The following is a 61,591-nucleotide window of genomic DNA, read 5'->3' on the forward strand; positions in this document are numbered from 1 at the left end:
ACCTACACCACTGGTATCCCCTGGATCCGCCAGTGGAGGCACGCGTCACCGGGGTGGATCAAAGTTAAGCTAGACCCAATCCCCCTTCGAAATCCCACCACTTCCAACCGGATTTAATGACATTTTGTGTTATTACGATCATTATTTCCTCGATTGTTTGGACTATTTAATTACATGAACGGTTGTAATGATGAGGATACTGTGACTAGTAGGTTTCATCGTAAAAATATTTGATACCGGATATCACTGGACTACTTTCCACGTTGTAGGCATGTGCAGTAATTTAAAACTGTTAAAGCGTACAGGTTTATCTATACACGCTGGAGAAAGGATGGGATAAAGTTCAATCAACGAAGATTTTTTTGTGTGAGAACAATAAGATGGACAAACGGAGAGAGGTATGGTGAGTGAGTGAGTGAGAGAGAGAACAAAAGAGAGGGAGAGAGGGAGACAGCTAGACTGACAGACAGACAACATATAGGCGTATAGGAACAAATTCAATTCAACTTAAAAATATTGAAAATGTCTTTTGATATCTATGTACGAAGATTAAGAATGGTAACATACCTGCTTCCTATGAAGCCAATGGTGAAACTGTAACAGATAAGTGTCCAATATGTAATATCTTTGATGAACATGTCATCAATATCGGTCCAACCCTAACATCAAGTTGTAAATGTTTACCAGATGACAATGTTAAATATGTTGAACCAAATATCGGCATTGTTCCAAATAAATTTAAAGTTTCTAAAAAATACCCATATACAAAATACCGTTGCAAAGATTTTTTTTCTTCTAATTATCCTCCAATATTCATACTTTCTAGTAAAATGTGTAGAAAATATTTTTTTTAAATTTGTTAATGAAGTAAAAATATCATAAAACCACACAAGTTGGATTTAGACCGAGACGCTCCACATCTTCTGCTCTTTAAGAACTACAACATGAAAATAAAAGTGTATTTGAAAACAAAAAAAAGTCATGATTGGCTTATTCCTAATTTTATGTAAGGTTTTTGATTAGTTAAACCATTCTATATTATTCCATCTACTTCAAAATGTTTAGTTTTAATGACAGTAAAGCCATCCTAATTATTTCACATGTAGTTTACTATGCTCCTTCTCTGCCAAAATTTAATGTATATTTACGTATGAATGCTTTTAAGGACTGCTGCCTATATATCTGATATATAGGTTTGATATAAAGATAGATATATAGATCTGATATATAACCGATATATATATATATATATATATATATATATTGATTCAATACTAAGTCACTTTGAATCAAATGCCAATACATAGAGAAATAAAACACGAGGCATAACATAACCTTCAATAACTCCATATTCCGTACTGGACCCAAGATATGGAGTAGCATTCCAAATAATATCAAGATTGCAACTACCAACTTTAAATCCATTAAAAGAACGTTAAAAACATTCATTTTCAAATGTGTATAAAACAAAGATTTAAATCTCTTTCGAGATGCTTGTGAAGTAAATTATTGTTTTCTGTTTAGGGGGATAAGCTTTGAACAATACTTTTGTCTTCTGGCTAATCCCCAAACATTTCATACTTAGTTGTTGTTGTTGTTAATGTTTATTTCCTGTTTTTTATTTTAATTGAATATGTTTTTTGTATCTTCTGATGTCCATGATTTTATGAATCTGTTAAATATATGAAATGAAGAGGGAGAGAGAGAGAGAGAGAGAGTGTGTGTGTGTGTGTTTCTTATCTTCTCTTACACATTCTATATGCTTGGTAATTGCGTCCGCCGTCCGATATAAGATGAAAGAGGTATATTGAATCTTCGTGTCTGATAATTATTGTCCATGATTTTATGAATGTGTTAAATATATGAAATGAAGAGGGAGAGAGAGAGAGAGAGTGTGCGTGTGTGTGTGTGTGTGTTACTTATCTTCTCTTACACATTCTATATGCTTGGTAATTGCGTCCGCCGTCCGATATATAAGATGAAAGAGGTATATTGAATCTTCGTGTCTGATGATTATTGTTAAAAATTTATATAGATGAATAATGCTTTTTTTTTAGCTGTTGTTAAATTTATTGATGCAATAACAAATGTTAAGGAGCATTCTATATGGACTTTAGAAACCACGAACGTGACTGTTTGCGTCATCCAGAGTTATTTAAGGTAACCATTCGTAAAACCCTCTCCACACTCGGGCAGTATGACATCCTTACCTGTCGACTCGGCAAAGAAATCTTTTCGTTTGAAGTCTGCAAAACAAATTCAAACGTCTGATTGCCAATCAGCGATTAATGAATCTCCTCATGGTTTCTGAAAACCGAGTTGAAACGGCGATGAACATGATCAAAAAGAGAGGACACGACTTGCTGGATGTTTCATGACCTTCTCAACTCCTTCTGTATTTGGCAGCATGGGTCTTCGGGTTTGATTACAGGGCGTTATCTTTCATTTGAACCTAAATTGGTTACTATGGTTACCAGTGAATGTGTAGACCTAACAGTTTTCATCGATGGGTACGACATTGTCTGGAAGTGAGGGTATATCTCTCTCTTTCATTTTTCATTTGAAGGTCTCATTTTCCGCTATTCTCCTGGAAAGAATTCTGTCCACCAATATTATTAAAAGCGACTTCCACTGACAAAGTTGGTAATTTAGGATTAATACCTGACTAGTGTGATAATACGCGCAGCAAAAAATGCTAACAAGTCAACTATAAAATGGGCAATATACAAATTTCGAACCCTTATGACATATCATCACCATCGTCTTCCATCAAATTATTATTTAGGGCATCTGTGTGTTTGGGAAGGGGGGGGGGGAGGGGTTGGGGAGGTTGTGATTATCAACAATTTCTGACAATCTTGTGGTCCTTCTCCCCGTTGGTGAACAAAAAGTTGGGAATCGCTTTCTCGTATTTTAACCTCTCTGTCTCTCTCTCTTCTTTTCTTCATGTTGGAGACCCAAAGGTTTACGGATTTGCCGACAGTGATTGCCTACAGTCATCATCACCTTGATCCTCACCCGAAACAAGATTGCACTTTTCACTGGATCGATGACCCTATGATGATATTTAACATTCAAGTAACATCATAAGAACGATCAGCAGCATCCTTTCCTTCACAATTGTACTTTTCCAAGTGAATCATAGAAATGATAAATGAAGGCAATATCACGAACTCAAAAGAGACGTGTACTTTCGAGTCTTTCTTTTCCTTTTATTCGTCATAAGAACTACTAATAGTGAAAAGGCACGCCTCTCTTTTTAAGGTGTTGGTTTTTTAATCTTCGGGCACTATTTCCCCTTTCAGTGTTCTAAACAATGATAAAAAACATCAATAAAAGCTCTTTAACTCATATTCTGTTCTCTATGAACGATATCTCTGCACCTGGTGTTTTATGTTCATGTTTAAACCGTTTTGGTGAAAAAATAAAAAGGGAACTTGGAACGGAGGTAGGTAGCCTAAAGAAAGACCCCACAGGACACTTATAACTGAAAGGATTAAGACAAAAGACGACGAACCTTTTGATTTTATAGATTTTTAGAGAAAAGGAATGAATCGAAATTTGACTAACTAGAATTTCTTGGCCAGGGGCTAGCGCTCAAAGTAAGACACGTATAGTCTCGTCAGTTTACTCCCCCTTTAAAGATACTATGTCCCTTTATGAATATGTCATGTATGTCCTATCTGTAAAATTTAAACATTACCAGTGTCTTAGTATTCAAATTATTCAAGGAAACCTGGTTACCTTCTAGACTTCACTGTTGAACACTATTGAGTGACTGACTGACATCTTTTTCTCTTTGGTAATAACATTTTTAAAATGAGCTGTTTCAAGTTTCAAGTTTTTATTGTTCCACATTTTACAACAAATATAGACAAACATACAAAATAAGAAATTATACAATACATGTAGTATAAATGAGCACGTCTCAATGATTCTCAATTTATATAATAGATTAAACAGAGTGTGAGGAACATTTAAAAAAGCAGTGCTTGTATATTATAGGTTCCTGGAAAACTAAGTATTGTAGAAGAAAAAAACCGAAGCATTTAGAGAAGGACGTAATTTAGAGGGGAGACAATTAAAACACAATGGAATAAGGACATTTGTATACAAAATATTGCATTAGCACCAATACCCAGAGTCACCCGGTTAAAGATAAACTCCAGTTCTGGTAAAAAAAAAAAAAACACTATTGAGTGACTGACTGACATCTTTTTCTCTTTGGTAATAACATTCATAAAATGAGCTGTTTCAAGTTTCAAGTTTTTATTGTTCCACATTTTACAACAAATATAGACATACATACAAAATAAGAAATTATACAATTCATGTAGTATAAATAAGCACGTCTCAATGATTCTCAAATTCTATAATAGATTAAACAGAATGTGAGGAACATTTAAAAAAGCAGTGATTGTATATTATAGGTTCCTGGAAAACTAAGTATTGTAGAAGAAAAAACCGAAGCATTTAGAGAAGGACGTAATTTAGAGGGGAGACAATTAAAACACAATGGAATAAGGACATTTGTATACAAAATATTGCATTAGCACCAATACCCAGAGTCACCCGGTTAAAGATAAACTCCAGTTCTGGTAAAAAAAAAAATAATAATTCTCACAGAATCAAACGAAACTTACACTGAATGTTCAAGATTACAAATAAATGACATGTGCCAAAAAATTTTGGAAGAAAATGTATACTGGCTGAGTAATGAGCATAGAAAGACAAGGAAATCAAGGTAGTACTAGCCCCAACACCATGTGTGTTGTCCCATAATAGCTTTCTGTGTACAGTGATTGTTACTTTACCAAGACTCGGTCAAATTTATTATGATTTTGATGACTCCAGAACCTTGCAGTACACACAAATACTTACATGCTACATGATCAACTGTTTCTGATCCTTTCCACATCTTTTCTTTCACAATACAATCGCATTACCAGTACTAAAGTTTATCTTTAAAATGCGTAGTCAAGATGCGTAGTCACCCGAGCAATTTAGTTAGCATAGCACGAAGTAATTTGTTTATACATTAAAAAACCGGAACACGCATCATTAATTAGGTACATGAGCATTTGTATACATCAATAACTCACTAATTGTAATGGCCAAAATGAAACTGAACGAATCTTTGTGCAGCACAAAACGTACGACCATTCGGTAAAAAGGTGTGAACATCAGACTATTACTTAGGTGATTGCAATCACTTAAGTCGATTCGACAACTATTTGTCGTTATTTTCCCACTAAAAGCCATTTTCACTCCCTTTCGTTTTGAGGGAAGTTCTAAATTAGTATTGTCTTTCAAATGCCTTTGGAATCTAACCTTTTCATTTGTTGGCCTGCAAATGGGACATAGTACCTTCAAGTGGAATACACACTGTGCATGTACTTTTACAGTGTACATGTACCGTATTATATATGTTTTGTTTTTTTTTTTTTTTTTGGGGGGGGGGGGGGGGTCTCGTGACCGCTGGGCTGTTACCATGGTAAGAAATCTAGAAATATTGGAATTTTAGAAAAGTACTTTAATTTTCAACATGGAACAAATAGTAAGAATATAATAACCTTGCCTGTTAGTTTGATTATAATCCAAATGGTAGTCTTATGGAGTAACAAAAAAGGCCGTTGTCATGAAAAACGGAATGTCAAATAAGCTTTTATCTTTGAACCAAAAAAGAAAAGAAATGTAACTTATCAATACAAAAAAATAAAACAAGTAGAATAAATAACAAAAGAAAATGATACAGGTCTATAATCTAGTTACCTCATCCATCAGAATCTGTTCGTTTGGCCATAACCAATTTCATAAATAAGTTCTCTCAAAAATGTTTTTAAAAACTACTGAATTCCATTGTTATCCCACGAGAATAGCAAAATTTTATCACGTACCAAAAACAAGAACGGTATTTTCCAGCAATTTTTCACTGGCCCAAAATATTGGTATGCCCATCCCGGCACATAAAACTAAAAATCCTCATTAAGTGGTTTCAAAAATGCCCTCAAGCACTTTTTTTTGCAAACGTATCAAAATAAGTAATTCTCCGTTTTTTTCCCCGTAATTGGCCAAACTGGCCATTTTTTCCACATCGAAAGTGTGACTTGTATAATATTTATATCCATATAATACTAATTAAAATGATTCCTCTATGGCCACCATTTCTTTTTCTCTCCATCTATGCCTCTTCCTCTCTTTCGCTCTCTCTCTCTCTCTATTTCTCTGTCCGTCTCTCTCTCTCTCCCTCTACCCCCTCACTGTGTCTTTTACTTCTTCTCTTTCTGCTATTTCCCCCCTTTTTTCTGTTTGTCACTCTCTCATTCTTATTTTCTTTATGTATCATCCTCATCTTGTCATCCTGCTACTGTTTCTGATTTGTTTTTTGTCTCGTTAATTATTTGTTTTATTGGCTATCATGTTCTTTTTTATTCCGTAATTGTTTTCAAAATTAAGTTATACATGTATAATGTTTAATTATTATTGTGCGAACCTACACTTGTATAAGAAGCATTGCTTCCAAGTAGGTTCATTTTTTTTTCATTTCCTGTAACCAAATAATTTTGCATTACAATGACTAAAAAACAATCTAAATTTATATCATTACGTTTATTACTGTCTGTCATTGTTTATATCATGTGAAAAGAAATGAAAAATAAATTCGCTCTGTATAGAGCGACTACTACTTCTAATACCACATATTTGTAATTGAGCAACAAATTTTTAAAAAATGTATGCATCTAATTTATATAATTTTAGCTTCCAGTTTGGTCACAATTTATTATTTAAGTTCACGACTAGGTAGAAAGATTGTTCTTTGTTTTGAAAAGGTATAATGAAAAATTAAAATTTGTGAAAAAATACTAATCTAACTAATTAAAGATAAAGTTGACTTCCGGTTAAAAAAGAAAGAAAATGAATTCTCACAGAATCAAACGAAACTTACACTGAATGTTCAGATTACGAATAAATGTCATTTGCCAAACAATCTTGGTAGAAATGTATACTGGCCGAGTAATGAGCATAGAAAGATAAGGAAATCAAGGTAAGTAGGCCCGACAACATGTGTGTAGTCCCATGATATACATCTTCTTCTGTGTACAGTGCTTGTTACTTTACCAAGACTGGACCAAATTTATTATGATTTTGATGACTCCAGAACCTTGCAGTACACACAAATACTTACATGCTACATGATCAACTTTTTCTGATCTAGTAGTGTCTGTGTAAAGTAACTTCTAACTATCTCTTGCAAGGTAATAGTCATGTCCAATAGAGCAGTGGCTAAGAATACCTCATTATTTCAGTGATACTTTACATTGATATATATCTCAAGGTATAATATTTAGGGAAAAGCAATCTCAGTAACGATTATTATTGAATTATGGCAACACTCGTTCGCCAATGCTGCTCTTTAATACAATCACGGAGTGGCAATTCACTCTTTCACGACTCATAATTAGGGATTACGTCGATTTAGAGTTGATTCCACTCCAAATTTAGAGTTGAATCCACTAAAAATACACGTATTAGTTGAACTACTCTCTTGAGAGTTGATTCGGAATTTTTCTTTTTTCTCCAACTTTAATTAAGTGATCCATGATGTATAAACAAGATAGCACAAGCAAGATGATTTCTTGATTTTTCCATAACGGAGGAATTGTCTGTTGGTTATCAAATTGGAACAATGAACTATAAAGCTAAAGATGAACCCACTTGGGGAGAATAGTTACACGTAATACATCAAGTACCGATTCAATTTTGTGCATTATTTCGGGGGGAGGGGGGGGGGTGTAATTGCTCAACTGACAATCGTGAACCCTACGTTATGACGTCTGTTTAAGTTCATCAAATGATTTATAGCCGAGAAGTTTTATGACGTCGGCGCACTCCTTTTCAATTTGTTTTATCTCTAATTCAGACAGGTCAACAATCCAATGTGTAGCTGCTTCAAGAGAATTTCTTAGTGTTGAAAACATATCATCGTTCCTATAGACAGCATGCGTGTTCCTCTCGATCCAATATTCGACGTTCTCCGGGAATGGCAATCCCACAAACTTGTAAATCCCTCTGGAGATCTTCAAAGGGTCCACGGCGAAATCCTCATACTTTACGAGGTGGTAACGTCCCTGCAACCACGGTGGCAAAAGATCTGGCGAGACCTTGATATTTTTCCTTATCCACTGGCACATGCCACGCACAGTTGGATTGTTTTCTCGCATCTCTTGGATGTACATGACCTCATCAGGGATATGGTTCAGAAGACCTAGTGGTTTCAGTCTCCCGACGTTGTTACCTGGGCGGATATAGGAGTACAGTCTGTTGATGTAGTGGAGTCTAGAGGCAGCTGCACCCCTGGGATCGCGGACGAGATGGATGATCTTCAGGTCAATCTTGTCCTCCTCGACGAGTGGTCTCAATTCCTCTAGGTCAATGCGAATGATTTTAGTGACCAGGCTTTTCCTGAACGTCTTGCAGAAGTTCTCAAACCACTGTTCACCGTACAACACACACTCTGGGTGAAGAATGCATAGACCTCTGTTTTGGTGAGGATGCCATTCGTTGTATGTCTCGACAAAGTCGTCATTGAACTTACATTGCGCTAACTCGCGTATGATCTGTCGGGAGACGTCCCCTGTGGTTGGTGGATACCGCATCCAGGGATGTGTCTTCATCGCCTTTATTTTACGGCTAGTCCACAGTGGCTCGTATAAATAAAACGCTTCCAAGTTCTGATTGAAGAGATCGCCGATCACACTTGAACCAAATCGCCACTGGGACAAAACGACAGTGAGCTTCGGGTTTGTTATTGGTGGTTCGTTACCAGAAACTTGCCGTTCCCCATAAACTTTCCTGTCCGCACTCGCAGTGACTTCAGGATGCCATATGGAATCCTCATCGAACTTTCTCAGCATAATCTGGTTATTGGTATATCTGTCAAATACTTTATTACCAAGACTATTCCTGTTTTTAATAGTTCTGTGTGTGACCTTTTCTTTACTCATTAGCTTACGATGCTGGTCTTCCAGATTTTCGTGTAGGTCATTGTCTAATTCAAGATTACCGATTACAGGTGCACGAGAAGACCTAGCCCCGTGTGAGCTGACGAGTTTCAGACGACGACGCGGAACAATATTAAATTGCTCGTGACTACTCAATAAGACGAAAAGAACAATCACCTGACTAAATCCGAATATTGCAGCACACATATAAAAACGACGTAAATATCGACGAAACGCCATTTTGTTTATACCCAATGAGAGCTAGTTCTCCCCAGAGTAAAGGTACAGCACGTACACAAGTTCGAGCAAATATGAATGCTGTTCATTCTAAATAGATCTCCTGTATCGATCGCTACCACTTCATTGCTATGTCTGAATGAATTCGAACAAAGCTATCGCACCCCTTAGCCATTTTGAAAACCCATTCAAGGGCGAGTCATGCATAAGAGATTATTTTTCATGATTTTTTTCTAATATTTTTAATGGGAATAGCAAAAAGCGCACACATTAGGAAAATGGCAAACCCTTGCATTCATGGACAAAATAATTTTAAAAAATGAAGTAATTAATGGAATCATTTAATTATGTTATATAATTCTTTATCTTTTATTTAGTGTAAAGTACTAAAGCTTTGTTTTTAATCACAGAACATATTTACCCTAGATGTATAATAGCTTGTAGCTTAAGTATGTATTAAATAGTTATTCATATTTATTCATTACATTCTCATTCATTGCTGTGATACTTTTGTGGGTTAGTGGTAACAGACACGATTAGCATTAAATACTATTTTCTGGTCCCATTTACCCTTTCAATGTTAACCATTCACATTTCATTTTTTTTGATGTACTTTTGTTTGGATAATAAATTCAAACTCAAACTCAAACTTCAAACTCAAACACAAGCACAAAAATATTCTCCGAAGCGTTAGCATATAGACTTGAACAATAAATCCTAGCTCTACAGCTTTTCCCGGACTTGGAGTGGGTGAAGGAGGGGTGGTGGTGAGTTGACGCATGTATATCCCTGAACAGACCACTATTTAACAAAAGAAGTCGATACAAAATATACAAGAACCCCCCCCCCCCACATTTGTAAATTACACCCCAAAAAGGACCTGAGATTGGCCGGTTTGGAGTCGGCTTGGTGCATGGTGCGACCATCATATCTTTCTAAATGTACTGTGGAATTATATTTTAACTGTTCTGTATAAACGTTATGCTTTTTGTTCATGTTTATTCAGGTCCCCATGAAAGACCACTACTTATTGGTGAATGGGCTACCCTGACAAAAGATTAGAAATAAATAAATAAATAAATGAATAACTACTTGTGTAGTTATACCCTAGACACTCCAACGAGACAGAAACCAGACTGAAGGAGGACTTAATCAAAGCTGCACATAACGGATCATTAAATTTTCGTTGACGGTTAAGATTTGGTCGAGGTTGACATTGTTTCAATGATTTGTAAGCTTTCTCATTTTTTCTTCTTTAGAGAAAAAATATCACAGTGGAAATGTCGAACAAAAGAGTTGCTCTTATATTCTCGATGTATACAGTTTGGACTTTGGACCGAATTGTGATACTATGCATGTGCATGACATGTGGGTTCGTTCATGGTTCAACCAAGCTTACAATAATGCTCAGGCCGCGATGCGTTGTTATTCTTTTAATTCTCAATAAATCATCAATTCAATTCGATTCAATTCAAGCATACCAGGGTTGGGTCAATGATTTTGTATCAAAGGGTCGGGTGGTGAGGGGGAGGGGGGGGGGGGGCACAAGTCCGATATACATATATTACAGAAATGTAGGAAATATATTTTGCTGTGCACTTAAATATTGCAGTGGGGTATCTTGGTATGGGGAGGAGCACAGGCATAAATGCACTCCCTATTATAAGATCCCCCGAACTTGCGTGCACGAGGAACGCTCATAACGAGGGATTAAAGCCTATCTGCATTAGTTTGACCAGGAGATATGTGGGCAAACCTGATCAAGTGGTGTAAGCATTTTAATTAAAATTGTAAATTTCAAACAATTACCCCCAAGAAAATAGTAATAACTGGTTGAGCACTTTTTTCAAAAGCATACCATTATCTAGTTCAGTGTGGTTTACAATGCGGACGAACGAGACGATTCATAGGGAAATTCAACCCGAATAGAACATTGCTATGCCAAAAATCAGGGGAGCATATTGGTTAAAGTTTGAAAGAAATCATACAAATTATGAAAAAAGAGACATATGTGAATGTTGAAAGTTATTCACTTATAAAATGTGGGAATATGAAATTATAGCCGTATCGGTATCGTCATCGTGATACATTGGCGGAATATCCCTATTCCAACTCACAACATGACCAAAATGCCACATTTAAAAACGTATTACTCGATAGGACCTGTCCTTTTCCTTTTGGACGACAGAGACAATATGATGTTCATGATACAATCTACATAATGCGAACGAGCGAAGCAAGCTAGCAAAAAGTGACACTTGGAAATCACGTTATCACTGAAATGTTCACACAAATCAATAATGGTTGATCGAGAAGGCTATTGAACTTGCCTTAAAAAAACATTTCAAAACAAGGACAAGAATGGGAATCACGTTTCCTTAATGATGTTCAGATAGTCCTAATTATGCATACTACAGTTCTCACTAGTTTTAAGTGTCTTAGTTATGTCATTTTAAAAGAGAACGAGATGCTCCTTAAAAAAACATTGTGTGGTGAAGCGAATCAAATGGGAAGGAGAGAGTTAAGGTGATTGGTATTGGGTGTGTGTGTGTGGGTGCGTGTGTATTATTGTGTATAACTCAATTTATTTTGTTTTGTGATGTTGTTTTTGTCTGTTTTAAGGTGGAATGTACACTTCATTTCCTGTTCCTTTTTTAAAAAAAAGGGTTATAGTTCAAATGCTTATGACATGTTGGCATACGTTATTATTTTCTCTCTACACTCTTTACATAAGTCCCTGATGTTAAAGTGACATTACAAAAAAAACATACAATAACATGCCATTAATTCATTACAATAATAATTCATAGTAATAATAATGGTGGCTTCTTATATACAGCACATGTCCGTCACCATTTTATATTTCACTATATGTCACTAGAAGTTGTTGGCTTTCAGATAAGATATCAAGCTATTGTAAAAATTGATTCCGAAATGATCAGGCATCGCTTGCCTCAGTATTTTCAAATTTTTAGTATAAATCAAGCTACCGTGTCCAAGCTTTGATGATTGTTTGTCCGTTTTCACAATCGCCAAAGGGAGGATGTAGATGAAGGATGTTGACCATGGATGACCCTTATTAGACTAACATTGGTCATCACATGGGACCCATCGATTATTTTCATCTTAGAGCGTCGAGATGTCCAAATGGCTGCGAGCAATGTGGCGGTTCAAAAGTTCATTCATGCATATAACGATTGCTCATAAACTGCCCGAGAGATGAACTTCATGTCGTCGCCTCCTATTCCAGTTTGCTAGAAATAGTTCATTGGCATGGTTGTGCCTCTGTCTCCGTGTCCGGGGAAGGGTTCCTCTCCGTGGGTATCTAGGGCGTTCTCAGCCAGCCAAATTGCTCGCCGGTCGGAAGCAATGCCCCATTGCGCTTCCTCGCAGTTTCGGCCAAGACTCCCGCGCATTTCCGTCGCAGACGACACTTTTCAAAAAGGAGTATCGCGATTCGATCGCGATACCCATGGGGTGACGGGATAGGATGGGCTTGTTCCATAACTTCGCGCCACATGAATGTTATTGCCATGGTTCTCCGGTGAAACGAATACCTCAACTCTCATCATGATCCAGGCACGCCAAAGAAATGTCACGATGCCCTAGAAAGTCGCCATTCCACCACCCTTCCAATCGTGATGATGAAAATTTCAAATGGTTCTCGTAATAATCCATCTAGGAATTCCTCACATGGCACGGAGATGATAAGCATGATAATACAAAAAAAATGATAATGGATATTGGTAGACCTAAACCACCAGGACCTATTTAAAGCTTTAAAATTTTGAGGAACAACGCATTGAGTTCCTTGTTTTTAATTCACTATTCATAAATGATTTCAGATGATCATGCCATTTTAACTCATAATGACTAAAATAGCAAATGACAGTATAGCCTAAGTATTTAATACATAATAGGCCTTTAACTTCAACAGGCACGTTAGTCAGAAGGTAGGTCTTCATGTATTCTAGTTTTGTACTTATAAATGTTTTATTGTTGTTTATTTTTAGAATTGTAATACACTTGAATTTAAACTTGACAAGCTATACAGAATGTTTGGTGTGAGTTTAATAGGCCGCTTCTCCCTGACATTTCTTGTAAACCTTGCGAACTCGCCAGTGCCTCTGAATAAGAGTGACACTCCGATTATGCACCGCAACCCCTGATGACTATACCCGACCCATGTAATGTATATAGAATTTGTATCACGACTTTTCCAAGACCCTATTTTTCATTAACAACCCTTCTTACGACAGACAGAAACTAATTGCATGAAATTAGCCATTATTGCACCATTATATAACACACAACCTAGATTCGTCTAGGTTCATTAATGATTTGATACCAAGTAAAAGTTAATGTATTTGTAATGAAGCACATGGAGCATCATTACTGAGATCCCCGATCAGGGGTGTAGCCTTTAATGGCTTAATAAATGTGGGGCCGTCTTTGTTAACATGAATGTATCATCCTTTAGCAGCTATATCCAACCATTAGAGATCAATTCAAGGTGGAACATTTGGGAGGTCACTTAAAAATTTAGTGGACGTCTAGAAAGTTCGATATGACTGTGCTGAAGGAAAAAGACAAGATTGTTCAAAGAGACAGAATGAGAAATGGATAGAATCGTATTTGTACTGATTGAAATGTTAATAGCATATTTCCAAATTTGCATTTTTTGTGTGGGCACTTTACTAATGCTCGTTATCAAGAGACTTTGAATGAAATTGTCGGAATATATATTTATATGTGTTTATATTCTCCTGAGGAAGGAAGGGGACCGCTTTCCGACAATTTCATTCAAAGTCTCTTGATACCAAGCATTACATCTTCCTATGTGAACTTCATTTACAGTAAGCCTATAGACATTTATCGAAGTTAGATATGTATAATAACTTACCTTTTTGCCGTCGTGTCTCTTATGCAAAGTTTTTATTCATATAGACATCATTATAGAACCGATAAATCCTAACTAAGGTCATTAAAGTATCTAACTTGCAAATAATATTCAAATAGTATAGTATTGTAGTAGCAATAGTGATATTAGTAGAAGTAGTAGTGGTCATATTAGTCGTGATAATCTTATGTATGTGCCTCCTTGTATTTGTATATTCAGCAAGTACAGTGGCGTACGCAGGATTTTTCAAGGGGAGGGGGGTTAACACCACCCCCCACCCCCTGCGTACGCGCCTGAGCAAGTATAGCACTGGTAGTTTTTAAACCTTTGTTTAATCAACAGCAAACAAGACCGTAAAGACTTTCGAAAAATCAACTTAAAGCAATTTCAATATATAGACTTGTCCTTCATCTTTTAAAAACGCAAACATTACAATTACAATTTACATTAAATTAGCGTCTGGCAATTGCCAATTGCCAATTGCTAATTGCTAATAGCTATTAGTTGATTTCTCCAATGTCTTTGTGATCGTCTTCCCCCAATTCTCGGTTTATTATGTCTTCTTTTTAATCGATAGGTTAATTAAGCAATCATGGTCATTGATGATTGAGCATGCAGTAGAATGTTCCCCGAACACAACCCACAAATTTCTCTGCCTCTATGTTTTGGATGGGTGGTCTGCCTTAACTTTGGTTGAATAATCGCAATCACTTATTGTCGCCGTCATTTCTGCATCGTTTCTTGCTTGAATATTCCATTTGAAGCGAAAATAACGAATTCATTGATAGAAAAAATATATTGAAATAATTAAACAACTTCGACAACAATAGCAAAAAAGTAAATAGTAAGTTTTGTACAAAAATGTGAAACAGCGCAAGCAGAAATGTTTTCTTCATAATATGTAACATTTGCGTGCATAATCACTTTTAAAATTGTATATTCGGAGTCTGCATTCGATTTGTCAACCGAGAGCATAAACTTTATTGAAACTGAATATATATATATAATAAGCCAATGTCTGAGAAAAGATTAGGAGGTCCTTATATATTCAATATAAATATTTGCCGTCTTAGAATGTTATCAAACTGGCTGGGGATTTAAAAAAACAAACTGTTGTATAGGGAACGAGCATTTCATAAGGCCTTCACCTTATCAAGGCCTCCCACGGACGTGAGCATTGTGCTAAGACTGAAAAAACCGCGTCATTTACAAATACAAATATTTATTTTTTTACTAGCCGACACATAATGAATGAACAAAAAAGCTACAGCCCAATAATCATTTGAAAACTTCTTATCATTTAACCACCCCTCCCCCAAAAAAAGATCGGCAAGAGTATGTCATTGTCTGTTATCATGCAATGATAATCTACCAGACATATTAAAGGGAATAGTATAAGCTTTCAAATCACGTAGGCAGGATTTCAGATTTCAGCATATTATACAGACTTAAATAGTGTTTGGTATATGGGAGAGGAAAGTCAGTTTATTTTATCGAAACTTTTTTGACATGCAACACGATCATTTTTGATGAAAGTATGGGAATAAATCCAAATCCCTCTCGCCGCAAAACCCTAGTCTAATTTACATTCGGAGCTTGATTTCATTATCATAACGTTACAAAATGAACATACGAGTCTTTATAATATACACATTCATTACTTTGCTTATTGACTTTCATGTTTTTTTCCCCTTCTTCTGCAGTTTCATGTATAGGAGAACAGTGCTCTCCTGTGCGATTAAAGAAATGTATTCCAGCGGTTACAGGCGAACATGAAAACATGAAATTACTTCATGAATTTTCATGACTTCTGAAAGGTCATTAGTGGTGAGGCGGATACCCATCCATCAAGCTTGTATCATAGAGATTATACTGTCAAAAACACACCAGTCTCATATCTTATCAAACATAATATGATTTGGGGACAGAGATAGAGAGTGATTGGGAAAGGCAGAGCGTGGTAGATGAATAAAATTAATGACGGGCTTGGAGGGAACAGAACCACTAGATTGCGATGGATAGATATAGAGAAGATTAATGTAAGGAAAGACAGGAATGAAATGGAAACTAGAAAGATAGGAACATAGATTGACAGATAGAAGGTGATGGAGAGAGATAAGAGAGATGGAGTGTGTGAGAGGAGAGGGATGAGAATGTATGAGAGGGAGAGAGGGCGGAGAGTGAGAAGGAGAAAAGAGAGAGAGAGATAGAATAAACAAGTAAAAGTAGAGAAATAAATGCGCTGGAATGAAACAGATAGAGGAATAAAGGGAATAATAAGTATGAAGGGTATGTGAGGAGAGGTGAGTAAAGAGAGAGAGAGAGAGAGAGAGAGATTATGGGCAGAGAGAGAGAGAGATGATTAATATGACTAAATGTAGCTGTTCCTAAGTCGCATAATTCAGGGGTGGAGAAAATGTTGAGGGATCGATCGAGGCGGTCATGAATTCTGAATTATGTGTTGGATTAGAGGAAGATACATTTTTTACCGCCATCCCAGCAAAATCTGAGCATTAAATCAGCTTAATCGTTAGGGTTCAGTGCCCAAATATTCATCGGCTCCGCAACAAAAGAGAATAAAGATATAAATCTTATAAAGTTCCTGAAGGAATTGAGTTGTAGCGAAATCCTAAGGAAGATATTAATTCTAATCACCTAATGTATCATCCTGAAAATACTTGTGACAAAGTACTGTCACAAGAGTTGGACGCAATTTTAAGAAAAAAAGAAGAGAAGAAGAAGAGTTTTGACGGTGACCATACCTTAAGAAACTTAAAATGAATGGTCTGTAAAACCAAATTAATCGATTTTTCTTCGGAAGTAGTTTCAAATCGAGGATTGGATTACTCAGTTGTTAAATTCTTTATCTTCATTTTTTTTTGCATTGACGACTTTCGTTAATGCCTCGTTTTCGTTCGTGTTCAGAATTTTTCTTCTTCTTCTTTTTGATCTTATTTTTCAAAATCCCGTTCGTTTTGCACGCAGGCAATCAACGTCACCTAACTCTTCGTTGTCTGAAATCACCCATCATTATGTGTGACCGTCCATGCCCCACTTTGTCTGTTTCGGGTCTGGTTTCATGCCTTTCTTTCGGCCTTCCTATCTCCACTTTGCTAAATGCTACAGACTACTAACATTGCTCTAGATCGTCCATGAGATGCTCTTTCATCTGCCACATAGAAACAGGGGCGTCGATGCATGCATATCGTTCTAATAAAATTGCAGTTCTAGTCTTCTTCTTGTCGTTTTTGTTCTTCTTGTTATTGTTCTTACTTTTATTACCATTATCATAAATAATAATGTTACCCATTATTCTTCGTAATTATCGTCACCATTAATAATATTCTTATCATTATAGTTATTATTTTAGTATTTACCATTTTCAAATAATCGTACAAGGCAATAGGTGCTTTTTAACATATGAAAATATCTCAAATAATCGAGAAGCGTCTCAATATCTGTACACTACTCTACCTTCATAGTTTCTTTACGCCATTTGTGTGCTTATTTAAAAAATGTTTTTCATAGTGTCTGTTTATAATTTCATGATATCATAACAAATATTATTCCTAATGCAAAAAGGATTTGTCCAGATTTCAATGCTAGGTTGATTTATATCTCGGAAACATATCTGAGCATTTCGTTTAAACCAAGATGTCTTCTTCATATTCAAATGATATCCGAAAGAGATTTCCCTAATGGAAAGCAAAATCTTATGTAGATTATATACTTATATATAAGGCTGTTGTTTACTCTTGAAAATACTGGTTAAAATTGGCCATGTGGGTCATTTGTGTGCTTATTTAAAAAAATGTTTTTCATAGTGTCTGTTTATAACTTCATGATATCATAACAAACATTATTCCTAATGCAAAAAGAATTTGTCCAGATTTCAATGCTAGATTGATTTATATCTCGGAAACATATCTGAGCATTTCGTTTAAACCAAGATGTCTTCTTCATATTCAAATGATATCCGAAAGAGATTTCCCTAATGGAAAGCAAAATCTTATGTAGATTATATACTTATATATAAGGCTGTTGTTTACTCTTGAAAATACTGGGTAAAATTGGCCATGTGGGTAATTAAGTATCCACCAAATTTTGGGCATTAAAAAAACAACATCTTGATCAATATTTCGCCTATTTTAAAGTAACTATTCTATATTTTGACCTTATTTGGACAATATATTACTCAAGTTGGGTATAGAAATGCCCGAAGTTGGTTGGATACATAATTAACCTCGTGCTATATAGGCAAAATGTACCCAATATTGTTTAGTGTTTGAAGGGTGTATAATAATGTATTATTTATATGTCAATTTGTTTCGTCATGTCCGTATTTAGTATTACTTTTGAATAAGACCATCAATAACATATCTGATTGATTTCATAATAACTTTAATGTCTGAGCATGCGAATGAGAACAACGTAAGGGCAAGTACTTATTTTGACTTTTTGTCTATGTCATTGTTATAAGTGTTTGAAAAACAATACATTTATTAAGTAGGGCTTTGCAATACTTATAACGCTAGTACATTATTTGCAAATAATTGAGGTGAAGGGGGACTGATAAATAATTGATAGAGTTGGCGCGAAATGCAATTTTCTTAAATGATTTTAAATCATGTTTTCCAAAACGCTGAACTTGCTTTGTAAGAATTATCGGAGAGAAAGATCTGTAGATGGATAAATGAACAATTGTAATAAGTACAACATTAAATAAAGGCTCATCAAGTGTGGATCACTCTTCATGAAGGATACATTTTGAAGGAAAAAATCCTATAAGAATATGTCGAAGCAACACCCTTACATGATATTTACTATTGTGGTGTACAGGGAAACTGCAATTAATTTGTGAGTCTTCGATATGTTTGCTCATATCATCATCATCATAATCATCATCATCTTATCATAATAATTATTAGTAGTAGTACTAATAGTAGTAGTACTTTTGTTGCTGATGTCGGTGGTGTTCGTTAGGTGAAATAAAAACAGTGTGAAAAGCTAATTATTTCTAGCTACAATTCTTCAACAAAGTATCGTCCTGTTAATTCAAAGTCTAAACAATTCGATAGAATAATTTAATTTATCAACCGTTAATATTTGATTGATATTACACTTTCATACCGTTTCTTATGAGTACCCATAGTCTTGGAACTTGCCTACTCGATTGAAAAAAGTATAAATCACACAACTTTTTGCTGGCGCCCTTCACTTCACAGAGAGGAAGAACATTAAATCCAAAGAATAGTGCTGCTGAAAAATTATTTCTTTTCTTCAGAGTAATATACTAATTTAATACACACACATACACACACACACACACTCATAACACACACAACGACACGAAAACACACACAGACGCACCCAAACACACACAAAAATATAACAATTACATATAATTCTTCATTTTTTATATAATATGTGTATATACACATATAGTTAAAACATTTGAAATAAAAATCCTGGAGAATTTTGTTGTTCATTATATGACCGGTTTTAATTTTATTTTTCCAGATATATTAAATTAAATATGTATATATATATAAAATGTATATAATATTCTTATAATTTTTATTTTCTTTAACATTTCGTTTGGATCAAAGAATCAATTTTCATATATACTATAATAATTTGAGGACCTTTACTTCTTGCTTTGTTAACTATAGTGTGTCACTTGGTATATTAACCCACCATCACAAGCTAGTACAGGCTAGCAACACAGGGGTGCCCAATTTCCCTACCATTGACGGATAAGGGGGCGTGGCATATCCCCTTTTTGGTGCAGGAATTAAAGCACCCGACTCTAATGACCCTTTTTTGTCAGAAGAGTATTATCGAATATATTGTGCCCCCTCTTTTACAAAACCCTGGACCCGCCCCTGTCCCTGACAATATAAGTTACTATATTTGTACAATAACAATCGTTGTATATTGTCCGCGACCCCGTTTTTTTCCTTCAAACTTGACTCTGTAATACAATAGAAGAAGAAAAAAAATCTAGTGACAATGGACGTGTACAAATATTAGTACATCACATGTCCTGCATGAGACAGGAAAACACGCGGAGTCGCGTGTCCCGGCGATCGGCCGGATAAGCTCATTAATTCACCCAAGTAGACAGAATAACGTTTCATAGGCACTTCATCGTCATACTCATTATGCTTCGGCGTTAGCATTTCGATTGCAGTTGCGATTGTGACATAAGCCACTGCACGACACTCATCGAGGGACAGCATATCATGCGATGCACGTACTGCAACTCATCGCACTAGGTGCAAATTTACCCCGATAGATCCACCAGCTTTGCATAGTACAGACCATGCAATGCCATCGAGCCTCATTATGCGCACTAGCTCAGCATGATTGAAAATGTATTTTATATGCACATGCTTCCCGCTTCTAGCACATATCCTCGATAATACGGGAGGTACAGGCAAAAGGAGAAAGTACTGTCGCTGTGTCGAGTTTTGTTGACGGTTTGAGTTGATTATTGATTTAGCGGCGATTGAACGGGTAGGCAAACCTTTTATGTTGAACCGGAACAAATATTTATTGTACACCTCGTCAAATAATCACAAAGGTGGATTTAAATGTCAATAGGAGACTACAGGAGGACAGATCAGGTGAAGCCATTGCAAAGTATATGCTTCTTTTTTGTTCGTACAAGACTCCTACACCAGTCAACAGTTACTGTTTAACCCACACACACAAATTGACCCGGCAAAGTTGAATTGTGAGAATAACAGTTGGATTGTTTACCAGCTTTTGAATTATACTCCCACTCAGTCTTACATGGTAGTTTCTGTACGCGATTTGATTACTTATGGTAATCACGAATAACCGTTAAAGGAACCCGTAGAGGATTTCCCGAAGGAATTACCCCACCAACATGGTGTCGGTCGATCTCAGTGGCTCTTGGAAGTTGGTGAGCAGTGAGAACCTGGACAAGTTCTTGAAAGCATGCGGTGTCGGACTGGTACACAGGACAATGGCATGTAAAGTGAACCCTACTGTCGACATCAAACAGGATGGCGGGGGCACGTTCGAGATCGCGACCAGGACGCCGTTGAACAAGCAAGAGATGCGCTTCAAGGTGGACGAGGTGTTTAAAGGAAACATCCCCTGGGAGAAGTCGGACAGGGAGATGAAGGCATCGTGGGAAGACGAGAAGCTCGTCATCAGAATGATGGATGATGTCGATGGAAGCGAGCCCGTGTTCGCCAGGTACATCGACGGGGAACAACTCGTGCTAGCTCAGAGCAAGAAAGGCGTAGAATCCAAGCGGTACTTCCAAAGGATAACACAAACTAAAGAAAGAAACCAATGATGCCAATTTGTATATTTCATATTCTGTATTATTAAGCGAACAAGCTTGTAAATATCTATGCTGAATATCGATGATGCTTTTTATGTACACTGAGGCTGATACTTATTTACTCGTATATATTCGCTGAAACAAAAAGCCTGAAAGTACTCTTTTATTGCAATAGCTTTGTAATATCCGATTTTAAATCGTAACTATGAAAATATATCTTAAATCTATGCACATACACGTATAGTATCGCAAGTACGATATTCGCCAAAATTTTGTACTTTCTTTTTTATTCGTCAAACATTCAAACACATTTGTCGCCACTGCAGTATACTGCATGTGCAGACGAGCAATGCTTGGATTTGGTTGAAGCACCCCGATATTTGTGTATGTCACCAAATATTCAATGTGAAAGGCTTCACAGTTATATATATTTTTAGAAGGATATGTCACAATTAATAACCAATATAACGTTAGTGGTATAAACGCTGGATCGCATTTTAAGATCCTTCGATCGACTCTTTCTAGGATATAGATATACTTTTTGGTAATTTGTACAAAGATTTGACTTTTTAAGTTTATCAACTTAAGTACTCTTCGAGAGCGCTAATAAGTATTTAATTATTACTGTAACATTATCATTGTTATTATTATCATTATTAATATTATAAAGCTTGTTATTGTTGTCGTTGTTTTTGTATACCTTCGTCACAGCAATGGTGTGTAATTTTTTTCTTCCATGAGGTAACTTGGAGTATGAGAGCGCATGCTCTTTAAAATGACTTAAAATGGTAATTGTTTCAGTATTCGTAAGACAGAATTATGCCAATTACATATTTATACATGTTAAACCTTGCATCACCTGTCATCTATGATTTACACGTAAGATATGGTGTATAAAATATTTACTATGTTTGTAAGTATCTATACACTGCATTTTTTCCCCACTCGAAATGCACGGTTGAAAAACGTTTTCTATCAATATGTTTTTTAGCAGCTTTTTTTCCCCCCCATTCCATTCAAAATCATAAAAACGGTGACATCAAAACATAGGAAAACCAGACACAAAAGTGCAATTAAATACATTAAAGATAAATGACATCATAGTACATCACAAAAAAGACACTGAGGACTAACTAAGAGGGAAAAAATGAAGGAAGGAGATAATCAATGGTCAGGCCAGTAAGTACTGATGATATATTTTGTATGTTTTCTTTTAAAAGAATGTTATGATGGGCATTTTTTAGTTCAAAGGACGAGGAATTCCAAAGCTTGTGCCCAATATATTTCACAGTGTTGTGAAGTAATCTATGAACTTGCTACATGTACTTAGAGGCTGCAAACATAAATATATTGATATTGTTGTAAGTGCAATAAAACGACGATATTTTCAGCTACTTCTTTTTTGTATAGAAAGTGCATGATATGTGATTAGCTAGAGGGGAGAGAAATATCGGAAAAGAATTATAACTATCGCCTACATTGATGATATATTATTTTGTAAATTGTATCATTGAAGAACAAAAATTCTACATGAAATGCACAAATCACGAAGAATATAGATGCGCTGGTCACAAGACGAACGCCAACGTATTTCCATTATTTGCTTTTTAGCGAAGTATTATCTTACTGTTAAATAATTGCAATTTTCGTCTCGAAGGGAGTGACTTGTCTGTTCACATTATGCAATGCAATATCTTGTCATCATGGAGGCTATACTTATTTGTCTTATTGGCAGCAAGATTATTTACACAATACACTTACTAAGATATGCATATATTTGTGAAAAAACGACTTTCAACTTATCTAATATGTAAGTATGAAAATGCGCGGTGATTGTTATGGCAACTGGTAATACTTTAGTTTAATTGATATTCACGCCACGAGAGAACCGAATAGAACCTTACTCTTTTCTTTTTATTGAGCTTTTCTTTCACCATTCCAATGATAGCAAATATTAGTAGTATTGTTACAAGTATTTTCATCATTTTGTAAACTACTACTCTGCCTATTACTACTATACTACTATTACAAGCAGACTATTTTTTACAATGTATGAGAAAGATGAAATTTGAAAGCTATTGCTCATGTTAAGTATACCAATGAAAGATACTAATATTTCCTTCTCTCATGCACTACAACCAATCGACAAATATCTACTCACGATTTTGAAAGATGATATTTGTAAACAATTGAATTAAATAACATCTTTTATATTGTATAAAAAATGATCGGTATATCTTCGGATAAGTGTTTGTCACTTTTTGTCATGGCTTTCTCGTAGTATCAGAAAACAAAATACATGTATAAGTATATATGCATGTTATTTACGCAGCTTGTCCGATCCACAAAGTCATGATAATTATAGCTTACTTATACAACATGCTTCGTGGATCAAATGAAAATCAAGTCAAATATTAATAAACTGACTGATGTAAAAACAAACAATCGATATAAATCATAATGTTCAGTAGAATGTCTATACGGAACAGAGAGTAGAGGGAGAGAGAGAGAGAGAGAGAGAGAGAGATAATAGAGAGAGAGAATAAAAGAGAAAGAATGAGAGAGACCGAGAAACATTGAAAAAAGACGTGGAGGAGAAGTCGTGATAGATGGAGTGAGAGAGAGAGAGAGAGAGAGAGAAAATAGTGGCGCATAATCATCAATAAACTGAATTCTGTTCGCATAAAATCATCCGCTTAACGCTCGATCATTTAAAAGACTCTTCATTCGGATAAAGTGACAGTGGACAAACAAATCTCTGTTTCTATTCTATAATGGTGTTTGATGATAATTGACAATGACAAAATGAGGACACAATTATACACTTTATATAGAAAATAAAGCATGACAAAAACAAAAACGCTGAAAGATGTTACTTTTCAGTGATGATAAAGCAATGAGACTTGTTTTGTCTGTGTGTTCTTCGTCTTCTTCTTCCCTTTCTCTCTCCAAACTTCAATTTCGTGAGCCTTTGATTTTTAAATTGATAAATCTTGACATCATACTTACCAGCACAACTCGATGAGAAAATCTTATACTTTGTGTGTATAATGCTCAACTGCTGTAAGACTATTCATCTAAATAAAGCAACTATGACTTGCCATAAAATCTTTCACTTTCGGTATGTAATTTAATCTCACTTGAACACAAAGCTCTCAACATGATAAAATCTTTCACTTCCTACAAATTCTTCAGCTTATTTCCTGTGGTCATTCGTTTTCGAGTGTTTCCTCTTTTAAAGGGACGAAGTTGCAGCAAGCCTTGCTTTCAACGTTCAAATATACAGTTCGTCTGCTGGGAGCCAGAAGGGCTTTAACTCTGTGTTAAATGACATGAGTTAATGCCCTTTTCGCTCCGAATTTTGAAATAACTGTCGTATCTCTATGAGTGATGATTTGAGATATTTTCTAGTCAGTGGGATATAATGATACTAATATGTATAGCGCTTAATACAATTACGTTTCTAAGCACTTTACATTGTAATTAGTATTACCGCGGTCATTGGATTCAATTGCTAATCCGCACATGATAGGACACATGCGCCGCTCCCTGGGGAGTATTCGAGCCAGGCGCCATTTTACCAGCGAACACATCCCAATAAAACCACATTTTGACGTTCGTATCCTACCGGGTACCAAATTAACAGAGTCATGTGTGTGTCGGCCCTATCGGGGCTCGAACCCACGACATCCGCATTTCCAGTCAATTATTTGAACCACTCGACTGCGACACCTCTACAGAATGTACTTACCCAGATAGCAAAATATCTGGGGCCCATCTGGGTTTTGTATGGGATGGCTAAAGCCCACGTGGCCCATACAAAAACCAGATGGGCCTTCCCACCCAGAACCCACGCATATGGGCCCCGTGTGGGCCCCATGTGGGTTTTTGGGGGTGAAAATCACACGTCGAGCATTGGCTGGGCCCAGCTAAAAACCAGGTGTATACCAGATGGGCCTTCCCACCCATAACCCACAACTACCGACACATATGGGCCCCATGTGGGCCCCATGTGGGTTTTTGGTGGTGAAAATCGCACATCGAACACCGGCTAGGCCCTGCTAAAAACCAGTTGTATACCAGATGGGCCTTCCCACCAAGAACCCACAAGTACCAACACATTATGTGCCCCATGTGGGCCCCATGTGGGTTTTTGGCGGTGAAAATCGCACGTCGAACATCGGCTGGGCCCAGCTAAAAACCAGGTGTATACCAGATGGGCCTTCCCACCAAGAACCCACAAGTACCAACACATAATATGTGCCCCATGTGGGCCCCATGTGGGTTTTTGGTGGTGAAAATTGCACGTCGAACATCGGCTGGGCCCAGCTAAAAACCAGATGTATACCAGATGGGCCTTCCCACCAAAAACCCACAAGTACCAACACATATGTGCCCCTTGTGGGCCCCATGTGGGTTTTTTGGTGGTGAAAATCGCAAGTCGAACATTGTCTTCGCCCAGCTGAAAACCAGATGTATACCAGATGGGCCTTCCCACCCAAAACCCACAAAATATACCCAGAATTTGCATAATGAATATGGGGTGCGTGCATATCTATGTTTTTTTACAATTTATCTGAATTTACAGGATATTTCCTAATTGCTGATGATTTAGTTATAAGCAATTCATTTCGAAAATACTATTAAATGTAAATTGCTAATTATTAGGACATTTCACTACTTTGTATACATTACATTGAATTAAACATGAATTAGGAAAAACACTAACTATGACCTAAAACAGATTCAATAAAATACAAGTATATGGAAATGTCTCATCACCGCAAAATAACCAAGTCTTCTTAATACCAATGCCTTTACATTGGAAATTTTAGACGATGTGTTGTTGCCAATGGCAAAATTAATTAGTACAAGCGCTACATAAATTACTAATTAAGTCTGCTAATTGGAGCTAACAACTGGTTGAAAGTTGTGCCAAATGGTACGACTGGTCCAGTTAAACCCAACTGGTAACCCTGGAAATAGAAATGGGATAAATGAATTCAGCAACTGGGTAAAAAATAGAACCCATTTAAACAATGAAGCCCATTTAGAACCACATTGGCCAATACGGGACCATATCAAACCCACTTGGCCCATATGGATCCCCTATAAAAACCTGCTTATAGCCCATATGGGGCCCATATAGAACCCACTTGACCCATATATAGAATGTGGTAGGTCCCACATATAACCCACATGGCCCATCTGGTGCCCAATAGGTAACCCTTGTGTATATTGATGGGCCAATTGTGAGGCCCATCTGGGTTCTACGTGGGCCCATCTGGGCCAAGTGGGTCCAATCTGGGCCGCCCATCTGGGGCCCTTCTATAACCCGGGTGCAGATTGCTGGGCCCCACATGGGGCCCATCTGGAACCCAAATGGGCTAAATGGGCCAAGTGGGCAATAGATGGGCTGGCCCATCTGGGCCAAGTGGGCCAGCCCAGTTGTAACCAGATAAAACCCAGATGGGCCCCACAACATTTTGCTATCTGGGTAGGTTGTCGGCACTTTAATCGCAATACGTGCATTTTGGAGCATACCATATACTTCCCTGTTTATCACGTTTAGTTATTAAAAGCTATTTTCTTGTAATCTGAGGCACCCACTATACTACTGAAATGCATAGGTTTTATTTTATTATTTATGTTAATCCCTGCAAATGTGGATACGCCGGTGAAGTAACAGTGAACCGACCTTTAGCCCCCCCCCCCCCCTCTCTCTCTCTCTCTCTCTCTCTTCTCCTTTACACATGTACATATATTTGTACAAGTTCATGCGCAAACTGTATCGAAACTAAATATGAACATAGTCTGTATGACTTTTCGAAAAACACACCCTACGTCAGTATGCTGTACTAAGCTGTATGTTTATTTAATCTGTTTGATCAGCAATAAAGTAAATGAAATTCCATTTAGATAATATCACATCAATCAAACTATCACCAAGAATTACATATTCCTGACACATTCCTTGTTAAAAAGTTGGCCAGTTCGGTCCTATGTGCGAAGGATAGGGTTGGAGCAAATAGTTATTTGCATAACTATTTCTTTCTAGTGGCGTATACAGCTATTGCTAAACGGGAGGGGTGGAATCCTCATTGTTTTTCAATCCTGATGAAGTTGTTTAGCATTGTGAATTGTATTTCTTCCTGTGCCTTGAAACGAGGGGGGGGGGGGGTTGCCGGCTTGTAGCCCCTGTCCACCACCTCATACGCATTTGCTGTAGTTTATTGAGAGAGAGAGAGAGAGAGAGAGAGAGAAAGGAACAAAATTATGAATACTCGATTACATTTTTATAATTTCTCTGCAATATCATTACCAGAAAGCATTTAGTACAGTAGGCAATACTGATCATGATGTTCTTTGTGTGATTATAAAACTGTGTGTGTAAGGAATGATATCGAAACCAAAGCAATTAAATATTTAGGCCTAAATGTACAAGCTAATAACAAATATCACATGCAAGTGTGACGACCGAATTATTCTAGAAAAACAGACTATGTTCAGTTTTAGTTTCGGTATAGTTTCCGCATGAACATGTACCAATACATCTACATGACATACAATGATTGTTTGGATTTTGCGGCAGTAATAATAATGCACTCATTTGTGTTCCGATGGTTGTAAGACAAGAGACATTTTCTGCCAATTTACGAAATCAACTACCTTCATTTGATATAATTTTATCAGCTGTAAAATGTTATTATGAAATGGAAAATATATATATACCAAACAAATCTCAGAGAGAATAAATTGAAAAAGAAATGGTTTCACTTTAAAAAATATTTTGAGAGTGTTGGAAATGTGCCAACATGAACATGGTCATGTATTTTATGTTTGGTATATTCTTATATATTTAAAATACTAATTTTGTCATAAATATTTTTATCTGCCACAAAGTTTTCGGTCGTGAGGATTATCATCTGTGTTAATCCATTATGTGTGGACATTATTTCTTTAATCATTTGTATACAATGTATGGATATACCGTATATGATTGGAATTTGTTTTGAAAATAAGGAACCCTGTGGAACTGACGGGGGAAAAAGAAGAAGAAAAAAAAGAGTGATACTATTCCCAGAACGCATGATTTTAGTCTATCTCCTCCTAGACTTTTCAATTATTGCTCGTGATTTACGACATTTCAGACGGGTATCGTAAAAGGACACATATTAGGGGCTGTTAGATTAAAATGATCTCACATATTCTTGTTGGTTTTGTGATAATTACTTGTTAATTTTCTTTCTTAATTAGACTAGTTATTTGTTTGATTTTTCTATGAATGTTTGGCCTTTCGTTCTTCTTGCCTCTTTCCCTCTGTGCATCTGTCCCATATCTCTCATGTCCGTCTCAACATGCATGCATGTTTCTGCCTTTCTCGGCATCCCCTGCTCTCTCTCTCTCTCTCTCTCTCTCTCTCTCTCTCTCTCTCATTCTTTCTCTTTCTCTTGTTATGAATGCATTTATGCATATTCATTAATCTGTAAATGTATATGGAGGCTGAGTCAGATATCATTATTATTATATTATTATTATTAATATCATGATTATTATTATTATTTTGTATAAATAATATTATCATTATTATCATTATTGTTACATCATTATTACTATTTTTATCATTGTTATTATTTCCATCATTATTATTATCATTATTATAAGAACCATCCCATAAGTCATTGCAATACAAATACATTAAACATGCGGGTAGAGTTACTATCCTCAATCTATTGTTGATACAGATTAGAGAGTAAACATATCATACATTTGTGTAAAAGTTTTAATGAAACACCTTTCATCATGGCAATAAAAATATGTGAAAAATACTTAAAGTAGATATTCATTGATTTTAAAAACTAACTTTATTTTCATTATTGCAAAGTTGAAACTTCAATTCGACAACGTTATCAAAATTCAATGCTTGGAAACATTCAAAGTAATGATTATTATAAATTACAAAACGCTTAAATACAGCCCCGGCATAGCACCTGAAGGGCTCTCCGAACGCTGCTGAGATGTGTGAGATCACAGTATGGACATGACTTGCACAAGCAGACGATGTCCCATGACATCTCACACATTTTCAGTGCCTGTGTTTTCATCTTCTCTCGAGTTCTTTCTCTTACTTCACCACCGTCAGGCTAATTATATAATCTATTCCCTCACTCTAATCTCCGCGCATGGTTTTATTTTGATGACAAATGCAGCGATACAAAAATAAAGGAATCTGTCGCCTGTAAACTAAATAAGACGCCATTGTATATTCAGCTGCACGCACCGGGGTATGTTCGGCGTTTCAAGAGGGAACAAATGCCGTCCTTAATATCATTCCGGGGGTTTTCAATTTGAAAGTCTGGTTTCTTTGATTGTTAATTAACACATATCCTGTGTATTTACAAGCAAAAGATTTTAGTTATCGGAATCGGGTCATATCCCCCTTTGAATGGTTTGACATGCCATTACATTTATATACACTAAACTCATTATAATTTGAGAAATAATAGCTTTGCAATTATGTTCATTCTCTATGGGATGTCGTCTGCTTGGGCAGTGTTGGTCCATATAGTGACGTCATTAAAAACATCGTTATTTTTCCGGCGAATCTCTCGCATATCCCAGCTGCTATGGAGGTGGTTGTATTTGTATTTTTATAAATCACCCGATATGTAGTTGACCTAAAACTTGTACGATGGCCATCTGTTAGCTTACCAGTTTCTAGTGATACATAAGTTGACATATTTGTGATCTTCTTTGAATTTCACCTTTAATTCTAAACACAATACCTTCTTTTAGAAATACATGTATATATATATTTGTTTTAATTTCTGAAGAATTACAAATGTACAGAAAGACCACAAAGAACAGAAAGACATAGAAGTCTTTTCATTCTAGTACAAGGTTATGCAATCCTATTTATAACGATTACTTAACACATGTTTCAATCATATTTATTCATATTTATGACAATGACAAATTCATAAAAAGAACTCATTGAATTCTTTTTATGAGGAGTCATTGTCATAAGATTGCTAAATCACACTTCTGTATTTAATACCCTTATCACGACAGCTCCAAATTTATGGCTTATATCATACTTGAATCTACAATCTAGCAAATATGCAACCATCAGCACTTTTTATATTTGTTTTGTTTTTAATCCATGTCATATCTTGGAAGCTTATAAAGTGAGTAGCAAAATTATTGCAGCATGTATTATTTCAACAAAACATGGCCATTAAGCTTGGTTATCATATCTAAAGATCTATTTACATTGGAATCTCAAATATCCAAATGAATATTTACCAAATTCATAAAGGATATACTGTGATAAATAATATTTACCAGCAGAGACCAAATACTATAACGTTTACTTGGGAACTGTTTTATTGTGACTCTATTACAGTTTGTTCATATAAAAAACAATTCCTGTAATTTCTTTGCAGATGAATAACAAATGTGAGGGCTTTAAAGGTAACAAAATAATCCATAATTTGGGAAACCACTCACAGCTGTGTTATCATGAGAATGTTGAAGCAAATGAAACATGCAGCATCTGTAATTTCTTTGCAGAAATCACAGCAAATTTTAAAGTCTTTTAAATGATCAAAATATATAATTTATATATGTGTTGCCATTCTCTTGATTCGAATTGTTCATATAAGATCAGTCAATGATTATTTTATATGATTTTATTTGTAAAACAATCATATTTCTAATTTGTAAAAGATTTATACAGCATCAGCGTAAATAAAGTCAAAGGGATTAAAATTTCACACCAAGATTGGTTAAATCATTTAGCATATCTTTTCAAAGAAAAAACCCATAAATTTAGCATTAAATTATAAATACGAACGATTCTCTCCAAACCGAAATGACAATATGGTACACTCCTGAATAAACTTTGTCATACATTTCAGTTGTTAATAGAAATATACTTCCTGATTCAACCAAATTCTTGTAGTGTTCTTAAAAGTCTAGCAATAAATAAATGAAGTCCAACATTATCAATACATCTGACTTTATGGGTGCTTTCAGTCTGTTGGAGACTGGGTCAATATTTAATCAAGTTTATGATCAGAATAAAATCTATCACAATTACATGGTAGGAAAATGAAACTGTCTTCAACAGGTTAACGGTATTGGATTTGGATGACTCTATATCTATAATAAGAGTATATAATCATAGTGGTTTTAGATTGCTAAAGAAACATACTATCATTTTCCATCAAACTCATGACCTAGGCCAACAGGGTTGTTTCTACTTCTAAAACCACACTCTCCTATCTGAGTATAGTCCATTTTTAGCAGCTTGTTTCATACATGTTTATTAATACATGTAGATACATACATCATCAGATATTTTGTAATTTGTTCATAACTTGATTTTAATGAAACATGTTCTAGTGACAATCTCTCTGTGGTCAATTTCCTACACTTAGCAAATCCTCAATTTCAACCTTGGACCTAACACATAACCTAACCCTAACCCTAACCTTTACCCAAAGCCGATTGTATCCTAGCTCTAACCCTATCTAACATGTCATTACAGCAAATGTCAGGTCACCTACTAATCACAATCAATCAGAATAGATCAATCATTATCGATCCACTATACGTTTTGAGAAGTGAAAATTATATCACAAGGTCCTGGGTTAGCTGTCGCCTATCTTAGTCCTCTTTGTGTTACTGCTTTGGACCATATCCCTATCACTCTCTTCATGACAACTTTCCTTTTGAGGAAATCCTTTGCCTGGTCCAGTCACTTGCCTCACGCTGATATTGATCCTGGCATGTTTCAGGTATTCCTCAAATTCTCTCCACTGATCCTTTTGGGATAAGTCTCTAATTGCACTTGAAATGTTCTTGGCCGCTCCGTCAAGGTCAACATGCTGGGAGTCTGCAGAGTTCGACAGGGTTGTCCTAGATATAGTGTCTTCAAGGTTTGTCCTGTTGATGTACCTGCCTTGGGATTCACATAACTGGTTAGGACTAGAATGGTCAGGACACTGTTTAGAGTGGACATTTGGTCTTTGATCCACAGATGCAGCTGCACTTGAGTCACTAGAACCTGAGAGTTTACCAGAATGTCCACCATAAGCATGATATGTTGTATCCCCAGATTCCTCATGTTCATCCTTCATGCCCTTCTGTGCTCCTCTTAAAGCCACTGCTGGGTGATCTCCAACTTCCACCCTGCTTCCCACTACAACTTCTTCTTGACTCTCTTGCCATTGCTGCTGATCTTCAGTCGCGCCCAAGCACTGCGGAAGCCGACCTTCCTCCTGTGCATACATGATCTTAGGGACAGCATGATAGGCCAGCCTGGATTCACCTCCCAGTATAATCACATCGCCGCTCCGTAGGTGCAGAGCTAGTGGCTTGGTAGCTTTGGTCTTGCCTCCAACAAGTAAGATGGCTGACTGTCCTAGACTGTGAATCAGAAAATTCACAGAAGGTTAGAAAGTACTTTGTCTACTCATTTAGAAATGTTTTCCATACAAAGCTTCATTGTTCAATATAAACAATGACTCATATATGTATATTATAGTGAATCAAATGAGTTTAATTTCATCAAGATCAATATTAGGCAAGAGATCATCATTCTACACTGGTAACGCTGTATATTATCCTTCATTTTCAAGTCTAAAACAATATAAACACTCTTGTTTAGTTTACAGGAAGAAAGGATGGAAGTTTGTTGTATCATCAATTCATAAATATGAGTATCAATTTGTTATCTTGATCTTCAAAGGCAGATAATTTGTTACAGGATTGATGTTATCATCAGTTTTGGAACCAAAATTGTTGCCACATAACTTGCCAACAAAATACAATGATTTATATGAAATGAGTTTTGGACTTGAAATGAAACGCAAGCAGTTACATTACCTGTATGAAATGAGAGGAGCAGTGAGGTCAAATTCGGAATGATCCGTGTGACCCCCTAGAGTAGAATCCATGTGATAGAAGTTCACGATGGCTGCCTGAGACTGGAACCTAGGGTATCCCAGTACCTCAGCGATCAGGGCCGACATCGGGCCCAGGTCCTCGGGGAACAGGGAGTGCTGGTCCTCGTTGTAGACTTTGTTGTTCCAGTCATAGTGGTAGCCAAGGGTTACCCATCGCAGCTGGTCCATGAGACGCTTCTCCTGGGTCTGCTGATTTGGGGAGCTGCATGGTTGAAAAGGTGTGATAGAATATTGTTGGATTGAAATTCATTGTCTGAAGACTATTTTAAAGCCCATTATTTGGTAATGAAACAGTCACAGCTCACAGCAATTTTTCTGTATAGATGCACTTACATTATTATTTATCTATTCATCCTTTATTTCATCAGCCAATTGATACTTTTTACCAAGAACTAAATTTAAATTACAATCATCGGAATAATAAATATTCTCTTGAACAACCATTCCATCTACACATTCAAATCCCAATCTAGTTATGTATCTCCACATATAAAAAATGAAACCAAAATAAAACATAGAGAGCAAAAAGACTATTAATAGAATAACGGAACTAAAAGAAAAACAGGGACAATATAGAACAGAGATATCAAAATAGAGACATAAGACAAATCAGTGGATGATTGGTGAAGAATGAGGAAAATATTTAATAAAGATGACAATACCTAAAATTCTTTCTGCTGGCCTGCCAAGGATTGGTGAGCTGATCCTTCTGATACTGTGTATCTAAGTTGGTGACATTGGGTTTACATGGGTAGTCAGCTAGGCAGCGTCTCACCCAGTATCTCTGAGCACCTGGTAGGAAGGGATTCCTGATGAACTGAAATCCTGAGTGTACAAAGAAATTTGATGTGATTTGATTTGATTTATTTACCAACAGCAAAACATTTCATACAATGATTTTAAATATACAAGAAGAGAAACTATTCGTTGGTAAAAGGGGCCAGATAATAGCACATGTGCTAGTCGAGCCTAACCCTTAAACAGCTAAACAAAGTATTTTGGTACAAATCAGTTTAGAAAACGTAACAAAACAAAAAATAACGAATTTACTATTACAAGCGATACTTTAAAAAAACAAGAATGCTCAACAATGATGATTGGGGAGAATATAAAATATGAATATGACTAGGATGATAACAACAACAACAGAGAGAGAGATAGAATGGAAATATAGTGGAGATGAAAATTTGCAGAAGTATCTTTGAAAAACAAACTTAAATGTTTTTCATTAAATATTCAGAAGCTGAAATTATTGCGAGTACATGTCAACATATAAATGTGTATTATTCAAACAGGTTTACATTATTATTACATTAAACATACTTTCCCATTTTGAATGACAAAAATCTTGCTTTCAGCAGCCTCGTTGAAGGCCTTTACAAGCTATCAGAAGTTAAAACATTTGAGGGCATGATCATTTACACAAAATTCAATGAATAAGAACAACCCCTCCAACCAATAAATCTTAACTGATTTGCCATGGAATAATTACAGAAATATAAACTGATAGCAGCAAATTTAAAGATGAACCCTTCTTTATCATTAAATATAAAACCACAAATTAAATCAGACATTAAAACAATGTACCTGGAAAACCATGGGCTCCATAGCACTGCCATTCATTGGGATTTTTAAGGCCAAAGCTTGCTGCATCTGATATATTCTTCTGGTAGTTTTGTTCCTGAGCTAGCTCTGAAAGCTCAAGTTTGTACAGCTGGAATTAAATAAATTGAATTATTTTACTGTAATTAATATTGTAGTAATCATATTTACTAAACTAAATGATATAATAAATAATTTTGTCAACTTAATATTAATTATCAACCATGATTATCACTACAATGAAATATTGTAAGGTCTAAGATCAAGTGATGTCTAATTTATATTGTAAAACTATATTCTATAAAAGCAATAGTTTTAAACAACAAAAATCAATTGTTAGTCTTTAACTCTTTTTACGATTATTGATATCATTATTATCTATCAATAATCAAATTTCATAATCATCTATTAGTATTACCATCGATTACATTTGCATGATCATCTGCATTAGCATTTAGTGACATCAACACCCATCATTACATCATCAACAGACAACATCATCACGACATCACTATTTTCCTTCCTTTCTCATCTTTATCATTGTCATCATCATCAAACATCACCCATCGTCATCTCCTGTCCATATCCTCAACATCACCATTGTTGACATAGTCTAATCGCATCACAATCATCATTATCATTATTATTATCGCCATTAATTTTTCTAAGTTTATCAATTATCACCATAACAGTGCAGTCTTTATACCTTTACCTTGCGGTAAAGGTAAAGTAAAGACTCTAAGTCTTACTAGACTAGAATACTAGATCCTAGAGGTCTACATATTTATGAACAGATGGGACCGAAATGATAGAAATTATTATCCGAAGACCATTTTACACACATACCATCTTCCTATGTCCATCACTATCGGTATCAAGTACATCTTCCAGACAAGGAGGAGGGGATTTGCGCTTATAAAGTTTGAATTCTGGTCGGAAGTTATCATCAGAAATATCTGCCATGTTGATGTGAACTATTCTGTAAAACTCCCATGGAGGCTGACATTTTGAATATATTATACATGATGAGATTTTATTTCAACACTAGTAGGTGTCAACAGACTACCCCCCCCCCCCCCCCGACAAACGCAGTGGGCCTAACTTTTAGGCTATTGATTGATTGATTGATTTTTATTCGACAAGCTTCCAACATACAACAATATACAATAATAACAGATCAAAAATAAGTCAGCTTGAACAGGATAACCCACGAAAGCTCGAGAGCTTATTTCCAGTGGGGTCCCTTACAGACATGTATAAAATTAATAAGTTAAGATAGTAATATTTACAGACAGATAAGAAAATTAAAAGAACTACTTATTAAAGATAATAATAATAATAACAACATTAAACTGATGATAGAAATGATATTTAGTACAAGAAGAAAAAGAAGAAGGAGAAGAAGAAAAAGAGGAGAAGGAAGAAGAGGAAAATAATGATGAATTTGTAGAATTTCTATAACGTACGAAAACATAAGTATATACAACATGAAAAAGTATGAACCGACAGAAGAATAAAAATTTCAATCATATAACATGTCATTCACTTCTCTTGTCTGACTGTCAAGTATTAGGTATTCCTTTAATTTCCTCTTAAAATGATCATAGTTTCCTATTTCTTTTACACCATTGGGAAGGGAATTCCAATGTTTTATGGCATTGTAATAAAACGAATTTCCAATACTACCTACTCTTTCTGGTAAGTTAAAGTTGAATCGTCTATTTCTTGTATTATAATCATGTACGTCAGTAACAAGATCGAAGTTGGATCGAATATAATGATTCGACCTAGTATGATATATTTTATGCACATGATGCAATACGAGTTGTTTTGATCTTTGGTCGACTTCAAGAAAACCAGCTTTAGAAAGTTCGCTGTAGCCAACATGAGTTCTTGGACCAGAACAGTTGATAAATCTCACCATTTTGTTCTGTATAATCTTCAACTTCTTTTGATCTGACTTGTTTATGTTACTATACCATGCAGGGTTAGCATAGTCAAATAAACATTGAATAAGAGCAAAACAGAGTGTACGTCTTGCTTTTAAATCCATACAACTTTGATATCTGTACAAAAATTTCAGACGAGAATTTGCTTTTTTTACAACTGATTCTACTAAAGATGAAAATGAAATTGCGCTAGCCAACTCAATGCCTAAATACTTCACAGACTCTTTTCTCTTGATTGCTTGATTATTGTGTGTCACTTTGAATTCAAATGACTTTTTAGAACTTCTTTTAGAACAAAATAAAATGCTTTCTGTTTTTCCCAAGTGTAGAGAAAGCTTATTATCAGTCATCCAATCGACACACGTAGACAGCTGTTCACTGAGCTTTTCCTCAATATATTTAGGATCAGTGTTAATTTAAAACTATGAGTTTTAAATTAACACAAACTGCAATAAAATGTCGAATTCGTTGCAGAAAACTTCTGAAAATGACAAATTTATAAATTTACCATGGAATGTTGCTATATTTTGGGAGGCTTGATATACTTGCGTATCACCTAACTTGAACGCCATGTAACTCTTGGCCCCTTAATTGCTGGGCAAAAAAAGAATAACGGGCTTGGCTTTTGTCACGATGAAGAATGAAAAAGAAACATCATTTATACTAGTAATGATGAAAAAACAAAGTTTAATCTGAGGCTTATTTTATTGCTACAGGCTTGCTCACTTTGCTCTCTCGCATTGGTTTATGAATAATATTCATATACCTATAGCTATTAAGCCTATATAATCACGGCAATAAGTGTACTTTGTACTTGGTTCCGACTTGGTTGTTCCTCCACAATACTCGTCTGAGTTTTAACTGGAGGTGCGGATAGGGTGGATTGTTTTGTAGATGGGGTTGGGGGGGGGGGGGAGTGACTTCAGGGCAATTTTGAATTTGACAGAATCAGTGTGGGCGATAGGCTTTAGGCAGAAGATGATAGTGACGCCGCCACGTATGTAGGCTAGCTGTTTCCAATTAATTCAAGATCAATGCATATATAATTATAAACCGACTTCGGCGTTAAAAAGTTGTCACAGGGCTAATCACGACCGAAATTGGTGAATCTGCAAATCTATGTAAATCAGCCTTCCAGCACGTGTGAGATTTGAATTATATAGCAGTATTCATTTCTTGTTATGGGGGGGGGGGGGGGGGGGTCATGAGTGGGCAAATTAAATGGGGGCGGATTTACTGACAAACAAAAAGTGTGATTCTACTTTTAAAGAATTGAATGGGCAACTGGGTGGTAAAATGGCCAGCACGATCATAAATCTTGTTTGTTTTTGTTGTTAATTGTCAGTTAAGAGAGTGCTCACTATATTTCATTATTTTCTCAGCTGCTTCAAACACATATTCATCATAGACCCGGCCCAATTTGGCCAAGGCCCATTAAACCAAATCAGGTTTACCAAAGAGAATCCTTTTTTTTCTTCCAGAACTTGTAACTGCCCCTGCCCCTTACCCCCCCCCCCCCCACCCGGCTCCCCCCACATGAGCGCCGACCCATACCCTGTCACTTTCATTTTCACTTCATAAAGTTAGATCAAGGAACTCCTTGGTTAGATATTCATGAATCGTGCTGGTAATTTAAGGGGTGTGTCAAATAATGGTTTGGCCTTGGGGATACTGATAAAGTGCCCTAGGAAAATCACATCACCAGGCACGACTGTGCCAAAGAGCGCGGTCCACAAGGTAGTGTTGAAAAATAATTCTGTCCTTCGCGCACGGGTGCTCGCCATAAAAGGTCGTGTTTATGCGGTATGCAAGGTGCATATCTTGCCGAATTATAAAGTCAAAGAAATGGCGTCAACTAAACGAAACACAATAAGAGTTGGTATTCTAACAGGTGAGTTCATTTTCCACATTTCCATTACTTTTCACGATGCAGATTAGCTGCAGTGCACCAATATTCGCAGGCACTAAACGCTTTTCTCCTCTTCAGTCCCACCTGCTCAATAATTTGTGTGAAGTGGGCTCTGCTTGTGGAAATGAAATTCAATTGTTTTTGTCTAGACTATTACTCGTTTATTCGGAGAATATTTTCAATTACTAAATGAGTTTCGCAACGTCTATCTATTTATTTCAATGAAATATGTATAGAAATGTTTAATGTTAGAAATTGCATCAAATTTGAGCAATAATTTGAAAAGAGAGAGAAAAATGAAAGATTATAAAAAAAAGTCTTGCTTATATTTTCTATTGTTTAGTTCGTTTTACACATTGAAACTTTAAATCATGAATCTTGATTAGATAATCCCTATAACAGCTTTTTAAAGCTAAACTGGGATGTAGTGACAGCAGTTGATGGTGCAGACAACAAATGTCAAAATGGTGTAAACTTGTCTACCGGTACTTACAAATAAAATACTTATTGGTTAGTAAACACCTAGACCGAAAGCTTTAGTCCCTGATATCAACAATTGTTCTGCTGAAATGACATCTGGCTCCTCTGACCGCCTCTATACATAGACTGAAGTACATCGTATGGGATAGTGTGTGGAAGGAATGGGTCAGTTTAGGCGGACTGGGCAGAGATGAATGAGATATGCTTATGCTAGGAGATTCTTCACTCTTAACGTCTTCATATATCCACTTTGGCTGCAATATTACACTCCATCTTATTGTAAAAAATAATTAAAACAGAAATATTTACTTTGACTTATGACAGCTTGTTCATTTCCTAAATCAATATTTAATTTGTTCTTTACATTTCAGTCTATAGTCTAGTTGTAATCATATTTGTTTAACCTTCTTTGTTTCTCCTTTTTTGTGATATATACGTCTTACATTTATAAACATAAATAATAAAGTGGTTTATCTGGTCTGTTTCAGTAAGTGATACTTGCTCAAGAAAGGAAGCTGTGGACAAAAGTGGTCCAAACTTGAAGAAGTTAGCTGAAGATACGGATGGGTAAGACATTTTAGATTTGACATATTAAAAGTAGCCTAATTGAATGTTACTACATGTATGTGAATGCTTTCGCTTTGTATTTAGAAACAATGAGGGTCCAATTTTTATTTTTGATCATATACACATTAACAGTAGATCCATTTATTCCTTTGCTATTTAGGAAGATTTGGGGTATTTGGTTATTTTCTGTCCCATAACTTAATAATAGTAATAAAAACTGAACAAAAGTTGGTACAGACAGCATTGTTTCCTTGATTTATATTTTATCTGATCCAAACTATGGTATGGCTATATTCTTGATAGTAACTATCAGATATACTGAAGTCAAATATGCAGTTGGTAACATATTAGGCAAAATACATTGCACTAGATATTGAGTGACATAAATATTTTAGAAGAGATTATTTATATCACACAATACAAGAATATATTGATACTTAAAGCAGTTATAAAGTTCATGGATATTTTAAAGACTTTTAAAGGTGTATTAGATCTATATGGAATTACCTGTAATGTCTGGTACATTTATATTTGTAATTTCACATCACTGTGTAATTCCAATTGATGTATTGATGTATGTTTAATCTTCAAACTGTGTAGTATGGCAGCAGTTAAGTGTGTGATAATGGTGATTACATTTTTATTATGATAATGATCATTGATATGGTACGGTTTGATCCTTTTTAAAGAAAAAAAATTACCATTGAAAAGTGAGTTGTGAAATTAGTGAAGTACACAAATGAATAATTTTCTCATTATATGCTACAACTACAAATGTAATATTTACTTGTAAATAAATGTTTTTTTTAAATAAATTTTATGAATACTATTATGCAATGTCACTCCTATCATATTCTACAGACTTGATGGTGTAATTGTAGCCACAGGAATTGTTCCAGATGAAATTTCAAATATCAAGGTAAGAATCACACATTTTGAAGTAACAACCTCATTGAATAGAATGCAAGAAACAAGATGATGAAAAATGAAATCCCATAACCTGAAATACGTAATCTATAGCACAATGAAGGAAACGTCAGGATGTTAAAAAAAGATGGGCTGTAGACACGACATGTCAAGCCTTTGACATGTGAAGAAAGGAGTACATAGTCCTCAAAATGCAATGTGTCAATGAATAATATCAATTTTGCCTAATTAATAATAACAAACCTGTCTTTACATTAGTTTACATATCCACAAAATAATCCTCAATTGACTGGCTACATATGCAAGGAGAGCAATGTATGTTTACTTGCAGCATTGGCTGACACTTTGATATATCACAGAGCTTAATATTGTTAATGAGTTCAAATACACATCATGTACATGCATGCTCTTGTTCTGCAAACATGTAAAAACCAGCAACCTCCTAATATTTGGGTTCCCATTACATTGTGTCACAGAGCATAATGTTGGTTCTTGTCCTACATTTGATTTATAGAATATTTACTTCCATTTCATTCTTGATTTGTGTATCCCATTAAAACCTTGACAGGAGACTCTGTTAGAATGGAGTGATGTGAAGGAGCTTGATCTCATTCTGACCACGGGTGGTACAGGCTTCGCTGATAGGGATGTCACACCAGAGGTAAGACTTGTGATAATAATAATAATAATAATATTCCGCTTATATAGGGCTTAATACAATTGGGTGGTATTCCGGTAGCGCGTACTAAGTTAGCGCGTGCTTAGTTAGTTCACACTTTTATGGAGTGCCTGTTGTGAACTAGTTTACCCTGAACAGATTATTTTAATCCTTCAATGAAAAGTGTCCAAAAAATTAATTTTGCTCTGAAATAGGAAGAAAAAGATAATATGAGTATACACTAAATTTCAACATAGTCCTTGGTAGATTATCTTTGTCATGAATATTGAAGGAGGAAGATGAAACCTAGCATTCCATAGAAGTGCGAACTAAAATTCTTGTTTAGTCTGGACTTAGTCCCGGCTTAACTTAAGAGAATACCACCCAATGTCTTTAAGCGCTTTACAGATATACTATTACCCCGGTCATTGGATTCACACTGTGTGCAAAATCTCCACTCCCGGGGAGCATTCCTGCCAGGCGTGTGGGCTTCAGATATCATTGGAAAACAGGAAAAGGAAATAGATTAGTTTTTTAATTATACATGCAAAAAAATGAAGTTCATTTTGAATTGAATTGATTTATTTCCACATCTCCATAAAAAACAACATAATCCTTTGTTTTACATGATAAAACAAACAATAGTAATAAATATGAATAACAATTCAGCTGAGGTAAATGAATTGCCGAAGGTATTAAAGATTATACCCATACTTCAAAGATGTTTGGGTTTGAATACCTGCATGTGTTTTTTAATTTTTATGTGTGGCAGTGAGTGAATTTGATGACGTGGGTAATAATTCTTTAAAGCCTAGTTGATTTCTATAATCCCAGATTATCATTACCGGTATGTATTATGACTTGTAATGTTTACTCTGTAATATGAAATGTTGGACTTTGTACAATACTTGTGACAAAAGTCAATGTGTCTGCACAAGTCAAAAAGAGAAACAATGAGAAAGGACCAATACATTTTTAGAACAAATTAAATTTCTTAATTTTTTATATCAATCTCTCTTTCCTCACAGTTGCTCATTTATCTCTGCTTTTTGTATGTATGTTTACCATTGAGACATTGTTATTTTGCTACAGGCCACAAAGTCAGTATTGGAGAAAGAAGCTCCGGGCCTGGCGATGGTCATGCTCATGGGATCCCTCAAGATAACACCATTAGCTGTCTTATCAAGGTATCCTGACTTACATGTACCTATTTCACACTTAAAGCCCCACTGCGCTACTTACAGCTACTTGCACCCTCTATATAGCAAACAATGCCTAATCGGTTACCATTGGTTTCCCATGATCCCCTTTTTCTTATGGTAATTGAGAGCTGATTTGATGAGATAACCACCTGTCAGTGACCTTGCAGGGAGGTATAATACCACCTGGCCAAGCTAGTTCAGACATGCTTTAATGATATGGAATGACATATTGAGGGTTTTTGTATGTCATATTTTAATGCATAAATAACATTTACAGTCCAATCAAGATCTACAAACTTATTTTTCTGACACTTGAGAAAATGTATGACATTAGCTTCTGTATCAAGATATTCAGATTTCAGCTATAGGCATGGACGAGGCATTTCATCTCAAATTGTTTCTCTTGACACAGATGAAGATAATAATACAGGTAATACAGATATTGTGCTCCTTGACCAAAGATAGTATTTTACTATTTAAAGACATATAAGAGATTTTCAAGAGTGATCATTTTGGTAAAATTTGAATATGTTATTATTCATTCTATGAATAAAGATATAGAATTGTTATGACTGCTCTTTTTCATACCCAGATTAACAAATTGTATATTTTATTCCATAATGAATGTTAGGTCTGTTTGTGGAATCAGGAAGAGGACACTGATTGTTAATCTACCAGGCAGTCTCAAAGGTTCACAGGTAAGAAGATGAAGGGTGAAAGAAAGAAAGAAATAGAGAGGGTAAAGAGAGGGGGAAGTGGGATTGGGCGAGATGGACGGACGGACGGAAGGAGGGAGGGATAGATAGACACAGAGAATGTGGGAGGAAGAGACGGAAGGAGAAGGTAAGATTACAACAACAACAACAACAACAAAGACAGAGGGGGTGGGGCCATGGAGAGCCTTTGAAAAGAGAGAGAGAGAGAGTGGGGTAGAGATAGAGCCAGGCAGACAGGAGAGGACACTATTGTTGCAAAATGAAAGAGAACTTGGGTAGATTTTTGATGTATGCAAAGATGATTTATATCATGTAGGGAAATATAAGATAGTATGAATTGCTTGACATAGTAGTATTTTATGTGAAAATACATTCTACCTTGGCAGAATAAGATTTTTGTTAGGGATGGGGCAAGGAGAGGGGGGGGGGGGGGTTAGTTGCCACGAGTATCTTGCCTCACAGTCACCCTGTATCTTTCAAAAATTGTTGTTTTGCAGGAGTGCTTTGGCTTTGTCCAGCCTTCTCTCAGCCACGCTATTCAGCTGTTGAAGGGAGAACGAGCCTGCGTCAAAGCGACTCATAAAGAACTGGCTGCGTCAGGACCACAGCCAGGACCACTGCCAGGACCACAGCCTATCAACATGGTTTCAGTGAGTGTTTGAGGGAAACTAGTCATATGGGGGGGGGGGGGGGGGTGGGACTGATTTGGGATATATAAACAAACTTCAAAATTGTTTATTTCAATCATCATAGAAAAATGCCCATAATTTTCTTGACTTCATATTTTTGTCTCTTTGGACAATCAGCTTCATGTTTGTTTCTTCTCAATCATCATACAAAATATAATACATACAAACATAGTAATAATTTGTAGAGCATATGGGGGTAGGGATTAATGAAGAAAACAAACAAACTATAACAACAGAATCAGACCATAACAAAAGGAAAGAAATCTAGTGGTCTATAGTATAGGGATAACAGTTGAAAATTGTTTGAATTTTGTATTGGTTTGAATTTAACATCTGAAGCCCCACCTCCCTTTAAAGGGATGATAATCTTTGTTTTCAACTTGCAAGGCATGAATTTACACTAATGTGTGGATTTACTTTAATTTTAGTTTGGAAAGCATGTGTTAGTGCTGTTTAATATTGAAGGTTTTGAAGAGGGATGCATGAGCCCAGATTTCAGACTTTTTGTTGGAAATAATGCTGTCCTGTCAAACCGACTAATTATAATATAAATATTAATAATCTAATTGTCAGTAACAGCAACAATCGTCTGTGCACTGCAAATTAAAACGATGATTAATAATGATTAGATTATAATTAATGTCAATGCCAGAGTGGTCAATGCAAAGCACATATTTATTTCATTTTTGTAAACAAATTACACTCTTTGCATTCATTCAATATCCTCTACATATATCGGTAGTGAAAAAAAATTATGATCTAGGAACAAGTGCATATGACATTGTTGATTTAGAGATTGTAGATTTGCCTAGTTTATTAGGCGTCTTGATTCGCATGATTCGATATTCCTCAGTTAGCAATCTCGTCTTGTTAAAGGGGTTGATTATCATATTCAGGCAATACATGTCATCAAAGTGATCAAACGTCATCAAAATAAGAGCGAATTAAAGGAATGGCTGTTGCACTGCTTATCAGCTATTCATATTGTATAATAACTGCTCTTCTTGTTTTCTCTTGACAATTTTTCTCTTTGCTGTTGATGTGAGATTAGGATGTCCAGGCATAGTGTCATTTACATAACTTGCTTTGTATCTTTGTAGACGAAAAAGAAAACCCTAAAGCGTAAACAAATAAAAATTCTCAGAAGACATGAAATGTGTCTTAAATTCATTCATATTTGAAATTCATTTATATGATACCTTACTTAGCCATTGTGTGACTAATAAATACATCCATTTTGGCACATCATACATAATATCTTCATCCTCGTAATCTCTTATGGAACAACAAAATTACACTGGTTCTTAGACAAACTGTGGATTCTCATCAGGCTAGAAGTGGCAAAAAGATGTGGAAGAAATGCGTGGAGAGTTCCATTTCCAACAAAGAACTTTCAAGGAAACTTTCTTTATGTGTATGTTCAGGCTGCTCACAGATTGAAGAAGAAGAAGAAGAAGAAGAAAAAGAGGAAGCACAAACGGCCAAGAACAACCAGCCCTTTACCCAGTGATGAAAGTGAGGCTGTGGTGTCGGCAGAGACATGGCATGATCAGGATAACCTTGAAGACCATCACTCATCACCAGAGAGAGGTAGATCTCCGGCGGATCATGCACACCAGGGCAATGCAAGCCCGAGACTCGAATCAAGTCCCGTCAGTGATGGACTGGATGCAGAGAAAAAAGAAATTGAGAGAGAGGTGGAGGAAGAGATGGAGGAAGGGAAGGATGATGTGGAGGATGAGGAGGTGGAGGATAGTGAAATGGAGGCAGTGTCACCATCGAGCATGACAAACCCTGTCAATATGGACGTCATCATGAGCAGCCTGAAGCACATCGATGACAAGGACGACGAAGACGATGATGATGTCGAAAGTCCTGAAAGTCGTGTTAACGATGAGAGTAACCCTGAGAGTGAGGAGGATGTCAACAGCGAGCAAGGGAAATCCCCTACACCTTACACAAAACCTAGAGTGATGATCATCCGAAGAACATCTGGGTCACCTATTAAGAGGACAATTGAGAGGGTGGATGACAGTGATGAAGAGAGTGGTGACGAGGGATGGTCTTTGTTGGAGAATAAAGATGATGGTGATGATGATGATGAGCAAAACAAAAGCAGTGAAGAGAATGCATCCTTCACAAGAACTAGGCATTTGTCTCCAATCACCACTATTGATATGAGTGCCATTAGAGGTGATGTTGTGCGTAAACCATTGTACGCATCCGAGACACGCTCTCGTGAACCAGACCTGGGAGTCTTTCAGTTCGATCCTGAGGATACCGAGGGTAACAGGGAATCACCAAAAAAAACAACGGAGGGTCATTGTTCTTTCGCGGCCCTTTGGCAAAGCCCCAAAGCAGAAGAAGCCAGCTAAGAAGGCCACTTCCAAGAAGACCAAGCCTGAAGCAATGGTTCATAAAATCCAAGCTGGTAAGCCCCTGAACACCTTCTTGAGGACGTGTGCACTGTTGACGGACATCACCCTTTCACGCGGCAAGCGCAACGTGAAGCGCCACCTTGTGACGCGACAAAGAGGGGACCAGGAGGTTGATACGGGGATCTGGAAGCGAGGAGAGCAGGTGCAGGAGAGGAACAGGGTCGATGATTTGTTTTCACCCACTGATAAAGGGAGGAAGGAACAAGAACTGATCAGGAAGAATAAGCGGAGGGACGAGTACGTGGTAGCATGGTACCTGTGGTGTCCTGGACATGGGAAGTGCCACAGAAAGTGTGGCGGATACGGTGCATGTGTGGAAGGTGAGAACTTCCTACCATTTTATTTTTTAAAGGATAGAATTTATAATCTTGCATTAATTGTAAAGATTGTCTAGCATGCCAAATTGAGTATTATGAAAATGTTCATATTAAAGGTAAAGACCAGTATTGGAAATGCCCCAATTTCAAAAAAATGAAATGGAAGCTGTTATTACCAATCATGTGAAAGAATATGTTTTGACTAATACATGATGATAAAAAATTTGCCGGGAAACCGCCTACTAATTGATATATTTGGTAAATTAGTTTATGTGATAGATGTGATAGATATAACACACGTGTTGCGCATGCGTGCGTAGTCCCATATACATATTTCTGTGTACGGTGCTTGTAACTTTACCAAGACTGGGCCAAATTTCTTATCATTTTGATGATTTCAGAACCTTGCAGTACACACCAATACTTATACGCTAGATGATCAACCTTTTCTGATCGATTCCACAATGTTTCTTTGACAATGCAATCGCATGACCAGAACTGATCTTTATCTTTTAAAGTTTTGGATGGAATAAGGAATACTGTTGCAAAAATATTATTCCAAAACTTAATATCCATGCTAGTGTGAAAAGGTTCTGAGTTTAATAGTGAGTTGTAATATAGAACTGAGTTATAAAAAATAGAAGCAGGACAGATGCATTTGACCTCATAAAAGGCTTAATTCAATGTGATGATTAGAAAATGTATATCTTATTTAGAGTTTGAGTCATTTCCCATAAGGAGCCATTTTTCTTTTCCCCACATGCCCACCATGCAAACACATTTCCGCTTTGATTTTGCTTACCTCCAGGTTGCCCAGGAGTTTCCCACAAACAAGACCGTCACAACTGCTCCGTCCTGGTCAACCTCAAACTCTACCTTGGAGACCTTGACCACTGGGTAGTGACCATCACTGGACAGCACGTTGACCCCAAGGACGCGGTCATCTGGACCCCTCCGCCCAAGGATAAGCTACGTCACGGTGTGGACGTTACGGACTTGATCGTGTCTCACTGCCAGAAGGGAGATAGTTTGGATGAGATCCACCAGAAACTGATGGAGGACCCCGAACTTAAAGGGATAGCTCCCACAAAGAGGAGATTGACTCATTTGTTGTATAACAGCAGACACCTTAAGACAAAGAGAAGGAGCCATGTTCAGGAGGAAGAGGAGGAGGAGGAAGAGATAGATGATGAGGCTGAATCATGACATCGGCCTTCTTAAAAACCTCATTCTCCTATTTTATTTTTTACTTTTTTTTGCAAGTGCTTTTGATCTACTGACAAGCCAACTGGCTGATTTGATTTGCTCAGACAATAGATTACAATTGGTTATAAGATTACACATTACATTATAAATACATACAGGGTATATAAATGAACAGTTTCTGGTCGTAACCCGACATGCAGTGAACAGTTACACTTCTACCATCAATATAATAGAAACTTTTGCTCAAATTGCCTTCCTAGGAATGATATGGTTCCTAGGATATCATGCGAAGTGAAGTGTGTTGTGATATTGAGCTGCTGTAAAATCAGAAATTATCATTTAAATGTGTAACATGTTTTTGAAGTTCACAGGTGGTGGTTTAGATTGGTGAAAGTGTTTCATGTTGTGAAGCAACTGAATCACAACTGTCATAACACTAAATTTTTACAATTTCCAAAAGTTTCTTGCTACAAAAAAAGTAATTCTTAGCAATCCCCGAAAGTTTCATGCAGTCGTGAATTTTTAAAAATGTACAGTTCACTATTGAGGCCATCCTTACATTCTGCCAAGATTATGATCAGGAAACAATGTGATACAAATCATCTCAAATAAAAGAAAGAACTGAGATATCTGTAATCATTGTGAAGTCGCTTGTAAATCAGTGAACAAAATAATGTTATTGAAATCAATCTTCCTATTACATGTACATGAATGGAATGACAGCCAATTATCAACAGCAAATTGTATTCCAAATTTCTAACATCTACAAAATGTTTAACATTTTTATACTCTTTCCAATCAAGATGAAGCAATTAAAAAAAAAGTGAAACAAAATATTGTTTTGATTACATTTAGATTAAAAATGATGACCATGTTATATGCAGGTGTCATAGTCAAGTAGTCTAAGCTTCTGACTGGAGATTAAAGGTCGTGGGTTCGAACCCCAGGGTAGCGCTAGTATACAAATGATGCATGCGCTTGAGTTCATTCTATGATCTGTCTGCACTCGAGTTGAGGCTGTGTGTATCTATCGCACAAAGCTGTTAGGCTGAGTGCGATAGATACACACACCATCAACGAGGGCGGATAGATCGTATAATGAACGAATGAAAACATGCATCATTTTTTTATACAACGAAACTCCTAGATCCTTGTTATTGTTATGTCAACAAAAATTATTCATGATTGTTTTGTGACAGTATGGCTGACAAATAAATCTGTTCAAGAATAGGCCCATGCACACACTGTATTAAGCGCTCTTACCTCTACGCGCACTACTGCGCATCATGTACATGCAGTAAAAAAAACGTGTGATAGTATGGAAACTATTGCACGCTTTTTCATGGAAAAACGTGGAACAGTCTCAGTAAATGAATCGCACATGACCGCGCATGACCAATCATTTGATTAGGATCAGAGAGTGAGTTGTATAATGCCCTTTAGCCAAACGTTATTCTGCATTTGCCACTCTCCACAACTCCACCCATGGGTGTTTAATCAGGACCGGTAGGAAGGAATTCTTAGAATGGTGTGAGCACCAAAACTGGTAGCCTAAGTATAGCCAGGGTAATGCCTTGAGCACCTTTTGTGGTGGATATGATGGCTATACAATATCCAATATTATTATTACTTTCATATGAGAACTTATCCTAATTGTGCACACTTTTAATAATTACTGACTATTACAAATTTGATTGATATACTGCCACATTTAATTTAATTCAATTAAAGTGGGAATGAATGTCATAAACCCCTCTTAGATCTATAATCCCTGTAGAGTTTATTTTTGCATGAATTTCTGATTTCTTGAATGTCAATGAAATATTCTATTAATAAAATATACACTTTTGCAATTTTATGTATTGTCAGTCATTTTTGTTGTATAAATGCATTTGTAAATCACACTGCACGTGCATGCTAGTAAGGAGTATTTAATATTGTAAGATCTCAATACATATTTACTTTTTTTCTCAAAAATAATCCTTTGTTTCTGGAAATGAAATGTATGAAATTCATATATAATCAGATTCTAACATACCTTCAGCAAACACAAATTAAAACGTACATCATAACAAACGGCCTTGTATGTGTGAATTAGAGTGGCATGTGAATGTAAATCAAAAATCTTTGTTTATATTTTTCTTGTCCTGACAAGCCATTTCCAGCACAGTGATGATAAACAATTCAGATTAATTTTAAGACATTTTCTTTTCATGTGAATCCTATCAGAAACATTTTTTTAAAACTTTGAAATAATAGTGTAAAATTCATTCAGGTACTCTTTCATGCGAGTGTTCTTGAACTATAGGTCTGTAATAAGCTGAGAATATCAAATCTTAGAAATACGGTATGCAAACATCCTTTTCTCTTGACGAAGGGAGAGAGGGCAGCACATCCTCTATGCCCCCACCTCCTCATACCCCCCCCCCTGCCCCCTCCCTCCCTCCCATCCACCAAAGGTCTTTTTCACTTGAAGCTCAATGTATTATAAAAATATATATACCAACTCATGATCTCTTTGATCAGAAATATCAATTTAACTAACAGACATTACACTTGCCGCAACTGATTTACCATATTTATTTATTAATTGATTAATTTTCTGTTTGTGTCTATTGGGAGGGGGACACAAATCGCGTTGGCTCCTAACTTCAAGATTTTATATTTAGCAACATTGTTGAATATGACTTACAAGTCACTATATTCTTGGTTAAATTATCTTTTCTTTCCTTTAGAATTTACCAACCGTCAGTCATGGACATCACAATTGTCAGAAGATCCGTAAGTTTGATTTATGTTTTATTTGTCCATTTTCTGTCTCAATAATAATAGTCCCGTACACAAAGTTCTATTTATCCAAAAATTTGAACATCAATTTCTGGAGATTACTCTTTCTGTCTAAAGAGGATCCGAAATATCCATGAAAAATAATCTAATAACAAATTTTCTCTTGAATCAAATACTTTCATGCATTGGATTTTGGAGAAGTTAGGTAATGAACTCAATTTTGGAATAGCATTTCTTGAAGCAACCACTTCCACCTCTTTAGAGATGGGTCAAGATGTTTAATTTTAATTTTTCAAAACTATTGTCTGATAACTTGTCTAATTATTCTAACGGACTTTTGTTACCCAAAACATTACATGACCCAAGGCTAATATAATTCAACAGCTCAGAAATATCAAATACATGAAGACTTTGAAGCACCACAATGTAGAATTCGTGTTTATTTGGGGGGAAGTTTCATTTCATTATATTTTGCAAGACCTATAATATTGCAGCATTTTTTGGAAGCAGATCTGAGCCAGAATACGGAATACAATAGAGCAAGACATACAGGGTCTGGTTAGTGTGGCTCCCCTTTGAAATACTCCCTAAAAGGCGGGACAAAAATGAGACCATTATGAAGTCATGAATTAAATTTGTGAAATATTTGTTCAATCATTGCGCTTTTGGAGTCATTGTTCATCTTGATGCCAACACCATTGGCATGAATCTGTTCTTAATTTCATATTCAATAAGCAAGGCAAGCATCCCTTTCTCCATAAAACATTAGATATTTTAAAGAGATTTAATCCGCGTACTGCATGGAGTGAAAGGGTTAATTTTTTAAACCAAAGCATTTTCAAAATTTCTTGATGTCATCAGGTCACCATGATGTTGAGAAGGTTGCCAGGCGTCCTAGAGATTCCATCTACCCCGTCATCCCTTTGAAGGATGCTCTCAAGATTGTCATGGATCACACCCCAGTACTGCAACCAGAAGTTGTGGATATTAATGGTAAGTGTAGAGAGAGAGAGAGAGAGTAACAGAGAGACAGAGCGAAGGAGACGGAGAGAGAGACAGACAGAGATATAGAGAAAAGTAAGAGAATGTTTGGGGCAGGGGTGAAGAAAGCAACTGGAAAATTAATAAAAATATTAAGACTTGCAGTGAGAAGAAAGTGAGAGTTTGAGAGAAAGGTACAAGACAGAAGTGACAGATATTGAAACAAGGAACAGAATGAAAGGAAAAAAAAACTTTGAATGTGAGGGAGGGAAAGAGATGTAGGGAGATTCAATGGGAGCATGTGGTACACTATACCAGTACTAGTATTCATGAATGAATCATATTTTTGAATACCCTTTACATAGTATGACTTCAAGGATAGACATTTTGATTTGTCCTACTTTGAAATTCAAGTATAATTTCCTAAAAATCACTGATGGTGACACTTAATATACTGTTGCCATTTACTATTTACATTTATTTTAGAAAAAGAAACATGATTAATATACCTGCATTATTAGTCATGATGCTGCCTGTCTTCACTGTTCTGAAGATTGTATAATTATTATAGGAAATAAACAATTGCATGATTTTAGCACTCCATTGAACTGAGCTAATAATCGGCTTTCATTTCATATATATTGCTTTCATCTCTTATAAGTTTTCCATTATGTAAATGTACTCATACTTGATGAATGCAATAAATCAATCAATCATTTTCTCACATAGATGCTTTGGCTAGAATCGTAGCTGAGGAGATCAAGGCTCCCATATCACTGCCTCCATTTAGGAACTCGATCAAAGACGGCTATGCTGTTCTAGGTGAGAATGCTACTACAACATGAATTCCTCATGAATGTGTATTGCATATTAGCAAATATATGGATGAACATTGTATTTATTTCATCCTAAGATTTGCTTATTTTGACATACCTCCATATTTTAATTTGATTATGATTAATGAATTTCAATATTTGTTCTACTTCTAAAATAAAAGTGATCACAATATAATTTCTATCCATTTGTAAATGTTGATATCAATGTGTGTAGATGTTGATGTTTGTAGATGTGGATGTAGGTGTTTGTCGATTTGTAGATGTTTGTAGATATATTGAGCCTTCTATCATGATAAGTGACAATTGGCTTGTAAAACGTATAATAGCAGTGATATGAAGATCCATCTTAATTTACAAATTCAGGTCTGTGTTTACTTTTGCTCCTTTAACATTTAAGAACTTTGTGATAGAATGAAAAAAGGGTACATTTTCAACTTGACCTCTTTCTATCATCTCACTCTGTAATGAATCCAATGTTTCGTCTTAGCTTCTGACGGTCCTGGTGTACGTCAGGTGATGAGTGATGCCATCGCTGGTGATGCACCTGACCTAGAGCTCATCCCAGGTCATGTGATCAGGATCACTACCGGTGCTCCGATCCCCAAGGGTGCAGACGCTGTGGTGCAGGTGGAAGACACGGAACTGGTAGAAGAAGCTGATGATGTAAGTATATGGACCGGAAACAAATTTGTTGTTGCCATGGTAATTTTCTTCTTTTAAAGTCTGTATTTTCTTAGAATCATAGTTTAGGAAACAATTTATAGTATTACAATTAAATCTGGAAAAAATGTCTATATAAATCTAGGTTCAAGACTGTCTGGGGTCTGTTGCAGATGGGCTCTCATGTTTTCTCTTCATGCCTACAAATTTTAAAATGCAACAGGGGCTTTAATTTCCATTTGGAAGGAGGGAGGAGAGGGAAGGGGGGGGGGGGGGAGTCTGTGTCTGTAAACATTAAATAAAATCTACATGTACCTGTAGCCTGTGTGCTATTGTTTCAGATAAAAGAATGGAAAAATTCCTAGAATATATCTTGTTCCTTATAATTCACTCATCTATTGCGCTTTCTGCTCTGTCTATCATTCTCAGGGTCGAAGGGAGGTTTCTATCAAAATCCTGTCTACCCCTACAACAGGCCAAGACATCAGGTAGGTACAACCATAGCATATTGAGAGGCATAGTTGTGACACGTGCTCACGTACATGATCAAAGGTCGATTCAAAGAGCCCCAAATAGTTCCCTCCCATAGAGAATGTCTGTGGGGGGAGCTACTTGGAGCTCCATGAATTGACCTTGATCGCATACATGTAAATGTGTCACAACTGTATCTCTCAATACGCTATGGCTACAACTATCCATCTAGACGTCCCTGTGTAGAATTAATGTGCCAGATCATAGTCGTGATGGGGTGTGCTCTAGTGTAGGTATTATTGACATATCCAAAACTACGCCATAACTTTATGACCATCACTTTTTCTGATGTGCAATATATACCCCGTATGTATTCATCTTTCCTATACTCTACCCCAAATCAAGGTTACATGCTATTACATATCATTAATTGGTACAGAATTGATCCCCTTATCATAAGAATGGCAACAGCCACACAAAACAGTGTAAACTATCCATGTTATCAAGATCAATGGTTTCCCTGCATTCTAGGCCTTTCGGAAATGACATTCATAAGAGGCTATTAGTATGAATCATTGGAGTAGCAATATGGCATAAGTAGCTACATCTACAAATACCAGTTATGAATCCATGATATAGAGATCTATGGTTTCTCAATACTCTAGGCCTATTGGGAGTGACCTGCAGGAAGGGACCATGCTGGTCGGCCCTGGAAGTAAACTCAGTCCACCAGAGCTGGGTCTCCTAGCCTCAGTGGGAATCACAAAGATCAAGTGTTACCGTCGACCAGTGGTCGGTGTCTGCTCAACAGGCAATGAGGCAAGTATAATGTGGAGCACCAGGAGTGTCAAGTCTGACAGACATGAGCGCTATACAATTACCTATTATTAGTAGTATTATTATTTGATAGTTCTTATTTGTCAAGGTTATGTTGTTAGTGTAAGTGGTTTCAGTGATCTTATATATGTTATTTTAGATTGCCTTCAACAAATCAATTTGATCTTTCAGTTTTATGCAAATGTCTTGAATCATGGCCTTTAAAAATGTCAGAGAGGGGGGGGGGGTAGATTTAGGAGGACCACACTAATGTTATAATACCCTTGTCAGGGAGATTATGACCTCTTTTTTTTAGGGGGGGGGGGTATTTTTCTTCTTGATAAATAAGTCTCCCATGCTTGATATTAGCACTGTGGGTGTTATTCACTATTTGGAATCCTGCATACACTTACCTTCATACCCATGTGACTCTCTCTTGAACTTTTGACTGGAATGTAATTTGAGTGCCTTTATATATCATAACCGAATAGTTTACAGAGCCATCATAGAAACCTCCTCCCAGTCACAACTATGATAGTAATAGGATCATTATGCAGACTACGCTTGCTACGGTATGCATCAGTCATGCCCTGTTACATTCATACCCATATTACTTTGTATTAAATGTGTGGGCAATGTAACTTTGAGTGAATGTATCTTGAATGTAATTTGAGTATGATAGTAATAGGATCACAATGCTTACTAAATTGCTTAATGATGCTAGGGAATGCATCAGTCATGCTCTGCTACATTCAAGCCTCTATCACTATTGCTTTGCATTAAATGTGCATGAGTGAAATTTGAGCATAATATCATTTTGAGTGAATGTATATTGAATGTACTTATTTGTACCTCTTGATTGTACAGTTGACAGAGCCTTCAGAGGAGCTTCCTCCAGGTCACATCTATGACAGTAACAGAATCACAATGCTGGCTACCCTGCTAGAGATGAATGTACCTACTGTAGATGTAGGAATTACACCTGATACGTGAGTATTCATATGAACTCTTTAGCATGGTGTGGGTTTAATAATAATACTAATAATAATAATAATAATAGGCATTTATATAGCGCCGTCTATCTAGACAGTTCAATTCCAAGGCACACAAATTAATTATTACCCCGACTTTAGCGTAGCTGCCATTACAGTGCTCTACCTTCGCAAGGAAGAAATTCCTGCCAGGTACCCATTAACCTCACATGGGTCGAGTGTGGCAAATGTCGATAAATGCCTTGCCAGGGGACATAAGTGCCGTGACGGGGATCGTACCATGACCTTTTGAATTTCAAGTCAAGTGCATTAACCACTCGACTACGAGTGTGGGTTTAACCATTTAGGTGGTGGGCTTTAGTCGTAGAAATTTGATTAAAAGCAAGAAGAATGGGACCGTCAAACAAGGGGAGGGTGTAGTAGTGATAGGATCACCATGCTTATTAACTACTCTGCTATGCTAGAGATGACTATGTTTACAGTCGATGAAGGAATTGCACAGATACGTGAGTACTACTGTAGAGTGGGGTAGTAACGGATCTACCATTATTGGGGCCACTGGTCTCACTCGTGGGATGTGAAAGTGTGAAAGAATAAGACCATGAAGTGAAGGAAGAGTGTACAAGTAAAAGGGATCAAATCAAGATGCTACTCTCACTGCTGGGGGGTTTTTCACAAAGATCATAAGTTGAACTTATCTCTAAGTTTGACTTAAAAATTATGGAAAGCCGTTAGCATCTATGAAAATATTTTGTAAAAGTTATTTTAAGAGGCATTAAATGTCGATTCAAATCATTCATATTTTCTCTTATCAAGGAGAGTTCATGTTCTTGATGTGCAATTTATAAAAAGTCTAAAATACTGGAATTTTCGCTTTTGAATATATTTTATTCTAAGGCTACAAATGGCTCTCCATAATTATTAAGTCCAACTTAGAGTTAAGTTCGACTTGGGATCTTTGTGAAACACCCCCCCCCCCCCCTAGAGATGGATGTAAATACTGGTCCATTGGATGTAAGCATTGCACCTGATACTGTCTGTTATGTACAAAGGTCTTTATAGCTAAGTATTCATATGCTTTTTGTTACCATAACAGTAGATTTGACTGCATTAGTCTCTCAGACTAGAGAGCCCATACATTTTTATTCTGGACCATTTGTTCTGAATGTGTTTCATCATTCCTGTCCCTGACATTCCAGCGTCCAAGCAACCAAGGATGTTCTCCTGAAGGCTGCCTCTCAGTCTGACGTGATCGTTACCACTGGAGGAGTGTCCATGGGAGAAAAAGATCTTCTCAAGTATGTCCTCTCTGAAGAACTCAAGGCTACGCTTCACTTTGGACGGATATTCATCAAGCCGGGGTAAGATTTAATACGGTCCGCATTTAAGCCAAAGTGGGGCCATGAACTGAGAATTAAAAATCCTAGTATTTTTTGTATTTTTGTATATACATTGAAACCTGTATATAAAGACAGCTCACAGGAGACAAGAAAATCGTTCTTTATTATTATAATTGTTTAAGTAAATACTTTGGACAATGTTCTTATGAAAGAAGGTATGCATCTGGTTGGTATAGGTGAGGACGGTCTGCGGACTATAGTTATTTGGTTACATTTGCCCAAGGCCTGGCAGTACAGCCGGGTGCACCCAGTGTTCATGAATTTTTGTGTAATTTGCTATTAATTAATTATTTATATTTTTGTTTTTTGTATCATGTGTTATCTGCCAAATAAAATAATTTAAAAAATAATAATAAAAAGTATGAGACCCCACAGATGGTAATTGTTTGTTTGAGGATCTTTTGTACACACAACCCTTGGAGCTTTTGATTAAATGAATTCAGCTGCATTCATTTATATTAATGATAATAATAATAATGGTGGCTTCTTACAATGCACACATGTCCGTCACGTTGTGAAGCTCCTGGCGCTCCAACATTATGACCACTGTCATTTGTCCTTAATCTTATATTTCAAAGTTGTTTGATGCTGGACCTTGGTAATTAAACAAAATGTACCCGACTGCTTTTGTGTAAACTAATGTTATTGTAATGTTTCTATCTTTTAATTAATCTCTGAAGGAAACCTACAACCTTCTGCACATTTGAATATGAGGGTGCCAAGAAGCTCTTCTTCTCGCTCCCAGGTAAGACTTACTTCAGTGTGTGTGACTTTGGGATCTCATTACAACTTGTAGCAGTTGGTGTTTTTGAAGTCAGATTTGATAGATCAAGAAGTTAATACAACCAAACTCTTTCTTATCGCTGTTATTAAATCAAGACTAATCATAAATCTAAAGAAAATGAAAGTGAAAAGCAACATGTTTTATTAACATTATTACTTTCACTAGAATAAACCAGGCTGTTGTAATTGAGAATGAAAGAGAAAATCTAAAAAAGAATTGTTATGCCAGACTGACTTTAATTTCATCCTATTATTATAAGAAATAAAGATGCTTAGCAAAGCTTAGAACATTTGAATAAAATAATTCTTTGGTAGTGAAAAAATCCAGTCCTGTATGATCAATTTGATTTGTATGTATGTATGATTAATTTATGCCATTCTTCAAATCAATACTTAAATTGTCATATTTCATTTAATTTGATATACAATTCTTGTAGGGATGTGGATATCTATATAATTTGATCGGCCCTTCACACATCAATTCAAATAATAACAATATATCTTTTCAACATGAACAAATCTTTGTTCATTATTTGGTATGTGCCCAAGTGAGAGGTTTAAAAACAGACTTCAAATTTGATTTCACACCTTCTTACCAAAATAATGACTAAAAATGTGTTCATTTTTGGAAAGATATTACTGTTTAATGTCTCTTTCCATGCAGGTAATCCTGTATCAGGTATCGTGACATTTAATCACTTTGTCTTACCGTGCCTGAGGAGGATGATGGGATACACCAACCCTCATCTCAAGAGAATCAAATGCCGCGTAAGTCTCTAAGCATATATTTAACCCACATGAAGGAATATAATGCTTTTAGCTTATCCTCTTAGGGACTCTTAATATTAAGAATAACATCTTCCCCATGATCTCAAATAAAGCATCTTTGTCAGTTACAATGTCTTGATTGTTTAACAAGAATGTTGGAAATGTACATTGTTTCCCATTGCTGTAGAATTTTCAAATAGTTCATAAAGATCTCATTTTAAATAAGGACATTTAAAGGTATTACAAAGTTTTGGGAAATTTTGAAAAATGGGTGTATAGTGATTCTTTACAATTGTAATATATTTGGATGTCCCTGTGGATGTATTAAAAACACCAGAAATTTTAGCCCCTAAAACACTTCTGCTTTTGAGAAAAATTGAATATAAAGATTTACCGGTGCTCCCGGTAAATTTTGATAAATTTCAAATAGCTCCTACGGCCGTACAATGGTAGCTGCGACCATGAAAATCTCAGAGTATGTAGTTGTGGTATATAATTTCCGAACAAGAATAGCTAATCAGTCAATTATAGTCAATAAACATTGTTTTATAGCTTAATTAATATCTTGACCTTGAGAGGGAGCTATTCAACATAAAGTGTTTATTATTTACAATTTCATAACTTTAGAGTCGATTTCGACTGCGACAACGATCACTGAATATTGTAGGATTGTATATGCTTCCAATATGTTCATTTGAACCAAATTCATGACCCCATACCAAAACTTTGTATTACCTTTAATGCTAAAATTGACACATGAACTTCAGATTTTTATGATTTTCACACATTGATGTGGAAAAATAAAGTATTCTTCTAAAATTTACCAGGAATGTTACCATCTTTTTTTTACCCATAAAGTAAAACTATAATTTAATGAAAGTTGTCATAGAACACTATCTTCCACCCTGTAATTGTTACCGCAGATGTAACACAGCTTCGTTCCCCTTATCACTCGTGGATTGATGGATTGTCTGCTTCAATAACTCTGTGAGATACCGGTATGCCAGTTAATATTTGTATAAAAAACCAATCTCATTGTCTTTCACTTGTTCTTTCAGGTAATGGCTGACCTAAAGCTTGACCCCCGACCTGAGTTCCAGAGGGCGCATCTGGATTGGCAGTCCGCGGAAGACGGCGTGCCCCTGGCCTCGACGACAGGCAACCAGATCAGCAGTCGTCTGATCAGCATGCTTCAGGCCAACGCCCTTCTGGCGCTGCCATCGCAGAGCGACCAGCAGAAAATGATTCCCAAGGGATCCCTCGTGGAAGCTGTGGTGCTCAGATTATGAGCAGTAGTTAAGTATAAATCGAGATAGAAAGATAGACCCTGTAAACACCATAATAAATCTTTTTTCAATGATAATCTTCAATTCTTGACTGAAAATTGGACAATATGCATTTTCTAAACAAAGGTGCAGTTGGTGTTGATTTCTCCGGCACCGACAATTATTTCATCTGAGATGTGGGGATATGGTTAGGGTTGCCATTGGGTCTGCGGTTAGGTCGAGTGCTAGATATTGGTATATTGTTTGGTACTAGGGTTAAGTTAGGAAGATGGTTAGCGTAAGGATATTAACCGCAAAGCAGTTTTTGCCGGTTCATGTGTTTTGTGACCAGTTGATTATAACAAGATAGAAAGACGGACCCCGTAATCACTATAATGAATCTTTGTGCATTTAAAATCTGTTCATCTTGGTTAGATGTTGGACAAATATGCATACGCTAAACAAAGGTATAGTTTGTGAACGCTCTCAATAGTAGATACATGTACCTAGTGACCTTAAACCAGGACAATAAGGGAAAATCATCGCTATATTTATCCCTAGCACTAGATGCCGGCTGTTCAAAAATGGGAATGACTTCATCGCAGCTTGAATTAAGTTTGAGGCCATTGCGTAAGGGAACAGATACCATTCACTTCATCATATGTAAAAAGCATATACAATATAGAAATAGATTAATTATTGAGAAAGGCTCTTTAGAATGAACCCTGTTGGCTTAAAGAGAGGAATTTTTAATATTTTTGTATAAAGACATTGTGGGCTTCCAATTTTTCCTCTTAATGTGATATTAATTGGACATTGAAAATGTTGAAGTGTGTGTTGGGTCTTAGATAATTATTGAAGTAGATAGATAGCAGAGAGTTGATGCAGTAAGACATGGTTTACGATGTCAAAAGCAAAAGTTAAAGAATTATCGATCAAGTATTGATGAGATCAATATATTTGCAAATTCAGTATTGTTTTAACAGGGAATGTCAATATTGGACATCTGTGTAATTTTGGTTGTGTAGTTATTGAGGTGATTTAAGGCAATGGAATTGTATAACACCAAACAGATTTCAGGCAAGTGATTACAATTCAGAGCATGTAAGGTGTTATACAATATATTCATGTATATGATGCAACTATGAATTACTGCCAAGACAGTACAAGTTTTAGAATTTGAACAACTTTGAGACTTGCAAGAGTTTTTAATTTCGTATGAAAAATATATTTTGGTTTTATACTTTTTCGTTAAAAAGAGTATTTTTTATTGATTTTGACATATTTGTCAGAATTTCAGTACTTTATATGATAATGGTTATCATGCATTATACTCAGCGAAAATATGAACTTAAATGTACTCAGAAAAATATTTTATGATGAAGATATATAACTTGCCATGCATAAAAAAAAATAAAGTATTAAATAGTAGGTGAACACAAAGCTGCTTGTATTGTGATGATAATTGTTACACAAAGAAGCCTACGAATCATGAGAACTATGAAGTCTAAAAGATATGACCCTATTATTATGCCTGATGTTGTTTATGATGCAAAATTTAATATGCTAGCTATTAACTTGCATATTGCAGTCAATCATGAAACGGCAAGATCAAGTTATCAAGATTTTGCCTGAATAATTTCAAATTAATTGTTTTAATTTGTGACTTCTTTATCTATATTTAATGAACAAGGACACATGGCAAACTATTTTTATTTGCAAAAATGTACATGTTTATCA

General features: G+C 36.1%; 5 protein-coding genes across 5 annotated transcripts; 3 read left to right on the forward strand and 2 right to left on the reverse strand.

Annotated features, from left to right (window-relative positions):
• Positions 1-7,826: 7,826 nt before the first annotated feature.
• Positions 7,827-8,915, reverse strand: LOC115929513 (carbohydrate sulfotransferase 3-like). Its single transcript, XM_030998618.1, has one exon. The coding sequence runs from the start codon at positions 8,913-8,915 to the stop codon at positions 7,827-7,829; it is 1,089 nt and encodes a 362-aa protein (XP_030854478.1).
• Positions 8,916-21,034: 12,119 nt separating this feature from the next.
• Positions 21,035-21,472, forward strand: LOC115919064 (fatty acid-binding protein, adipocyte-like). The gene has a single exon (XM_030998619.1). It carries the CDS (start codon positions 21,035-21,037, stop codon positions 21,470-21,472), a length of 438 nt encoding a protein of 145 aa, XP_030854479.1.
• Positions 21,473-30,238: 8,766 nt separating this feature from the next.
• Positions 30,239-35,997, reverse strand: LOC579973 (nucleic acid dioxygenase ALKBH1). Its single transcript, XM_030998620.1, has 5 exons — positions 35,881-35,997; positions 35,020-35,146; positions 34,115-34,257; positions 33,353-33,645; positions 30,239-32,893 (listed from the first exon to the last, which is right to left on the reverse strand). The coding sequence occupies exons 1-5, from the start codon at positions 35,995-35,997 to the stop codon at positions 32,116-32,118; spliced, it is 1,458 nt and encodes a 485-aa protein (XP_030854480.1). The 3' UTR covers positions 30,239-32,115.
• Positions 35,998-38,750: 2,753 nt separating this feature from the next.
• LOC764940 (gephyrin) lies at positions 38,751-60,338 on the forward strand. Its single transcript, XM_030999114.1, has 18 exons — positions 38,751-38,874; positions 39,861-39,939; positions 40,801-40,858; positions 41,435-41,527; positions 42,617-42,711; positions 43,358-43,424; positions 43,940-44,092; positions 50,828-50,873; positions 51,741-51,872; positions 52,590-52,682; positions 53,184-53,359; positions 53,786-53,844; positions 54,493-54,646; positions 55,511-55,632; positions 56,835-56,996; positions 57,716-57,780; positions 58,483-58,586; positions 59,645-60,338. The coding sequence occupies exons 1-18, from the start codon at positions 38,829-38,831 to the stop codon at positions 59,873-59,875; spliced, it is 1,935 nt and encodes a 644-aa protein (XP_030854974.1). The 5' UTR covers positions 38,751-38,828; the 3' UTR covers positions 59,876-60,338.
• On the forward strand, positions 46,216-49,153 carry LOC115929594. Its single transcript, XM_030999115.1, has 2 exons — positions 46,216-46,889; positions 47,695-49,153. The coding sequence occupies exons 1-2, from the start codon at positions 46,328-46,330 to the stop codon at positions 48,090-48,092; spliced, it is 960 nt and encodes a 319-aa protein (XP_030854975.1). The 5' UTR covers positions 46,216-46,327; the 3' UTR covers positions 48,093-49,153.
• Positions 60,339-61,591: the final 1,253 nt, after the last annotated feature.

The sequence above is a fragment of the Strongylocentrotus purpuratus genome, unplaced genomic scaffold, assembly GCF_000002235.5.
Source record: "Strongylocentrotus purpuratus isolate Spur 01 unplaced genomic scaffold, Spur_5.0 spur5_scaffold_5, whole genome shotgun sequence".
NCBI classification, from domain to species: domain Eukaryota; kingdom Metazoa; phylum Echinodermata; class Echinoidea; order Camarodonta; family Strongylocentrotidae; genus Strongylocentrotus; species Strongylocentrotus purpuratus.

Bases quoted from the DNA above. Each gene is read 5' to 3' on its own strand.
- LOC115919064 (XM_030998619.1), top strand. From the start codon at position 21,035: ATGGTGTCGGTCGATCTCAGTGGCTCTTGGAAGTTGGTGAGCAGTGAG.
- LOC115929594 (XM_030999115.1), top strand. From the start codon at position 46,328: ATGTTGTGCGTAAACCATTGTACGCATCCGAGACACGCTCTCGTGAAC. The intron at 46,890-47,694 runs GTGAGAACTTCC...GCTTACCTCCAG, and splicing joins ATACGGTGCATGTGTGGAAG to GTTGCCCAGGAGTTTCCCAC.
- LOC115929513 (XM_030998618.1), bottom strand. From the start codon at position 8,915: ATGCTGAGAAAGTTCGATGAGGATTCCATATGGCATCCTGAAGTCACT.
- LOC579973 (XM_030998620.1), bottom strand. From the start codon at position 35,997: ATGGCAGATATTTCTGATGATAACTTCCGACCAGAATTCAAACTTTAT. The intron at 33,646-34,114 runs GCCAGCAGAAAG...ATCACACCTTTT, and splicing joins AGCTCACCAATCCTTGGCAG to CAACCATGCAGCTCCCCAAA. The intron at 32,894-33,352 runs GTAATGTAACTG...TCTGATTCACAG, and splicing joins GCTCCTCTCATTTCATACAG to TCTAGGACAGTCAGCCATCT.
- LOC764940 (XM_030999114.1), top strand. From the start codon at position 38,829: ATGGCGTCAACTAAACGAAACACAATAAGAGTTGGTATTCTAACAG. The intron at 39,940-40,800 runs GTAAGACATTTT...CATATTCTACAG, and splicing joins TTAGCTGAAGATACGGATGG to ACTTGATGGTGTAATTGTAG. The intron at 52,683-53,183 runs GTGAGAATGCTA...GTTTCGTCTTAG, and splicing joins AGACGGCTATGCTGTTCTAG to CTTCTGACGGTCCTGGTGTA.